This window comes from Polypterus senegalus, chromosome 10 (assembly GCF_016835505.1).
Source record: "Polypterus senegalus isolate Bchr_013 chromosome 10, ASM1683550v1, whole genome shotgun sequence".
Classification (NCBI taxonomy): Eukaryota; Metazoa; Chordata; class Cladistia; order Polypteriformes; family Polypteridae; genus Polypterus; species Polypterus senegalus.
In genome coordinates, this window is record NC_053163.1 from 36665082 (window position 1) to 36737170 (window position 72089).

General features: G+C 37.1%; 1 protein-coding gene across 1 annotated transcript; it reads right to left on the reverse strand.

Annotated features, from left to right (window-relative positions):
- Positions 1-1316: 1316 nt before the first annotated feature.
- LOC120537077 (CD9 antigen-like) lies at positions 1317-37238 on the reverse strand. Its single transcript, XM_039765717.1, has 8 exons — positions 36998-37238; positions 28045-28147; positions 21710-21807; positions 19878-19952; positions 14388-14489; positions 11348-11431; positions 8630-8713; positions 1317-2629 (listed from the first exon to the last, which is right to left on the reverse strand). The coding sequence occupies exons 1-8, from the start codon at positions 37205-37207 to the stop codon at positions 2483-2485; spliced, it is 903 nt and encodes a 300-aa protein (XP_039621651.1). The 5' UTR covers positions 37208-37238; the 3' UTR covers positions 1317-2482.
- Positions 37239-72089: the final 34851 nt, after the last annotated feature.

Here is a 72089-nt window from a genome sequence, read left to right on the forward strand (position 1 = left end):
ATGTTGTATGTTACCTTGGAAAAGGCATCGGGTTATTAGATCACTGGAGCTGCTTACTATTGAACAGGTTACAATCAGCCCTTGCTAGTATTGGTGTGAAAGAGATTACAGCAGAAAAGTGATTTGATGTTTATTCATTCAAAGCTAAAAAACGGCTAAAAATCTCGAATCACAATTTACATCAAAGCCTAAAATTAGTACAGCCTCAGTATCTAGCAGGTTTGAATACACCAAAAAAAGTTACTAATTATTTTTATGCACTCAAAACCATGTTCTCTTTTTATCATGTCCAAAACACAGCATCTCCATCAGTTATGGGAAAATTCATACTTCATTCTGTTCAATCGTGGTTTGGCTCCATTGGTTAATTTGAATCTTTTCCCCCTTTTTTATTTTAAACTTCAAAAAGCACTTAATGCTGATCATTTATTGGTATTGTGTATTGCCAAGATCCAGGTGGACAGCAGTGTTGGCTTTTTGAAAAATGCAGGACTATGCACTGATAAAAAAAAATGTAGTGTAACCAGTTTCTCTCAATTTTATTTTCACATATGGTGTACCTGATAAAAGTGCACACTCAGCCAAGTGAAAACAGAAAATGCAGCAGTTGCTACCTTTGATGATGTACCTCTTTTGTTGATAGTCTTATTTAAACTTTGCGAACGCTGATAAAATCTTCTTAAGGAATTGATAGGAACTGTAATCCCCATGTCAGCATTTGCCACAAGGTTGCAGATAAAGGGTGGGGGGCAGCTAATGTATATTAAATAGCATTAGAAAGAAAAATTATGGAAAAGAAAGGAAAACAAAAAGGTGCTGCTTACGGTACTGAGCTCTAGGGGAAATGAAAGAAAAGCATTTCCCCTTGAAAATAAAACATGTGTGTTGCAGACTTGTGCCTACAGTCAGTCTCTGTTGGGGTTGGGTGTCTGGAGCACACCCTGGCGGCCACACTGGATAAATAAAATGAAAAAAATGTTCTGATAAAATAATCATGCGACATAAAATTCTAAAAAAAAAAAAAAAAAAAAAGCCTTTATGCATTTTATTGTCTTTCATCCTATGTATTAGTTTTTTTGTGCACTAATTAAATAATGATTTTAACTCTTGTCTTCTTTATCACTGGAAGCCTAATTCTATTTCAGTGCAAGGCAAAACCAAAAAATGACAACGGTGACTCTAATCTAACTTAAAAATGTTAAATAAGCCTGTAGTGTGATAATACAAGAATGTATTGCAGTACTTTGTCTTGCTAAAGATCTGCATGGTCTAGCAGTGACAAAAGACGATATAGAAATGTAACGTTTTAGCAAAACTGAACACCATGGTCACTTTTTATTCCAAGTCTAAATATTTCAGCAATTTGGAAATTTACTGTAGGTAAATGAGATAATTCACACTTTTATGATAACAAAAATTAAGCATGGAATCCTCTGTTACATAGTGCAGTATTAATAATGATCAAGAAATGAATACAGTGTTTATGGAAACCAGTACTAGATGAGATGTGTCTCCTTGGTCACAATTCGATGCATGTCATATCCAGGCTGCACGTCAAGGCAGTAACAGATACTGAATTGTTTTAATTTTACATTGATCCAGAATTAAGTACTTCTACCCAATGACAGATGCAGCTCTTCCGGAGGCAGCTACAGTGCTCATTACAATATGTTTGAAGGCACATATATATAAAAGTTAAAAAATTCAGAATAAAGTAAATTTGCATTTATTTATTGACTAATTTAAGCTGTATGTGCAACCTTCACCACTTTCTGAAACTACTTCAAATACATTTCTCGTTAATAATATATACAATTAAGAGTTTATAAATTTGTCCATTCCAATATCCCCTCTGTCATCCTGCGCCCCACAAAAAAAAAAAAATACACAAGTCGTAGTGTATATAATGATCCAATTCTCACAGATAACACCAATAAACATGCATATTATATGGTGAAATTCAAAAAGGAAACTAAAATACACTCTGCGGAATGTAAATCAAATTTGTAAATAGAATTAAGCAGACAATAAAAAGAGCAAAATCTAAATCCTGAACAGATTTCCTTCCTAGGCAAAGTAACATCATTTGTTAAAGCATAAAAGGATAAGAGAAAACAAAAAACATGAGAAACTTTATAAAAACAGCCCAAACCAAGTCGGCCTAATTAATGCAGTATTTTTTCTAAATCTAAATTATTAGGTAGGTATATTTGATATTTTTGCACAATTGTACATTTTTCATAATTTTATTACAGATGAAGTACATATAACTTTTGTTTAATTAAAGCAAAGACAAAACCTGAACAATTCTGTTGAACCTAATCAAATGGAGGAAAAAAAAAAAATCAAATAGCAGGAAAAAAAAGTTTTCCAAAACTCTTAACAGAATTTCAATTTGTATTGCTGCTGCTAAACATTGACATTATACAAGTTACAGTGTTCAAGATATTACAGCAGACCTCTGTTTGATGTTACAGTTTGCTTAGTAGACAACAGGAGGATAAAGATGAGATCCAATCACCCCAGCCTCCTGCGGGCTGATGCTGTTTTGCAGAATGACGTAGACTGAGGATTGTTCAACCAAGCCAATCTTCTTGGACAAGACTGCACTACAGATCAAGCCTAAAAGCTGGAGCCAAAAAAGGTTCTTTAGAAAACACTTGTTTGTGAAAGTACAACAATGCCAAAACTGAGATCACAGAAGATGAAGACAAATATAGCCTTTACTAATTATAATGTACATATTTTAGGCTAGTTAGTACAATAGCTTTGAGAACATATAGCCAAGGCCCTGGCCTAATAATAAAGAGTCCACTCCAGAACAAAGACATGTCATTTATGAAAAAGTTAGTTTCCTTAGGAAAAGTATTAGCTCATATTTGTACAGATATGGTAAGAGCTAGCCAGGACCACAACTAGGTGACAGTGTACCTTGACTATTGTGACAATTAATTTTTACATTTCAACTTACATGTTGTAATATCACTCTCTAGTTTTTAAAATTATTTAATTTTCACTGACATTTGTAAAGTGTATACGTGGCTTATAACCATTTGCAAACTGAAAGCACAACAAAAGCCAATCACTAACAATTCTGTAGTAATTGTTATTTAAAGAAACAAAACTGTCAAATATTACATGTATTAGCCTCATTAGCAGGAGAATGTTCTTGTCAATTAGTATCTACTTTCAGTTTTTTCTTTTTCTTTTTAAATGCACATAGCATGTAAGCAAAGGTCAGCATCTAAAATAATTTTGGTCTCGTCCATTTCAGGAGATGGACGTCTCTGAAGGAACTCCATTAGCAGCTGTGTGATTTTACCTTTTTTTATTAACAACTATCATTCCGGGGTATCCAAGAATATACAAGCAAGAGAAGCAGAAAAATGGCTCAGAAAAAAAAGAAAATTCTAAACAGGCTTCAAGTTCAAGTTGAAGGTACGGTATGTCAGAAATTGACCTGGAACAGATAGGTGAAAGAATAGACCTCCAGGGCCTTGATGCTGCAACATTGGCTCCAATTGAGAGCGAAAGTGGGAGTACAACTGCAAGTGAACTGGGCCAGGAGAACTTGTCGATTCTAGGAGGTTCATTGGAACTGAGCATGGCCTTACTGTACCCATTGTCAACTAACCTCCGTGAGTCAGCAGCACCAACTCCAACCAGGCTTATTATGCCCACAGAGTACAGAGGAGACCAAAATGAACAGTCCAAGCTAAAGGTAACAATTACGGCAAATAACTACTGCCTCTCTTTGGGGGAGTTGACATAAAGGATATGAGAAAAAGATATAAAGGACATAAACAAGAAGCTGCTACAGGATATTAAAGATAAGGAGAAACAGTTAAATAATTGTTTTGAGGCAACATTTAAATACATGCTAGATATAAAGAAAAAATACAGGAAAACACGAGCAAGTATGAGAATAAATTTAGAGCACTTGGTTGCTCAGCTTGTAGATTTTAAGCAAATGTTCGCGACTCATATTGAAATAGTTAAACTGGCGTCTACTACTGACAAAAAAGCAATGGGTGCAAATTCTGAATGCAAAGTGCTTAGAGTCAGACTAGCTGCACTGGAAGATGGATACAGAAGGAATAATATTAAAATCGAAGGTCTCCCTGAAAACCGTGAAAGTCCAAACCCAGTGAAACTCACAGCTGAACTATTCTCTAAAATAACTGGAGAGGACTTTAAATGAGACACAGATATCAGCAGCTTACCACATACGGGGATTGAATTCTTCAAAACCTAGAAGCCTTATTGCATGTTTTGACAAATTACAATCTAAATTAAATTTGATGTCACTTCTCAGACTGAAACAAGACATTATATTTGAAAATAACCACATTAATTTTTTTCTGATTTCTAACTTTCAACAGTTGCTGAACGTGCCACATTTTACAGCATTAAACAGTGCTTGGGCAAAGCCGAAATAAGATACAGCCTCTTGTATCCTGCTAAATTGAGAGTGTATATTCAAGGCAAAGTTATACACTTTTAGCTCTCTGGATGAAGCAGAAAAAGAACTAAGAAAATTGATCTCGACACTTTTTGAAATAAGATCATGAATCACATCGTGTCCTGTCAGGGCAAATAAGATTATACCTTCAGTTTGATCCATTGGTAATGAGACTTTTGCCATAACTATACATTATATTTTCTTCTTGGTTATTTTTAGTTACAATATATATATATATATATATATATATATATATATATATATATATATATATATATATATATATATATATATATATATATATATATATATATATATATATAAGTATATAAAAACCTCATAGTATACAGTATATCCAAGCAAATTGATTTTTTTTTTTGGAGACAAATACATCCTCAGAGGTTTCTCCATGGGTACTGTTTAACATCATTCCCTGGGTTTATTCTTTCGGACTGTTTAACATTATATTCTACGTTTATAGTATTTGGACTGTATTGCCAATAGATATCTTTATCTTAATCCTTCTACACTGCTGCTCTGCTGCTGGGGGGCTTGTTTTGTTTTAGATGTGCTTTGTCTCTAGGTATGTCAAAGGCCTGGAACTTCGTGAAGTGTTATGTAGCCTCACGTGAGGAATCAAAATTTGGGGGTTGGATTGGTGCGGAGGTGGGAGAGAAAGAGAGCAAGTAATCTCTAATCTATCCTTTCTACCCCCACAACTGTAAGTGCCAACACAACAATAGGCATCATAGCAATACGTCCTGCCATGACTGGAAATTAAGGTTAAAGCTATCTTATGTAATAATGTACTACATTCATTTAAGAGTAGAAAATGTCAACAAAAGTTCAGAAGTAATGTCTCTATGACCAAACAGTGAACTTTGTGAGCTGGAATTTCAAAGATCTCAATGCACAAAGAACTCACCTAACAGGTCTAAATTCCAAGATCGTGTTTTTACAGGAGACCCACTTATTAAGGAATGATCAGTTTCGGTTGTAAAGAGATTGTCTGGTCAAATATTCCAGTCAGCTATACAAAGAAAACTAGGTGTGGGAATCTTAATACATGGAAAAATTTCACTGGTAGTATCAGATGTAATATCCGATTCTGAAAGGCAATGTGTGATCATTATGGATAATGTATTTAATTGTAAAGTGATTTTGGTATCTACGCACCCAATGTAGATGATAGAGACTTCATCTAAAGTGTTATTTGCATCCATTCCTAATGTGAACACTCAAAATTATAATGGCCAGACTTTAACTGTGCTTTAAATCCAAACCTGGATAGGTCTTCAGCCACAGGGGCGATAAAATATAAACTGCAAAAACAATTACACAGTTTGTAATTGATCATAAGACCCTTGGAGATTTCTAAATCTTCTTACCAGTACATCATTGTTACCCAAGAGTTGATTGTTATCTATAAAGAAATAATTTTTTGACCACGATCAAATCTTGCAAGTAAGACACTATTGTTATCTCTAACCATGCCCGTCTGATCATGCATCTCAAATCATTTTGCTCCACATACTCATCTCATAGTATATATCCAAGCAAATTGATTTTTTTTTTTGAGACAAATACATCCTCAGAGGTTTCTGCAGGAATACTCTAGGAAACTCTGAAGGCATTTTTAGGAGGACAGATTATTTCATATTTCTCCAACAAAAATAAATTGTAAACCAAGAAGGCATCAGAGTTAATCAGTAAAATTACCAGAATAGATTAAGAACATGCCAGGTTTCCAAAGTAGGCACTTCATAGGAAAAAGACTTTGCAATCAGAACTCAACCTTTTGACAACAAAAGAAACTGAACAATTTATTTCTAAATCACAACATCATTACTATGAACACGGACAGAAGGCTAATAAGATCTTAGCTCAACAAATCCACAAGCTGGAAGATTGCAATGCAACATCAGTAATTACCAACACAGACAGAGACAAAATCGTTGACCATAAAAATATAATGCACACATTTAGAAACTACTGTAAGTCCTTATATTCTACTCAGTTGAAAGGCAACATACAAATCAAATACATTTTTTGATGCATTACAGATACCACAACTAGATACTCTTAGTGCAAAGGAATTGAATAAACCTCCGACACTCTCAGAATTACTGGACGCCATAAACTTACTTCAGAGTGGGAAAGCAGCAGGTCCTGATGCCTACCCTACCTAAATTTTCTAAATAATAATAATAATAATAATAATAATTTTTTGCATTTATATAGCGCTTTTCTCACTACTCAAAGCGCTCAGCAATTGCAGGTTAAGGGCCTTGCTCAAGGGCTCAACAGAGCAGAGTCCCTATTGGCATTTTACGGGATTCGAACCAGCAACCTTCCAATTGCCAGTGCAGATCTCTAGCCTCAGAGCCACGACTCTGCCTATTTTCAATTTTTTTTAATTTTTTAAATAATTAATCTTTTAAATAATTTTCAGTTAAGTTAGCTCCCCTTTTATTAGCAACATTTATAGAAGCCAGAGACAAAATTCTACCTCAGACTTTTTTCCCAAGACATTAATTGCTGTCTTTCCTAAGAAAAGTAAGGACATATTACAATGTGCATCACACAGCCCAATCTCACTTCTGAATAATGATGTTAAAATACTCTCCAAAGTTCAAGCTAGAAGGACTGAGAAAGTGCTTCCCTTGATAATATCACAAGACCAAACCAGATTCATTAAAGGCAGACACTTAGCTTCCAATCTTCGACGCCTGCTTAATGTAATGTATTCACCCACAAAGTCTAACACCCCAGAGATGATATCTCTGGATGCACAAAAAAAAAACATTCAATATGGTTGAATGGGACTACTTATTCACTACATTTCACAAATATAGGTTTGGCCTGAACACATAGAATACAATTATTCAACTTAAAATCTTTTATCAAGCACACCTATCTCGTTTAAAATTGTCCAAAATGTTTTCGTGGCAAGATCCAAACTGTGAATGTTGCAATCAAGCTCCAGCCTCATTGGGAATACATTTTAGACTTGCACCAAATTAACATCATTCTGGAGCAATATTTTTAAATGCCTTTCAGACTGCCTTGGTGTCACAGTCATTCCTAATCCATTAACAATTGTGTTTGGTGTACTGCCAGATGGGTTTAAAGTGGAGAAGGACAAATAAACTTTAATTGCCTTTACTTCAATACTAGCATGACTTACTGTATCTTGCTCAACTGAAACAATCCTAGCCCACTTCTTAATTCAGTGCGTAACTGATATTATATACTATTTGAAAGTGGAAAATCAAATTCTCACTTAGTGGATCTGTTCAAAACATTTTTAAAACCTGGCAAGCTCTAATCAATAACATTTTAGAATAAGCTTTTATATGGGGGAAAAGAATTCTCCTCCCTCTTTTTTACTTTAAGTTTTGCTCTGGCTATTGGCCTTCCTGTCTTTCTCTTGGGTTGGGGTTGAACTGAATTCAGTTTTGTTAAGTTTGACTTGTTTGTATGGAATGTTACTTGCTTTTAATAAATTAAAAAAAAAGTTTCTAAAATAATCAAAATACCTTTGGGTACAGTGCATATAAGTGACAGACTGATTGATTTTAAATTAACATTCACTAACCTGGTTAATCCAATAAGTTACTTTTTAAATTATTCAACAGGGTGGCAGTACTGCTGTCGCCATATGACTAGATTAGAATCACCTTCTGTGAATAGTTGGAATGTTCCCATTATGTTTATTTGCCAGTGTAATTGGTATAAAAGTTCTACATTATAGGGCAGTCTTTTAGAAATCTGTACAAACCAGCAGGGTTCTGTAGAATATGTGGGCTATTGTAGAATATAAACCTCTCCATGCAAATCATCAAGTGGCTTATCAATTCACCATCCAAAAAATATCATGCTTAAGAATTTTTCATTTCTCCTTACAAGAGTTTGGTCTGACTGTCAACCAAACAACTTAAAAAGGTCCTAAGTGAAGAAGCCCTAACTGCTGTGGTATTAGACCATTAATAGTTTTTCTTGGTGCATGCTTTACATGTTACAGTCTAATGGGCTGCACATCTGTTATTTCATTTTAAAAATGGTACACAACAATATTAAAGCAGCATTAATTAGCTGAGTGATTTAGTAAACACAAACTTTGTTTGCAGTCAAGTTGTAGAGGAGAATGTTTGCCATATTTCTTACCATTAAGGCTGCAATTCCTACAAATACAGCCAGGACAAGTGTGCCTTTAGACTGAAAGAAATCAGCGATTGCAATAGGACAGGGCTGAAAGACAAAGAATACAGCACTTAACTTCCATATAAAGACATCTATAAACTCTAAATTCTCTTGTTCCTAAAGAAAATAGTACATTTTCTAATACTTTATGATAGTATCATACAGTTCACTAGTAATCTAAAATTTTGCTGCTGATGTATTATTTGGGTTTGTTACCCATATGCCATTCATTGATGAATTTCTTGAAAATGTTATATTTATGGGCAGCATGGTGGTGCTGCTGCCTCACAGTAAGGAGACCAGGGTTTGCATCCCAAGTCCTCCCTGTGTGGATTTTACATGTCCTCCCCAAGCCTGCATGGGTTTCCTCTGAGTGCTCCTGTTTCCTCCCACTGTCCAAAGACATGCAGATTAGGTGAATTGGCAATGCTAAATTGTCCCTAATATGTGTGTGTGTGTGTTCACCCTGCGATGGGCTGGCTCTTTGTCTGATGTTTGTTCCTGCCTTGTGCCCTCCCTGTGCTAGTTGGAATTAACTCCAGCGTTCCCCGTGACCCTGGTCTGGATTAAGCAGGTTAGAAAAGTACATGTTATGTTTATTCTATGCAATGAAAAGTGTTAAGAATGAATCATTCCAGTAGCTTAACTCATGTTTTGACTGCTTTAATAGGATCATCAAGAATGGAGCAGAAGGCTAGCTAACCAAATCATAAGGAACCTTAGTAAACTAATTTTATTTATAAAAAGCATTCTCAGATCTCGTGCTGAAGCAGAATCAGAATCAGGTTTATTGGCCAAGTATGCATGCATACAAGGAGTTTGACTCTGGTTTTAATGATTTTCCAATTATATGTTACATATACACAACATTTAATCAGACACCACAGATTAAAAAAAAAAAGAAAAAAGAAAAACAACACATAAAAATTATATATATATATATATATATATATATATATATATATATATATATATATATATATATATATATATATATATATATATATATATATATATATATATATATACACACACATACATACATACATACATACATACATACATACATACATACATACATATATAAATAATATGTGAACAGTATTGCAAGACCCTGAAGGGACTGGATTAATGAATCAAACCATTTGTGAGCCTGATGGCCTATGGAGGGGAAAAAAAAAAAAAAAAACCTATTCTTATATCTTTTTGTTTTGGCATATATTAATCAATAATGCCTGGCTGACAGAAGAAGTTCAGAAAGGTTGTGGCCTGGATGTGAGGGGTCTGTAATGATTTTCTTAGCCCGATTCATGACTCTGGAATAATACAGGTCCTGTAAGGTGGGCAGACTGGCAAAAATGATATTTTCAGCAGACCTGACTATTCGATGTAGCCTGTTTTTGTCATGTTTTGTCACTAATCCGAACCACACCGTTATGGATAAGCTGAGAACAGACGCAACGACTGTTATGTAATACTGAATCCGCAACTCCTGTGGAAGGTTGACGTTCCTCAGCTGTCGCAGGAAGTACATTCGCTGCTGTGCCCCTTTTGTAATGGATCCTACATTGGTCTCCCATTTCAAGTCCCGGGAGATTATAGATCAAAGAAATGTTAAAGTTTACAGAACTTTGACAGCAGTGTTAAGTATGGAGAGGGGGCATAATATTGTTGGACCCCTCCTAAAATCCACTGTCAACTCCACAGTTTTGAGTGATTAGCTCCAGATTGTTCTGACTACACCAAAGGGCCAGCTGCTTAACCTCCCATCTGTATGCAGACTCATCAAAATTCCTGATGAGCCCAATGACGGGTGACAGAGGCAAGGATGGAAAGCTGGGTGAGTTCTGAGTGGAGGAGTTCTGGGATTATTGTGTTGAATGCAGAGCTGAAGTCCACAAACAGAAGCCTTGTATATGTCCCTGGGTTGTCAAGATGTTGCAGGATGTAGTTCAGACCCATGTTGACTTCATCATCCACTGACCGGTTCTCTCAGTAAGCAAACTGAAGGGTGGTCCAACAAGGGAGCTATGATGTCCTTCATGTAAGCCAACACCAGTCTCTCAAAGGTCTTGACCACAGACGATGTCAGAGCAATAGGCTTTAAGTCAATACGTGTAAAGACAGAGGTCAGTTGATCAGCACAGATTTTTAAGCAGGAGGGTGAGACCCCATCCAGACCTGTTCATTTCTTGGTGTGTTGTCCTTTGAAGAGCCAACACATATCCTCTTCAGAGATATTTAATTCAGGTTGAATGTGTGGGGAGGGAGAGTTGTATAAATCTGGAGATCTGTAATGTCTATTGTATTCTGGGGCTTATCAAACCTGCAGTAAAAAGCATTAATCAGCCAGCTGGTGATTTACTGCAATATGGGGGGAATTGTTTCCTGTAATTTGTAATATTTTGTAGTCCTTTCCACACTGATACAGGGTCATTGGCTAAAAAACTTATTTCTCAGTGTAACTCTTTTTAGCCAATTTGATTTCTTCTGAAACTGTGTTCCTCATCAAAGATAAAAGTCTACACTTTTTTGCAACTGCTTTGTTATAACAAATGAAATGCAAGTATCCTACTGTAAGGTCATGAATATGTCAAACATGACACTGTATAATTGCAACTGTTTCTACATGTACTTAAGCATCATGACTCTTCATAGCAAATGTTTTGACGGCATACTTACAGTGTAAAGTTGAAAAGCACCTATTGTTGGGCAAGTGTCTTTCACAAGTACATCCAAAGATCCAAGTAAACCACAACAATTAAGCTACAAAAAAGAAAAAGAAAAGAAGAAATATAATTATATCCATTAACCCTTCTTTAAAAATGCCGATACTCGAGAATATGGCTATTTTGTATTCCGGACATTTGGATAACAACCAAAATTAGTAAACTGTATTAAATATTATATATTAATGTTGAAAATGTTTCTTGATTACAAAAAAAAAAACTTATTTGAAGAACATATTTGAAGACTATTTGCTTATTTTAAATATTTTGAAATTCTACCAAATAAGGTGACATATCTTACAATATTTTAAATGGTTAAAATCCACTTAAAATACCTAAGTTAATCTGTCAAAAATAACTTTAAAACACCTATAAAAGACGTTGAAGTGACTGCTGTGTAAAAATTCATTTCAGTGATGAAGTATTTTCATAAAAACTTCAAAACTGACATGAAGAAATCTGCAATACTGACACCACCTTCTTGTGTACCCTATGACATAGAATTAGATCAGCATTCTACTTGCATGCTGTAAAATGCGAGTAAAGGACACTGGTGTCAGGAAGGGTATCCAGCCATAAAATTTCTGCACCCTCACAATGGCGAGATACAATGATTGGAGGTACAAAACATGGAGGGGGTACATTCCATAGTATTTCATAGGTGCCCCTAACTGTCAACGTCAAATAGAAATTTGGGGAAACCTGGCAAACTACAGACAGGAAAACTAGATATAGGATGGTCATAGAACTGATGCACTGCGGGGAGGCCAGTTTGGTGGCAGTAGAGGGCAAGGGGTGAAGGAGACTAAGAATTACAGATTAGAATATTAACAACATGACAGAAGAGGGTGGGTGGGGCAGGGATTATTAAGTAAAATAGTAAAACGTACTGAACAGAATCCTAGCAGAATCTGTGCAGTGCACAGGAGATGAGGTGGAAAACTAAAGATGCAAGAATGCTTAGTGGAAGGAACAAGATTTCCAGCAGGGGAAAAGTGATTGCAAAGCTGAAGTTGACATACTTGTGTCTGAAAATTGGCAGATAAAGTGATGCTGGTGAAGAGGATGAATGAGCAAGCTGTAGTTGTTAAGATGACTAACAAAAATAGCATCAGTCTATGCTTTAATGGACAGAAGCAGCAACAAAGAGAAAGGTGAGTTTTGGGACAACTGGTGGAAATTACATCTTGGGTGTCCCACCAGAAGTTGACTATAATGGGTGGCACCTTAAATAGGAAAGCTGGAGCCAGTGCTGATGACCACGAGTAAGTCAATGGGAGCTTTAGCTTTGGTATCAGGAATCTTGAGGGTGAGAGGATTGAGGTGGTGGGTAATGTTATGAAAATGGTTATGTTTTAGAAAGAGGAAAATAAACTGGTAAATTATTACTTTAGTGGTGATAGGGAGTATAAAAGATTTATTCTTAAGAAATCCTATACTCAGAGACAAGAAGAAAAATAAAAAAGCAATAATCTCCCTAATTCAAAAAGCCAAACAGCCTAATACACCTTTAGTGAATGTAAGTACATTGTTTCTTGGCACAGCATGTATTGTTTACATATATTTTCACCTTAAATGTTACCATACATTTTTAGTCAACAAAAAACTAACAGGGCAGTGCTGCCATGAGGCAACTGTTTATTTAGTGAACACCACATTTCAAACAGCTTGTCGCATAAAATACATGAAGCAGAAATTACTTTTGATAGTGACACTTTACTCTTCTTTTTGTGTGCATTCTCCAGTTTAACACGACTCCCCTGTATTAGCACTTGCACCACCTGTTTTCTCTACTAATTCACTGCTACTAATGATTCTGCAGCTCATTTACTTGTATTTTCTCATTATCACTTACTCCCTTTGGTATATGTTGTATGTTTACACCCGACGACTGTATTTTAATCAAACTGCTGCATATTATATTTACTGCTTTCATTAGTGCCATTGCTGGTTACCATCTCTCGTTTGGCAGTCAAACGCACCCTTCTGCTAGAAGTGCAGCACATATCCATGGTTGCTGTAGTGGCTCAAGTCCATCAGTTCAATCTGCCCAAAATGATGGGCTCAGAGAAACTTATGAGTATTTGGAACAATTTTTACTTGAACCAGTCAAAAAACTCCATTAATACTACGGCACTCTTTTGAACTCTCAGAAATCAAAAGAAAACAGTGTTTTTCAAAGATTCAGATTTTGGTTTGTGATCTTCTTGTGGTCTGTACATGACAAACTATTTATGTGATGAAGCTGTGGACCAAGTCTGGTCAGAGGCCAGGTCCAATAGAAAGAGCATACATGTTTAATCATAGCACCAGGAAGCACACTTTCTCCTCGGTCATGACAACAGTCATTAAACCATTGCTGCACAGTACTTATTTTTCATATTAAAAACTAGATAATACTTAGAAAAAACAAGTAAATAACGAAGTTATAAGATGTGAGATAGTGTTACTTTACACCAGTGCTTCTCAAATAGTGGGGCACGCCCCCCTTTGACCTCGGGGAACATGCTTTTTTATTTTTCTTTTAAATTTTTTTTGAATTTAGAATGCACTTTAAATCTTTTCTGTTACATTTAATAAAGCTATTCTTTGTTGTAAATTGGTCCATATTTCTTTCTTTTTTTATTCTCTTATACGTTAATAAAGATACAGTGTTATGCAGAGGGGTACTTATAACAATTTTATAGACAAATGATACTATTTATAGTCGCGCGGGGGGGCGCGAGATGTTTTCTTCTTCCTAGGGGGGGCATGACAGAAAATAATTGAGAAGCACTGCTTTACACCAATGCCATTATTAATATGTTGCATCATACTGGTTCAAATTATTCTTTTCTTTGCAGTGCATTACTCTCTGTTCTTGATGTGGACTCTTTTCCATACTGTCTATTTGTTCCGCATTCACAAATTTCAGTTTAATATATTATCTTGTTTTCTTTCTTTAATGCTTTGATATGTTATATGTCCTTTTTGGCATTAAATTATCAACTCACCCCATTTTGCAAAATCTTTAAAGTCACCACTAGGCTGGGATCTTTTTCTTTCACATATTTCAAATAGATAGTTTCATAAAACTTGCTTAGCTGGTCTGCTACCTGAAATGCAAAAATTAGACAAAAGTAACTTATTTTACTGGGAATGATATCTATGAGCAGTACATGAAATATAACTACAATCTACATCAGGAAATCAGATACTGCACTGTATGACAAAGTATCTATAAAGGCATTTCCCTTCACAGCTATACAATATGGATTTACAAGTAAATTAAATAAACTAATTTTAAAATATTTTAAATCCTCCAGTTATGCTTAAAATTTATTTTTATGATATCAACTTTGTTATTTTGTGAAATAATTATAGAAATGATACTGACGGTTCTGCAAGTGTTAAGAATACATAACATTTAAAAGAACTGATCTTATCACCTTTGTTTTATATATACATGCGAACACAACAAACTACAAATATACACTATATGGACAAAAGTATTGGGACACACCTCTTAATTATTGAATTCAGGTGTTTCAATCAGACCCAGTGCCAAAGGTGTATAAGACCATGTAAAGTCACAGAGTGAGGTCAATGACTGCTAAGGTGCATGGTATATAAAAGTCACAAACGATTTCAAAGCTAAAAAGAGTTCTAAACATCCACTGGCATTAATGTAAGCAACTATGCAGTGGGACCTTCATGGAATGGGGTACATTGGTCGAGCAGCTGCATGGAAGCTTCACATCACCAAGCGTTGGATGGAGTGGTGTAAAGCACACCGCCACTGGACTGTGCAGCATGTTCTGGGGAGTAATGAAGCACACTTCTCTTTGGCAGTCAGATGGGCGAGTCTGGGTTTGTTGGATGCTAGGGGAACATTACCTGCCTGACTGCATTGTGCCAACCGTGAAGTTTGGTATAGGAGGTATAATGGTGTGGAGCTGTTTTTCAGAGTTTGGGCTAGGCCTCTTACTTCCAGTGTAGGGCAATCTTAATGCTTCAGCATACCAAGACATTTTGGACAATGCTATGCTTCCAACTTTGTGGGGACAGTTTGTCAAAGGCCCTTTTCTATTCCAGCATGACTGTGCTCCAGTGCACAATGCAAGGTCCATAAAGACATGGTTGGATTAGTTTGGTGTGGAAGAACTTCACTGGCCCCCACAGAGCCATTGACCTCAACCCCATCAAACACCTTTGAGATGAACTTGAATGGAGATTGTGAGCCAAGCCTTCTCATCCAACTTCAGTGCCGGACCTCATAAATGCTGTACAGAATGAATTGCTACAAATTCCCACAGAAAATTCCAAAATCTTGTGGAAAGCCTTCCAAGAAGAGTGGAGGCTGGTATAGCTGCAAAAAAAGGGGGACCAACTCCTTGTTAAAGCCTATGAACAGGAATGAAATGTCCCTCTTGGTGTAATGGTCAGGCATCCCGATACTTTTGTGCATATAGTGTATATTGAACATCACTGAAAGGATTTAATCAATAAAATTAGTGTGTTGTGGATGTCCTCATTCATCAGCACATTTCTCAGCTGGGTCATTTTTCATTTTTGCAAACATTACTTCAATAGGGAAGAATGGCATGTGGCCATATATAATAACCCAAAGGTAATTATTTGGACTGATATCTTGATGATTCATACAAATCGAGTTGATTGTATGCCGATTCACCCTGACTTATGAACAGTTATTATATATCCACAGTTGGGTTAGTTGAATGAAAGATGGTATATGCTATTGGGAATACATTTACGTCATGCTCAGGGACATATGTTAGTAACAGACGGCACAGCACAATCTTTAGCCAGCATAAACATTTGAAAAGTTTATTTTTTTTATAATTCCAATCTAGTATTAAACATGAAACACCCTTATTTTTAATACTAAATCTAATAATAAGTAATAATGCAGATGAAGTATTTTGTATACAGAGAAGCTAATGCATTACTTCTGACAGCTGCTAGAAGCAGTAACTCATCAGCAGAGAACTATGTGTGGGTTTTCCAGGTTTACTTACCAGTTAGTCCATTATAACATGCAGTACAATACAAACATAAAAGAGAAGAATGCTTTAGAAACTTAACAGTTAGGATTCTTTTGTCAGGGAAGAAGAAATGTTCATTGTATTTTTTTTTTTTTACTTTATTCTTTGGTGTTGTACAGTGTTTGTATACAGGTGTCAAACGTATAATTGTCAATTTCATATTTCTTTTAAGGAGGTACAAACGTTCTGATGAAGAGGCTCAACTTCCTCAAAATACATTTGTAGATTGTGTATACTATGTTTAAAGGCTGAAATCCTCCTCATTGTGATCCTTGCTTGAACCTTTACTCCAGAATTTGATTAAATTCAAGATTTCACTTTGCCATTTTCAAACGTTTTTAAGTGATTTTCCTTTGCCCCGTTTGGAATGTTTACTTATTTGTTGAAAAGCTTTTTATGTACAGAATGTAAATGTTGTATATTAACTTATATTTAACTTTACTCTCAATTATTTTCACACTAGCTCTTAGTGGGTGAAAAAAAAGTACTTTTGCTGCTAAAATGAAATTATTTACACATAAGCTACAACCAACACATATTACAATTTGGCCACAAAAGTAAATTAAGATTTTCCAGTAAGGATGCTTAAACATTTATTGTTTAATTTACTTTGAGTTTAAACCAACTAACCTGATCAAGTACGTTATTGATTTAATAGTAGGAAATGTAATCATCTTACTTTAAAACATTTTTGGCTAACAGAGAAATGATAACAATTAGTAACCTAAATTCCAAATCATTTTACAACATGAACATAAAATATGATCAGTATAGCTTAGTTTGGGAGCTCTTCAATCAAAATGGTAAAGTATTTCAGGTCAGTATTATAAATTTACACATCTACAATGCTTTACCACATATTAAAAAGAAAAGAAAAAAAAAAGCCCAGTGCTCGCAAGGTGCGAGTATAGTAACCTAAAATTCTGGCAGACTGGTGAGTAAAACCTAATGACCAATTAACATTAGGTATGGCACAGAGAGTATGTACAATTACATGACAACACAAGTTACTAATCAACATTGTTGAAAATAATAACTTTGGAAGCAAATCAGGAACTTGAGAGAGGTTAACACAAGTTTCTGTTGTTGAGTGTATTAGTACAGCCGTGGCCAAAAGTTTTGAAAATGACACAAATAATAATTTTCACAAAAAAGTTTACTGCTTCAGTGTTGTTAGATCTTTTCTGACAAACTCCAAGCATCGATTATGCAAGAATGGGCTGCCATCAGTCAGGATTTTGCCCAGATGATGATTGACAGCTTGCCAGTGTGAATTGCAGAGGGCCAACACTGCAAATATTGTCTCTTTGCATAAACTTAATGTAACTGTCAATAAAAGTCTTTAAAACTTATGAAATGTTTGTAATTATACTTCAGTATATCATAGAAACAGCTAAATAACAAAAAATAACGTTTCATAAAATCTAGTGGTACTTCAGTGTTTCATGCTGAGGACCAATTTGCTGAAGTCTAAGATACAGCCATCAGTCACCGGTTAGCATAATCTACATTAAAGTTACTGCATTTATTTTACTAAAGACATATATGTAAAAACATACTGAAATCCTAATACTTTGTTGTGGGATTTGCATTTTAAAGCCCCGGTTTCAAGCCAGTAATATATAATCAAACCTCAGCCATAAAGATAGTACAAAGCAAGCAGCAGAACAGCAGTGATGCACTGGGGCAACACACATCACTGCCACATGAAATAAAAGGACTGCAGTGGCCACAAGTGGGTTTATCCAGGATGACATTAAACTGAATTGAAAAGAGGTAGACCTACGCAGTAACCAATAATGGTTGGACAGGAAAGGGACTGAGTGTGAAGAAGTACTGAGCTAAAGAAAAAAACAGCAAACAAAAGAAATGGACAGGAGAGTTTAAGTAAACTTTGTTACTGTAGTACAGGTGTCCTCAAGTTTGGTCCTGAAAGACAGCAGTGGCTGCAGGGTTTTTGTTCCCAACAAATTGCTTAATTAGAAGCCAATCCTTTCTCATAACTTTATTTAGTATTATGGCTTGTTAGTACTTTCATTTTACCAAACCAAATCATTCCATTATTTTATATTTCCCTCTTATAAAAATAGTCTCCAAATGATTGTGAACTGAAGCAGATTTGTAATTGTCAGTAGTCGACTGTTTTCCATTTCATGCCAAATATTCTAAGTCAAATATTTCACGATGAGTCCTCAGAGCTGTAAAAAGAATCAAGTCCATTTAAGTTTCTCTCTTTCAGTCCTGGGGGCTTAATGCCATTTATCCCCACTCAACCCCAAAATTTACCTTTTATTTTTCCTTCTTTTATTCTGCATTCAGTGACAGATTTACATTGATATGAAATACAGAAATATTTGTATTATTGCCATAGTTATAAATGTTGGACTAACTAATTCTAACTCATTTTCCTATTAATGCACAATCTTTTCTGTGGAGTTTAATCAACATTGATAATTAATGACCAGTAAAGGAGGCATTATAGAAACTAAGTCTATAGATTAATTATAGTCGGTATACTCATTAGTAAATAGCAACCTAAATATCCAGAAGACCAGGAACAGTGGAATAGAAATTGTGGTAAAGATGAAATCTGAAATCACAAAACCAAGAAACTAGGAAATAAGTTCTTAAGTAACTAAGGTGTTAAGTCCAAATAAAAGTAGGGCACTCATGGAGACAACAACCGAGTTGATGATAAACTGCTGTGTATTTTATTATTTGCATTTCATTGTAATTTGGCAGAAGATAAGCAAATCAAGAAGCAATTAAAAACAGTGAATATATGTTTAAAACTATAAGAAGTAAATACGAAAATAGAACCTTAATGTATGGGTTAACTGAAATGAAGTGCAAAAATGTTGTTTAAGCAATAATTGGCTTTAAGTTAGAAAACTGGTTTAGATCAAAAACGTGTAACCACAGCAGCCCAACAGGACTGAAGTTCTAAATCCCAGCTGTGGTATATGTGTATGTCATGCACAGATACTACTGGAAACTTGTAATAGAGCTGTCAGATTGAACAGCACTACCTGAATATAACTTGAATTTATTTTAAAAAGGTATTATTCAAAGGCAAAAGATGACATTCAACTGTACAAGAACTGTACTACTATGCCTTATGTTAGTTGTTATTGTTATGCCTTATAATACATTCATATATTTTATTCAACATGCCATTCCATTTTGAGTCAAAGCAATTTCCATGTTTTAATAGAGAAGGTGTAAGAGAGGGATATGCAGTAAAACATAAAAGATTGTAACAGAGTATCAATGTAGACTTTTAGGGCAACAGTAATACAAGCAAAATATTATTTGTTTTTTTTTTCCCCTGTCCTTGTGTTTAAAGGAGTTAAAGGAGTATTTCTTTACTCAGATTTAAAAAATAAAAAAAGATCCTTTATTATTATTCATGACAATGTTACATTGGCTTGTACATACCACATCCTTCTTATTGAAAGCAAAAAATCCAGCGGCAAGCATGAATCCACAAAGGACAGCCAAAAATGCGGTGAACTAGGTTAAAACAAAAATACTCCATTATAGTACACGTCAGAAGTTTAAAAAAAAAAAACACAGAGGTGAAAAGGAGGAAGCAATTGGCAAATTAAAAGCAAACAAAAGGAAACAAACAGGCAAAAATGGATAAAACAGCAATGACAAGAAAGCAAAAAATTAACTTACAAATGAATAGTGTTGTTCCAAGCGAATTTTAACAAATGTACAGTTTAAAAGAAGCATAAGTGGAAACCATCAGTTTGTCCATTAACAATTTGTCTTGAGTCAGATGCCCAATAACTGCACCACAAGATGAGAGTCTTGGCAGAGACTTTCACCTAAAGACAGACTAACTGCTATGGAACTATAACACAATACTGAAAATCATTTTAATTACAAAATCTATTTATATAATATTTTTGTGATTTCATATTTGTGTGGGGTTTGGAAGGAAGGGGAATTGGACAATGTTGCTGTGTTTGTCTGTCTGCACTTGGCACAGTTTCAGATACATGATTAAGTCAAATGTAAATGTGAGCAAACACCACCTTTGACTTCAAGTTTTCATGAAACTCCACAAAATCAAAAAGAGTCATTATTTAGTCCACAGAAAACCTTAAATCGAAAAGTTTGCTATAAAATCAGAAATAAATTGTGTAAAATGTACACCATTTCCTCTTACTTCTTAGAGCTTTCCAACAATGAGAAACTAGAAACCATGTAGCAAAAACTTTCTGCATGAGTTATATTTGCCGTTAATATAATGTATAGTCACCACGTTTCTGTCAGTAATCAACTGAAAGCAACTTTTTTTGCATCCAAACTTTTTTATGGCAGTTTAATTTTATTAAGCCATGCTTGACCTCAAAAATTACTGTATTTGAGGGGTTTTATGCTGCAATAAAGGCTTTTTTTTCTTTTTTTATTAAAGGATATTTTCATCACACAGATAACAGTTAACACACACACACATTTACCATTTATGTCCACTAAGAAATAATCAGGTCAATTTCTTTATAAAACAGTAAATTCAGCATTCGCCTTCTGTTGTTAGCTGGCAGTATCCATTATGATAATGTGATAAACTAGTTATTGATTAGAAATGTAACTTAAACAAGTCATGTAGTAAGCACACATTGAGTGACAAATCAGAATAAGATAGTTACACCAGTGAGACTTAAGGGCATTTCTTAAATTTTTAATGTTTTTTGAAAGTAAATTTGCACACAACTCACTACAATTCTGTAAGTGTTGCTCCTCAATTCTAATTCTCAGGGGTATCTGCTGTATGTGGATGGGTGTGCTGCTCAGAAAGTTCATAGGTTGTTGCAATCATAAGCCTCTAGTCACGAAGCAAAATGTCCAATAAATATATTTATTTACATTTTTTTATTTTCTGTTCAAAAAGCAAAAACATACATTTAGTATGTGCTACAGCATAATTTATGATTTGTTCTGAGCTGCATATTAGGAGCTTTGATGCATTTTGTTTTTTTAATTACTGGCTATATAAACATGACCAATGAGCCCAAACTTCCACAAACTACAGAATGAAGACAAAGAAATGTAACACAATAAAAAAAGGATACTGAAAAATAGTACAATGAAATGGAAGGAAACTAATATAAAATGATGTTACTCTATGACAGAAAGGTATTTATAAAGGGGATGAAATTAAATAAAAGCAGAAAAAAATGCAGTAAAAGAGGACTTATGTTATAACAGAAAGGAATATATGCCTAAAGAAAGTATGGGGCAGGAGAGTGAACACTTACTATTGCCAGTAACACTCTCGATTCATTGGATACTCCACAACATCCCAGGATAGCTACAGCTAGGATCACAGCTCCAGTTGCAATCAGCACAAGCACACCTGTAAACAAGAGACAGGCAAGAAAATTATTGACTGATGTACAGCGTAACTTGTTAAAAACGTACACAATGCCAATATAAGCAGAATGACTCAATTACATAATACAGTAGTTGATTTTCAATTTATTTATGCAAGTTTGACTAATGCAAATATGTTTGCCGATGTCAGAACAGACCCCATCTACAGTATCTACAAGTCTCAGTCTAGATCTGCTGTTAGACTTTGCACTCTTTTTGGTCCAGTAAAATTTTGTGATTTAAGGGGTGGCACAGGATTGTACATTTCAAGTCACACAGCATCCAAAAAAAATGCCTGTTTGGCACAACATGTAGCTCTTCTATGTTTTAACAAAACATATTAGACCTTTATACTGTAGCTCCTTTTGTGACTCAATAGTTTACAATCTATCAGGTGGTTCATTTCCAACTCTAAGCTCAAGGGGCCAATGGTACAAGGTGGATTTAAACACCACTCTAGCATTACTTCCATGCTCAAGAGTGCATTCTGAAAGTCCTATGATGCTGTCCTCAGAGTTCAAAAACAAAAAAGAAGCTAACATTATCTAAACATGTACTTATCGTCCATATGACTGGGCACCGAGCAAAGGTGACACTAAATACACCACTAGGGCTGTCAAAATAGCCAAAAAAGTAAGATTTTAATTTCAAAATTAAAAATCAGTAAATATTCGAATATAATCAAAACTTACACTAACTATTCTGGCCATTAGATGTACGTTTGTACATGCTTTTATGCTTATTATAAGGCTGTCAAAAGTATTGAAATATTGACAAGTTTAATCTCAATACTCATTTTTAATGATATCAATTCTAAGCCCTCATTACGAGTGTACTTCGGGTGCACTCTGGCTTTTGACAATTAAGCCTCATAGGCTATAAATCAGCAAGGCTAGAGTTTTGGGCCCATTTCCACCCACTTGCAGGTATTAATAAGATGGCTGCTTCAGCAGAATCGGAGCCTTCATCAGCACACTTAATTGACAAAGAGGGCAGTTAGAGTGGAAATGGGACCAGAACACCACAAGATACGGCCAAGTCTGTATGCAAGATTTGTAACTGCACAGTATCAACTAAACAGGCTAACACAACCAATTTAGCCAAACACCTGAAGGACTGGCACATCACTCAGTACAAAGAATTTTGAGAGGGTGAGAATAGCGAGTGAAGTAAAAGAGATGGCAAGAGGCAAGTAGGTTGAAGGCAGACTTGTTTTATTAATTTGGAGGTGTCCAAGAGGCAACAATAGGGTACCATTTATATCAGGCATTCTACATAAAAAGCCAGTTGGCACCTGTGGACTCACCTAGAAAAGCAGCTGCTGTATGGCTTATGGGATAATCACAGTAAAAAGTCAAGGTCTTTACAATCTCCTTTACATATGCAGTTCAATTTTAATAAAGCTAAACTGAAACTTTCTAATTATACCTTATTGGTTTAGGCATTATGCATCAAACTAGCAGCCATGTATGATGAACAGTAATTGTGGGACACAATGTGTTGGCGAACGCTGATGAGCCTCTTTAAAGTGGGGTATTTTAAACAGTTGTAATAAAAGGAAAATCAGAAGATATTAATGAAAAGGTCTTAGAATTAAACAATAGTAAGGGATCTCAAGTTTATGAGTAAATCAGATCAGAATCAGATACAAAATATACTTTTAGGGCACAGGAGAAACATTTTGAAAAGCTGAAGTTTTACTAATGAAAATATCAAGCTAACTAGTCAACATTAAAAAAAAGCTGATCACACAAAAAAAAAGTGCAAAAACAGATCAGAAAAAAATACTCCAGCTTTGCATAGTCCGTTTGGGCAACTTGATGCCAAAAATCATCGTAAATAAGACAAACAACTGTTCTTATGGATGGATGGACAGGCAGGCAGACAGACAGACAGACAGACAGACCTTTGTCATCAGGGTTTTACAATCAAATGTCAGCTTTTCCTTTAAATTAAGATGCCTTCAAATAAATATGAAATACATTCAATTAGAGATTTTCAATCTGACAGCCCTACCTTCTATATTGTCATAGTATATTATATATTTATATTTATATATGGCTTATTAAACTGCTGTATCAAAGTTTTTCCTAGCAGAATGCACCTCAGCAACTAAAATGAGACATTAAAACATAAGCAGTCTTGCTGTGGCAAATGCAGTTGCAGGATTCATTTTTTTATTATGATTTTATCAGATCATTACAACTGCATACTTTACATATCAGAATGTTTATTTTGTGTATCTCATCGCTACTTAAAAAATAAATTGATTTTGATGCATTATTCACACCATGGATTATTAAGGCAAAATGGTTGGTTGCATTTTGATGGAACCTTTTGCACACCGCTCACATACAGGCAATCAGTTTCACAGGAATTAACAAATGTTGCATGTTGATTACCACATGTAAGTAAGGATTTCACCGTAATCTCCACATGTAATAATAATGACTCTATAAACACTGTAAATGCCTAAGCTCAATGGAACCAACTTTCCATTACCACTGGGTAATAATTAAAACTAGCTATAATTAAAACATTCATTAATAACGTATGGCAAAAATGAGGCTACTCTAAAGGCTAAGGGATGCTGACATGATGATAAACAAAGTTAATGAGTGGTGCAAATACACAGTATTGTGAAAAAGTAAATATATTCTCTCTAGGTTTATCCAATTTTAGGTCCTTGATGAGGACTAGATTATTGTTAGTTATATCCTGTTATGTAAAAAGCACAGAGAACATAAGCATTAATATGACATGAAAATAATAACCAAATGTAATAAACCCTTTTCATTCACCTACTTACTTTGAAAAGTATATACTGTACACATAACTATTTTGTATGAACCATTAACAGTAGTATTTTTGTTATTTTCTGCAAAATCATTATGTATCAACTAGACATTAAGCCCATTACAATAACCGGCGCTAGAACAGTATTGCATAAACATTATTAGGAACAGTCTATATTAAATGGCAAGGGACCTTGACCTCATTCTGTTTGTTGTCTTAATTTTTTTGTTAAAAATATTTTTGCAAGAAGCCTAAAGTAAAATAATATTAAAAATAAAATAGAAACATACAGTATATGACAATACAGTAAGTATAATTAATATTGCCTTACTGTAAAACTTTATAACAATCTGTAATACACAATATCTGAAGAAGATATTTAGGAAAATGTTTTTTTTTTTTACCTCAAGAAATTTTTCAATAAAATTTCATTATAGACAACATTTTTTGTAAACACTCTTGTTTAGGACCATCTACAACGTTGACAGCAACATCTGTAAAACTTCTAACTCTTGATAATGCCACATATAACTGACCGTGGCTGAATACTTGTTCTGGCAAGTAAATGGCAACTTTTTCTAAGGTTTGCCCTTGAGCTTTATTAATTATTATGGCAAAGGCTAATGTAACTGGAAATTGTCGCTTTCTTATGGTAAAGGGTAAATTAGTAGAGGATAGAGCCAAATTAATACGGGGAATATTCTGACGCTCATTTTCTTTTTTACAATCGATCTATTTGCTCGTATTTTTCTTTGTCTTTCAGCCTTTCTTTTGTTGATGTTTACTTGCTGAGCTGACCGTTCTTCCAGGAGATGTTGCTTATACACCATTTGAGTGTCTGTGTCATTTGTCCTACTTGACGTGTCCTTTTTTTTTGGGTGGCATATTGTTAGTAGATAGTTAGTTAGTAAACATGCACGGGGCAGTATGTGTGGCGTCTCCCCAGCAATGGATTTTATGTGCGGGGCCGCGACTACCCAATCAGCACTCTCCCCAGCAATGCTGTCCTTTATTTGCTTATCATGCGTGGCCACGGCTACGCCATTCACTGTGTGCCCAGCTTCCAGTTTGTGTGCATCCACGGTCTCCCCAACAATGCTGTCCTTTATTTGCTTATCATGCGCAGCCGCGGCTACGCCATTCACTGTGTGCTCAGCTTCCAGTGTGTGTGTGTCTACGATGCCGGTTTGCGTGTCGCACCGAACCTCGCGCATACGCTCTTCACCAAAAGACACACACACACGGACACCTGGACGCACACAGGGGTTTTATTAAAGAGGATAAGCAGTGGTGCTGAAGGAATTGCATAATATCTTAAAATGACAGAATAATGACTAGGCCTAGGTAAAAATATTGAATTTTCCACTTAATCAATTCAATATTGATTCTTAAAAGTCTCAAGATCCATCTTGTGAATTTCTATCCTGGTCAATTACTACATGTACATTTTTGCTTATCTTCGTTTTTGGAGTCAAATTCAGTAGATGGCACTAACACTTTACTACTTCATATAAAATCGTGTCCCCTTTAACTTGTATCAACCTCTTAGACATTTAAATAAAATGTGTCGACTTACTACAGATTTAAACGTTGTGTTGGTAAAGAACAACGGGACTAAAGCAAAGCCATATGTAAATTGTGCAACTCAGACATTAATTATTGTTGTAACACAACAAATTGGAGAAATAGGCTTTCTCCGATATCACCCATAAATGTAATCTCAGTCAACATCCAAACAAGTATGGCCTAAGCATTCTACCTGAACTGGAGGTGGCAGGTGGCTCCAAGCTTCCTTTTATTTTGCCTCTTACCCAAAAATAACAGACTCTATACAAGTTTTTATCTGTAAAGATAAGACACACTACAACGTGCCTCACCCAGCAAAGCACCTTTTCATCCATCCATCCAATTGTTGGAATTTTCAGAGCAGCCTGCGATACAAAAGTAAGCAAGCACTCAAAGCAGCCGAACTGAAGTAGCTCTATAATAGCACCGTTATCAGTTATGATGGATGGTTCTTTTTCTTTCATTTTCCATTCATTTAATGCCACTGTCAACTAGCATCAGCTCCAGATCCTGCTTCCATTTTGTCAGAGTAGTATCAGGACACATTTTCGAGGCTGATTAATGTGATTGCTACAAGCGAGCAAGTGAAGATATGTGTAACTTGTAGAATTATAGAAATAAAAGTCTTCCCGCTGTATCTTTAATTTTCACTAATTCGAGATTATTTTAAATGTTCAATAGGGGAATAAATTTGGCTAACAGTTTATTTGAAGACATCTACATGGAGATTCATAGCACACAAACAGGATATTGAATAAAATGTATTATTTAAGAAGCAAATATTTGATAGCTATATAATATCATTCACAAGACGATACAGATGTTTTATACAGTAGATGCCACTGGATTGTATTAAAACAAGAAGCTCCCTTTAAAATAAAAGAACAATGATATTTTGTTCCAAATCTTCCAAATTGTGATGTTAACTGCTCATTACTAATAAAGTATTTCCTCTTATATTCTATTCCATGCTTGTGCATATGTTAGGATGTCAATATGTAGACATGTTTCAAATAAACTTTTGCTGTATGCATGGCTAAGTAATATCTAAAAAAGCCACCACTTCATATACTGTATATCTTCGCATACTAATTCAGTCAAGATAAAATTGATATTGAATCGAATCTGGGCATTGTGAACCAGAATCGGGACATCAGTGCTGATACCCAGCCTAACAATGATGCAACATTAAGACAAAATCAGTAATATAATCAACAGTTTCAGACCTCAATGTCATTGTGTTTTGAAGGAGTCAAGATGGCAGAAGACTACAAACACATTTAAATATTTTCACACAGTCTGAAAAATCTGTCTAGTTTACAAGAAAAGTCTTTACCAATTCCCTTACTTGTTTCTTAAAATAAAATAAATAATGCAGATAAGTATACATCAGCAGTGAACTTGTTGATAGTGAAGAATCTCTCTTGATAAATACAATGGTTAAAGCATGAAAAATTCCTGAGCCTGAAACTTTAAACTATAATTATCAAAACAACATGAAAATTAATTTGTGAAAAACTTGTCTCATATAAATAACGTAAGCAAGTGCTGAACACATTTCAATGAACATGGCCAACAATTTGAAATAAATAATTTTTCTATGATGAATAAGTGTTTAACAAGAGCAATAACTAAAATGAAAACAAACATCTTCATTTTAAATAATTAAGTAAACAATTAACAACTTTAAAGTTATTTACAGCTATGAAAATAAAACCAATGAAAGGGAAACAATATAAATAAAGGAAAGTAAATTCAGCATATTGCTAACAAAACAAATTAAGTAATTAAAATAACTGCAATCGAGCTTGATTATTGGTGAACAGTAATTATACAGAGGAAAATAAACAACACTTACCAATCTTGAACTGTGGCGTTTCAATATCAATATTAAAGATGCCTTGAGTACTGGGTCCAAACCTTAACCATAGGCCCAGACCCATAATAGCCAAGCCGGCAAACTGTAACGATAAAGAAGGTAAAAATGCTCTTAATTTTTCTGGCATGAAGAATGTACTATTACTACTACAGGAAAAAATCTTTCTTTGAAATGTTTTCTTGAACTAAGAGAGATCTCTAAGTACAACAGTTAGAAGTCTTGGCTTTCAACTGTTAATATTGCTTGGTTAAGTTAAAGTTTGTGGTAAAAGTGGAGAGCCTGCCTTACTTCTGGAACAGACTCTGGCTTTGACTTTAAACACAAATTTTGGTAGATAAGGTTTGAATTTTAACTGAATTTCTAGATACACTAATACCCACATGAAACCACTCCATGATAGTGGTTTAGAAAAAAAATGCAACCATTCCATTGTCAATTCGGTAAGAAATGTGTTATCCTAGTATGTGTCAGAACATATCATTTTTCCATGTATTCTTATTCACTGTCGAGTAATCCTAGCCCTGCCATGCAAATACATTTTTTCTTGAGATACAGGGAACAGGGCACTTAAACAATTTTAAACATATCAAAATGAGCAATTTACATAATCAATGAAAATTCTTATTTCCCTTCTCAAAAGAATTAGTAATCTTAAACAGTTAACAATTAAGGGTGGCACAATGGTATAGGCTTTTAGAACTTTTGGGTAGAAAGTACAGTAAAATTCTTGCATGTGTGTGCAGATCAGAATCACCGTTGGTTGCTTTCCGGCTGGGGTGCTTAATTTCTCAAAATAACTAACTCAATGTGTAAGAGTGTCTTCTACAAAGTACTGAGACCCCTTCCATTCAAGGCTGATCTCCACCTTAAACCAGTGTGTGCAGAATATTATCTAACTCTATTGCAATGTTGAGGGAAGAGATCAAATTCAGAACATGAATGAATGGATTGAATGTATTCCTTCACACAAAAGAGTTTTACAGGGTCATTAAGTATGTATGTGGGCGTCACGGTGGTGCAATGGTAGCGCTGCTGCCTTGCAGTAAGGAGACCTGGGTTCGCTTCATGGTTCCTCCCTGTGTGGAGTTTGTATGTTCTCCCCGTGTCTGCGTGGGTTTCTTCCGGGTGCTCCAGTTTCCTCCCAAAGTCCATAGATATGCAAGTTAGGTGCACTGGCAATTCTAAATTGTCCTAAGTGTGTGTGTGGGTGTGTGCGCCCTGCAGTGGGCTGGCACCCTGTCTGGGGTTTGTTTCCTGCCTTGGGCCCTGTGTTGGCTGGTATTGGCTCCAGCAGACCTCCATGACCCTGTAGTTAGGATATAGTGGGTTGGATAATGGATGGATAGATGAAGTATGCATGTATGTATCCATTTTAATCAGATTCCATACGTTCTTCATGCTAGCTTACTGCGGCCTGTCTTGAAATTTAGTTTTGAAGGGGAATTCCCCCTTAAATTTAGCACAAAGTGAGATTTCAGACTCTTTGTGAGGCCAGTGAAAGCGTGTGTGTCTGCTTGTGTGTGTGTGTGTGCGTGCAGGTGAGTATGTGGGATTAAAAACTCAGTTTAAAAAAGTATATATTATTATTTCTGACACATTGACAAAATTCAATATTTTAGAATTCCTATGAAACACATTGTTCTGTTCTTTTCAAGGTGTCTCACGGAAGCGATCAGACGTTGTTACTGCTTATAACCGTTTACTAATCTAGAATTAGCCACTAAACTAGTCTGATCTTGACAGCATTAATTGTTCCTAACTGTAAACTGCATTCCATTTACTTCCATACACTTTAAAAATGAGTCACTGCATTTCACATTTCAGTCATTTTCAGCAGTTAAGTATTCGGTTTTAAGAGTACTGCTAAAAGCGCACCTCTGCATTTCTGTTCATGAACTATACATTGTATCAGTAAAAAAAACTCTGCTTTATGCTTCAAAGCATTACAAAATGGGCCATGTGAATATCTAGCCAAATTGAAAAATGAAGAGTGGTTGAAAAGTTATTTGGAATGAATGTATGGGGAGCAGTTCATTTCATCATAATTGTAGAGTAACAGTTTTAACTTCTCTGTTTTTAATTGCAACAGCTATAGATGGCCTTGCCCATGGACGTTCCCTAGATACTCCAGTTTTCTCCAACATCCAAAAGACATGCTGGTTAGATTGTCTGAGAACTCAAAATGAGCCACATATGATTAAGCATGGATGTGTACGGGCGTGGCGCCACATCCAAGGCTGATCCCTGCCTTGCGAAAAGTGCACTGGATTAGTCAGTTGAAAATGTATGAATGGCTGGACAGACCACTGCAGTCATGTACACTACATTACAGGGTGAATGTGATGTCTCCATTCCTTTGTTTCGGGTATGTCATGGCGTTATACTTCTAACTCCCTACCTTGAATGCACAATGCTACAATCTAAATGGATTAGAATTCATACTGTATAGTCACATCATCATTTTTTCAGAGCATTCGTTAATCTTGCACTCTGTTTCTTAACTAATTCATAGAGGGACAAATGTAGCTTTGAAACAGAACCAAGATTTTCTTGCTTTATCAAATTAAGCAATGCACAATATTTAAATAGGTGTGATTTTTATGTATTGCGGAGATCTGGCTTAAACTGACACTGTACATGACACAAATGTTGAATCGGTACAAAAATTTCGACTTTGGTATTGATACAAGTTTTTGGACCTCAGTACTTTTTTATTACCAGTAATACTTCCTGGCACTATTTTAATGTTAATGGATTTATTCTTATTTTAGCAGATAGAGAACCACCCACTGCAAGGTGGAAGAAGACAGGAGGGGCTCTAGTTATCTGTGTTATTGAGAAGTGGAGTAAAAGAGAGCATATTACAGTTAAAACAAAAATTTGTAATTCAGACATTGAAATTCTGGCTATCGGAATTTAACCCTGTTATTTGCCCAGGGAAATGTGTTACATCATCCGTATTAATGTCTATATTCATCCCTCTGCAAATAGCATCTCAGTAACAGAAATGATTAAATCTGTTACCAACATTCAAATGACAAACCATTCTGACTCATTGTTTATAATTTGTAGTGACTTCAACCATGTGACTTTGGAAAGAACGGTGACTAACTTCCATTTTTTTTATATGTTAAAGATGCCTTTAGGTGTAAGTATGTGGCATCTTTGTGAAGATCTAACCACAATCTTATTTGTATTACTCCCACCTACTACGCAGTTATTAGATGGCAACCTGTTACCACTAAGATAGTAAATAATTGGAGCGTAGAAGTCAAAATGGCTTTGAATGACTGCTTCCAAAGGACTGACTTGGAAATGATATACGAGTCATATTGTAATGATACCGAGGGATTCAGCCACTGCATCACAGACTATATTAACTTCTGTGTCAACACTACTGTACCCTAAAAAGTGCTGGTTTCCAAACAACAAGCCCTGAATTACTAAAGATACTCAGATCTGGTGGCAAAGAAGCTCTTAATGGGTTCAGTGAGTGTTAAAGAAGAAAAAAATGACTGAAGGAATAGCTAAAATAGAAAAACTCACTCAGAACAACATGAAGGACTAGACATAATTACTAGACTCAAGAACTAGAAGGGAACCAGTTTAATAGATCTTTCACCACATCTTCCAAGGACTAATCCTCTAACACCATCAGTACTACATTAAAATGATTACCACAAGTCCGCCTGTGATCGCTAGTATGGGCTGTCCATAACGGATAACCAAGTTAGGAGACTATGGAGGAGGCTAAACACAGGAAAACCTGCAGGACCAGACAGAGTCAGTTGTTCAGTTCTTAAGGCCTGTGCTGACCAACACTGTGGTATCCTCTCTCACCTGTTCAGTTTGTCACTAAAGCTGATGTCGCTTTATGGGACTTCTAAGCATTGGGTATATCAGAATTCCCAATACTGCTGCTGCTGCTGGCATCATGGCCGAACCATGTCAGCTTACATGACTGAAAATCACTACATGTCAAATTTTGCGACTGAATGATGACTTTCCAGCACAGTCGTATTTGGCCTATACCATCGCTTCAAGAGAGGCCCTCTGAATCAACCAGTTAATTAAAAAAAGGAGTGCTTGGTTATCAGACACATTCTTGAGCCCCTGGAGTTTACGGCACAATGGGTCTTCTCCTGGAAAAGATATGATTAGCACCACACCAAGAGTAGTTACTAGTTTATTGACAACAGAACTACAAGTCTAGGTAACAGGTGAGATTTTCAACTTGTACTAATTTTTTTATTTTATTGTACCGAGTGTTTGTTTTTTTTTTATATATAAAGTAAAAATTTTAATAAATAGGGTTTTAATGTTTCATTAAGCAAGTTTTTTATAAAGCATGCCTACAGGGTGAAAGAGAATGTGAATTACTGTGCTACAGTTGACATAATCTATAATGTTGGTTTGATTTTATGACGCAGCTTTTGTGTGCACGGGTTGTTGGGGCTGTCCAATATTTGTGAATTTCACATTTAAGGGGTGTTCGTGGAACCAGACCATTCAAAGAGCAAGCAATTATCTAGTGTGTGTGTAAAAGAATACTTTTTATTGTTTTTGCAGGTTTCTTCTTTAATGTTGAATGTAACTGACAAAGGCATAAACTGTATTGATGTCAATTAATTTCCAGTAACGGTGCCTTGCCATGTACCTCCGCTTTGGAAGCTGCTTCCTGCCCAGCGGTAAGTAGAAAAAAAATTACACACAATGGTGTGGGCCAAGCCACAAATAGCCAATCTGCTCACCATGTGCCATGTAGATTCTGGGTTTGCTTAGTTCTTCCCCCTACCCAACCGCTAATAAGATACCAGTGATGCCAACAATCCGCTGTTATCTGGCCAAAACTGCGGCATAATTTCATGCTACAATTTTTTCAAAGCTCCTACACGAAAGAGTACTTTTCACTGTTAAAAGATTGATCAATCAGGACCGTTTCCCATTAAGGGGTATTTTACAACTATTAATATGTGTTTTAATGATTGTTTCATGGAGATGCACTTCTTTAAAGTTTCCGAAATTCTGAAGCTACTGGAAAGGTTCAAGCATTAGATATGAGGAATACACGACAACATTCACAATCCAAGCATCTTTGTGTTTAAAGTTTTAGTGGAATTCAAAGGAAAAAAACTAATTTATACCATTTTTTTTTAAATTGACAACACACACAAAACATAACTTATCTATGAAGCTTCATATATTAGTTATGTTTCTTTGTGGTTGTATTCATTACTATTTACATGAATAAGTATGTACAGCCAGAAAAATGGATGATAAGCCACATGTTGATTTGACTGAAAGGTACTGGAAACCGAGGCCTGCGATACAGACACTCTCCCAATGCAGACAGTACAGTCAGTATACATCTTTTAAAAAGAAAGTTAAGATAAGGCTATTATATAAAGTGGGAATCTTAGTTACCCAAAAATACCTGGGATAACCTTGCAAAAGGCGGAGCACAATAAGGGGATTACATAAATGTAACCAGTAACTGTTTTTTTTAAACAAAATATGTGAAAGTGCCAACAGGAGAGGGTTATCTAGATGTATTATTTTGTAAAAAAAAAAACACTGAATTCAGGGGGTAGACAGCTTCTAACCAATTAAGATCTAGTGACCATAACATATTTACACTGTATTGGCAAAGCACTTATTTTAAAACTTAAAACTAATAAATGTAATTTTGGCAAGGAAAACTTTGACCAGAGATGAGAAATTCTAAGAAATAAATTAAACTGGGACAAATTTGTAAATGTGGTGCATGTAATATGCAAGAAATGACAAGTGCATTCTGAACTTCAGACACAGTTAAGAAATCAAACAGAATTCTGCAATAAATAAGGACCTAAAAAAAAAGATTCCTACAAGACAGCTAACTAGCACTTGCATAAGGACTGATAGTTTAAAAGACATTTGAAGAAAAACATTGCAAAACTATTGAAAGATGACCAAAAGAAACTTGTCTTCTGATTCAGTTGTGGCTTTGGGTCTGCCACACCTATTCCTGTCAGAGTTTCCTCCAGTTTCCAAGTTCCTGTTAATGGTGTAGGACACTGTGCTCACCAACACCTTGGCCTTTTATACAATTTCTCTAAAGGAAAGATGTACACTGTGAAGGGATACAATGGTCTGCCTGTCTTTCTTTATTAATTGCCTTTTTCTCATAATTACGATAGCTTTAAACGGTGTAGCAACACAGTTTATTCCTGCACAGCTTTTACATAGACAAATGATTTATAAGTAATCACAAAAGTCTAAACACCTGTAGAAACTGTTTGTGTGAACTTTTAAGGCTTCATTAACTTCCTTTGCTGCAGAAAGGCTCTAAATTGTTAATTGTTCCCTGAAAAGTTTTTTGTATAACTCTGAAAATGACACTATTTTTTAGTTTAGTTTTGGGTTTTTTTTTTTTTAAACCTCTGGCAGTACATTGCTTACCTTTGTACCAATTCAGGATATTCACTGGACTTGTGCAGCCTAAATTGCAATAAAGCTGGAAAAATGTTAAGTGTTCTAAAACTTTTGATCTATAGTATATGTTTATATTCTTATCTCCTCTACAAATATCTTCCTATAATTAAAATAATGTCATTTGCCAGTCAGATCCAGTTTTGATTATTTTCAGTTTGGAAAGCATGCTTGTTATTTCAAAGTTGCCTTCAGCAAATATGTAATGAAGGTGTCAAATGTCCAACTACAAGATGGCAAGTGTATTTTTTTTTTTTGCTTTGATTAAATACACCAATATGTATTTCCATCTAAGGTTGTTGTAGTCAACGTCAGTCCCGGAGGGCTTCAGTGGCTGCAGGTTTGTCACAACCCAGTTTCTTAATGAGAAGACAATTATTGCTAATGAAGCACTCATTGCTCAAGTGACATTTTTCTGTTTCATTTTAGTGGTCTTGCTGGTTAAGGTACCCCACCCTTAATTGCTTATTTCACTCTTAAACAGCTGCATTCAGTGTTTTCAATGACTCCTTATTAGCAATAAGAGGCAAATGACAAAGGAGACAGCAGTCCTCCATCTTACTTGTTTCCATTTACAACTATGAATTCATCATGCACTATTTTGTTTAATAAAACACAAGAGAAAAATATGATAGACTTCAAATTATGTGGATGATTTCCTTGGAAAGAACAAAATCTACAATATAAGAAAATGACACTGCAGATTAATAAGCTATATAATTAAATAAAATCTGAGGTTGGCAAGGATTGGTTTCTAATTAATCAGTTGGGTTGGAATGAAAATCTGCAGCCACTGTGGCCCTTCAGGATCGATTTTGCCTATCCCTGCTCTACTATTAAAATGTGCATTTAGTTACTTTTGAGTTATTATAAGTCTAAATTGTTTTTCACGTTTTCACAGTAACACTTTCTAATGTATATTCCTCACAATAAAAATGAATGGCTCTGGTCAAAGTTTCTGGTATCTAAACCAGTATTTGCTGCACTACATTGCTTGCAGCTTTCATACATAAACCAATAGTTGGTTCAATTAAGGAATAAATGAAATTACGTTAAATTGCACTTTACACACACTCTTAAGATTACTGCCAAGTAATCTTACTCACTTGCCACTTACTCACATAAGGTCAAAAACATCAGCAGGACAGTTTGTACGTTTTAATTACATTCATGGTAATGTGGACACTCTCCATTCACCTACATGCCAAACACAGTCTAAAGAAAATGTATCAAATAACATATTACCAACAACGATTTAAATGAGAAAGGGATTGCTGTATTACATAAAGCATACTCACTACGTTTATGCAATGCTTTTTGAGATCTGTCCCCAAATATCTTATGCATGTAAAAGTTTTTAAAGTATTAATCTCCTGTAAACTCAAATTTACTAGTATTTATTACAAATGTTAGTATAGACATGCTGCTTTGATAATCTGGAATGGCGTAAATATGACCTTAAGGGCAAAACATACGAAAATATCGTTTTCAGTTTTTCACAACACAGTCCAAAATATGGCCCTAAAAACTGTTTCCAGATTATCCCCACCTGCGATAACCTCTGTTGACTATCAACCAGTTCTGAAAACTCATCGACTACTTGACATTTATTAACGCGTATTTAACGGCTTCAAATTCTGCTGCACTTTGCTGAATCGTCCAACAGAGTGGTCTCCTCTAAAATTAACTGGGATAAGAGGAAAATATAAGTAATAGATTAGAGTGTTCCCATCTTTTAAGCGATGTAGTGGGATTCTCAATTGCTCTAAGAGGGTAAAGGAAGAACACAGGCGGAGAGAGGTCGTTAACAGAAAGGAAAAGGATATCGGCTAATTAAGAGAAGTGAGCGCTGGAGCGACCGGGTTCAAATGTTTGCCTTGCATCGCCTAACAGATGGCTACGTTCTTGAATAAAACAATTTATTGGTTACTGCGTTCCAGTCAGAAGGCTCCCACATTCGTTAGTTGCTACAGTATTTAGCTTTGGAAAAACGAAACCTAACACTGTGAGAAACAAAACAGCATTTCCCATTTACAGTAGATGGCGCACTGTCACGCTTCTGAATAAGAGGTGCGCAGTAGGAAATGTATAGGCTGTTACCTGTAAAACCTGTAAAAACACTTGTTACTAGGAAATAGAATATTCCCAATTATACAACGATGTAACCATTTTCGTTTACCTTTATTATTATTATAAGAAAGGATTCTCCTTAAAGTGTAGTGTATTGTGACATAAAAAATTCAAATTTTCTCGAGTATACCAGACAAATGCTCGGAATCCTCGTATATTATAGCAGTAATCTCGGCAAAGGCATCCAGATATATTTTAACTACATACGCCACTGTCTTTAGAAACGCTGCTTTTTAGTAGGTATCTTTTTTCGGCAAATAGAACAGATAGTTACCACATTTTCCCTAAACACAACATGACTTATTTCCGTAACTCTATAGCTCATACTTACAGCAAAAAGCACATTAAAGATCCTAAGAAAGATCTTGCAGCACTGCCCGCAGCCGTCCAACATCATTACCCTATAAGAAAGGAATTCTGAAAAATACTCTTCTTGTCTCTGTAAAGAAAATAAACTCCTGCCGAACAGCAAGTACAGAGCTAACCGGCGGCAGCAGCAGCAATTCACAACCAGAAGCTGGCGAGCCCAGCCCATACGCATGCGCGCTTGTTAGGCGTGCGCATCTGGCAAAACAGAGTACTACATAATAAAAAAAATCCAATGAGTGAGAAACCCATGAAGAAGTGAAAATATCCCTGTAGGTAAGACCAGATCGTTAACGGATGTGCACTCGTTCAGGTTCAAGTTAAAGTCCTTGACACCGTTAATTTGCTCGCCCTTGCAAAGTGAGGAAACCGGAGTCTTTCGTTAAAAACTCATACAAATACAGAGTGAGCTTGCGAAGTCCATGGGATGGGTTGGGATGGGATGGGATGGGATGGGAATCTGGGACTGGTGTTGTGTGGCCTGTGCTCAAACCCACACAATAAAGATGTCATTCTGTTTGAATTAGATTATTATTGTATAGTGCAAGTTTAATTTGATGGGTTCAGAGTGCTGTTTACAGGTGCATCTCAATAAATTAGAATATCATTGAAAAGTAAATTTATTTCAGTAATGTAATTCAAAAAGTGAAACTGATATATAGATTCATTATACACAGTGATATATTTCAAGTGTTTATTTGTTTTCATTTGGTGATTATGGCCTAAAGGCAATGAAAACTCAAAATTCAGTATCTCAGGAAATTAGAATATTACATAATACCAATAAAAAAAAAGATTTTTAATACAGAAATGTTGGCCTACTGAAAAGTATATCCATGTACGCACTCACTACTTGGTTGGGGCTACTTTTGCATGAATTGCTGCACCAATGAGGGGTGGCATGGAGGCGATCAGCCTGTGGCACTGCTGAGGTGTTATGGAAGCCCAGGATGCTTTGATAGAGGCCTTCAGCTTGTCTGCATTGTTGGGTCTGGTGTCTCTCATCTTCCTCTTTTAGGTCAGGCGAGTTTTCTGGCCAATCAAGCACAGTGATACCATGGTTATCAAATCAGGTATTGATACTTTTGGCAGTGTGGACAGGTGCCAAGTCCTGCTGAAAAATGAAATCAGCATCTCCATAAAGCTTGTCAGCAGAGAGAAGCATGAACTGCTCTAACATTTCCTGGTAGATGGCTACATTGACTTTGGACTTGATAAAACACAGTGGACCAACACCACCATATTACATGGCTCCCCAAATCGTCGCTGAATGTAGAAATTTCACACTGTACTTCAAGCAACTTGGATTATGTGCCTCTCCACTCTTCATCCAGACTTTGGAAACTTGATTTCCAAATTAAATGCAAAATTTACTTTCATCAGAAAAGAGGACTTTGGACCATTTAGCAAAAGTCCAGTCCGATGTAAACTCCACGCAGGGAGGACCTGGGAAGCGAATCCAGGTCTCCTAAATGCGAGGCAGCAGCGCTACCACTGCGCCACCGTGCCACCCCGTTCAAATTTGTTCCACATATTATTACAACAGGGACAAACGTGCAGAGGTCTACAATACACACTTTCATTTAATACATACAGATTGTATATGCAAGTATGTATGCTTTTCTTTTGAGTTTTCCACTCTTAAATTGTTTATGTTCTTAATAATGACAAAGGAAGTAAATGGAAATATAACTTAAGGTGAATTAAGGTGACTAATATAACAGAGGGGAGAAATTTAAAACTCCTGATAATATAAATCAAAGAAAAGATAAACGTGTGCCCTGTGGACTTTGACCTTTCTGCAGCATAGTATAGAACAGATTAATGATTCTGGTGAAATTATAAGATGACTTGACAACAAATATTAAATTGTTTTCAGACGGTATTGTATCACAGCTCTAGAGTCCTGGTTTTAAATATTAGGGGAAAATTCTGCTTGTGTGAAGTTTGTGCATTCTTCACATGTCCATCATGTCTTCTGGATTAAAAGGTAGAACTCTACGTGACCATCTTCATCAAGCCCTTCCATGAGAACCCTAAATCCAAAGAGGACTGTTTCATTTATGTTAGGTAGATTGCCCAGAGGGGACTGGGCGGTCTCATGGTCTGGAATCCCTACAGATTTTATTTTTCTCCAGCCGTCTGGAGTTTTTGTTTTTCTGTCCCCTGGCCATTGAACCTTACTCTAATTCGATGTTAATTAATGTTGATTTATTTTGTTTTCTTATTGTGTCTTTTATTTTTCTATTTTTTATTATGTAAAGCACTTTGAGCTACTGTTTGTATGAAAATGTGCTATATAAATAAATGTTGTTGTTGTAGTTGCTCTAGTTTTCCCTCACATATCCCAATCTCATCATTAGGTCAACTGGCAAATATAAGTTAGCTCTGTGTGGGTGAGTAGGAGAAGCATGTGTACCCTGGGCTGGATTAAGTGGTTTGGAAAATTCTTACATCTATATTTTCCACTGTACATTTTCTGATGTAGAATTAGGTGTGTGAGAATGTTTCAGTGCCCTTAGTTGTACTGTATAATGAAACAATGATCAGTTCAGGTTAAATCAGTTTGATGGTACTTCCAAATGTTGTAAACATAAAGGTTCCATCTAAAGCAGGCACCAATGTAGCACAGAATAATAATAAAAAAATAAAATAAAAACTGAAATTTACAATAATGTTATTGGGGTTAAGCTATTAAATTAAGTCTGATCACCCATTACTTAAGCACTTGCACTTGTTACAGCTGCTAGTGTGGCTGTTTATGTTAAGTTATGCTTTATAAAAACTACTAGACATTAAGCCTGTTACAATAACGGGCACTAGAACAGTAGTTCTATATAAACATTAGTAGGAACAGTCTATATTAAATGGCGAGGGACCTTGTATGTGGCTGTAATATACGTCACTGTATTGTGTGCCTTTAATTTTCTCTCTCAGTAATACTGGTTTGTATTTCCGTAAAATGCCTGTAATTTTCTCTGAAGGTAATACAGTGGAACCTCGGCTCACGACCATAATAGGATTAAATTTGGACAGTTTAACATCTGTGGCAGAGCGATGGGCACTAAGCAAACTCCTGTCAATCATGAATAATCCACTGCATCCACTTAACAGTGTCATTTCCAGGCAGAGGAGTAGCTCCACTGACAGACTGAGGAGATCGTTCCTCCCCCACACTATGCGACTCTTCAATTCCACCCGGGGGAGTAAATGCGAACATTCATTTTATTTTAATTCTTTTCATTTTTATTACTATTTAATTTAATATTGTTTCTTTGTATCAGTATACTGCTGCTGGATTATGTGAATTTCCCCTTGGGATTAATAAAGTATCTATCTATCTATCTAATTCGTTCCAAAACTCTGGTTGTAACCCGATTTGGTCGTGAACCGAAGTAATTTCCCCCATAGGATTGTATGTAAATACAATTAATCTGTTCCAGACCGTATGAACTGTATGTAAATATATATTTTTTACGTTTTTAAGCACTGAATGCACAGCGTAATAGTAAACTAAATGTAAAAACATTGAATAACACTAAGAAAACCTTGAACAACTGAGAAAACTAAGACTGGAAGAGTTCGCGCTGTAGTCTTACAACCCGCTCGCTAAAAACACCTTTTTTAATGAGCTTTAAGCACAGGGAAGAAAATGAACATTTGAAAATTTAATAAACAACCAAGAAAAGTAACATTGCAACAATGCACGCGCACACCTGTGTGTGTGTGTGTGTGTGCGTGCGTGTGTGCGTCCCGTGCGTGCCTGTGTGTGTGTGCGTCCCGCGCGCGCCTGTGTGTGTGTGCGTGCGCGTGTCTGTCGCGTGGGCACCTGTGGGTGTGTCTGTCGTGCACGCGCCTGTGTGTGCATGTCTGTCTCTCATGCGCCTGTGTGTGTGTGTCTGCACAGGGAATGCACAGGAAGAGACTGAACATGTGCCGTGTGACCCCGCACATGCGCACTTCACCAGAAGACACACACACACGGACACCTGGACGCACACAGGGGTTTTATTAAAGAGGATAATTATCAGTATCACAATGATAAATGCTTAATACCTCAGTCTGTTTCTTTCATCAGTATTCCGTTGTCCATTTTACCAGGTAAAGACTCCTGGATCTTTAAACAGGAGAAATGTCATCACTACCAAATCCAGCATCAGATCATCACAAAAGAATACCTGAAATATGGGACATCTGCATGCAAGGTACATTTGCTGTGGAAACAGAAAAAGGACTGCTGTGTAGGAAGAATCAGCTGTAAGAGGTTACTGAGGCAATGCCCTGGGCAAAAATAATGTTATAACACATAGATTCCTAAAGGTCCCAGAGGTCTTCTTTGTTGTTTTCTTCAAAGTGATTACAGTAAGACAGCACATTGTCGCCACAATTTGGATTTAATATGAAGGAGGGTGAGGTGGGACTGTTGGTTCACCATCCAGGTTGAGTTGTTAGCTTATGAGAAAGACATTTAAGAGGAGTAAACCCATCACATAGCACATTAAGAGTCTATTGGCCTTCTGTATTAGTTGGAAGAATCTGGCATTTTCTATGCTGAAAAGTTTAAATGGGTATAGAAAAATAAGAAAGAATAATAGGGGTTCAGTTTGACTTTTGAACCAGTACAGCAGTCCTATTTAAATGTACAGGTTTCATTCTGAGCTGGTTGCCACAAGAGGTAAATCTTTTAGATTAAAATAAGATTTAAATGATTTGTGGGTAATACATTCAAACATTTTACATGTTAAGGGTTGAAGAAAGACAAGGACAGAGTGGGGTGGACTCTTTAGATGGCGTGTAACAGGTACCTGTGTCACTGGAAAAGAGGAATATACCAGATGGTACGAAAACGATGAAGAAGAAGACAGGAATAAGGGCAGTTTAGTAGTTATGTTCCATAAGAGAGTTGAAGACACAGAATCTAAAATGCAAAGTGTTGGACAGTAACAGAGCTGGAGATCTTGAAATGTCTGCTTCTAGGAGCAATGGTATATTAGGGTGTACACCTAGAGGTCTGAAGATAATGAGGGCTGTTTTGGTCATAGGCTGTTGGCTATTCTGATGGTGGTGTCACACACGTGCGCATGGGAGGCAGCTAAAGGGCTTGAGTAAGGACAGTTCCAAGACATACCGGGATGTGGCAGAGTGCACTGACTCTTTTTCTCCCTTGCCTGCAGACCATTCACAGGAGACTCCACCTGGTTCCCTTGACGTCACTTCCGGGACCAAGTCAATGGAAGGAGACCTGGCCGGCTCCGGCACCTGTGATGTCACTTCCGGCTCGCACCAATGACAGAAGACCTCCATGAGCCCGGCCCCTTTGACTTCACTTCCTGTCGTCCCCTTTAAAAGCCTCCTCCTTTTCCCTATTCCCTCAGTTCTGTATTGGACTCGTTTTTGAGCACAACAGTGCTATCATTTAAAAGACGATTTGCAGCCAGGATACCAAATTATATGGGTGGCTGCCCCAAACCTTGCTATGTCTCATTGTGAGTTTTGTGACAGTAGTCACTTTGCCCTAGAGCAGGGATTGCCAACTCCGGTCCTGAAGGACCACAGTGGCTGCAGGTTTTCATTCTAACTCTTTTTTAATGTTTGTGCTGCTAATTAACTTCTTGTGAATTCATTTTAATTGAATTGCTTTGTTAAGATTTTTTCCCCTGAATTTTTTCATCATTCCTCTGAGTTACTTCATTTCTTTCCTTAAATGGCACCCAAGACCAACAGAAGACCAACTCAGTCAGGACCTGAAACTCCAACCAATTTCACTCCAACCAGCTGCTTAATGAGGTGCCGATTCTTGCTGTTAATTAAACCTGTTCTTTAATTCCTTGGCTTGTTGCTATTCTCATTGTGCAATAGCAGACATTTCTGTAATTGTTGATTTTCTCTTTTCTGTTAAAATGTTTTGTGGACCTGAGCAGATCAGTATTCCTGAGAACTTCATCGCTCTTTATTTTCAGATATTGTGTGATGGACATGTTTGGCTCATTTTGTATCTCATTATTGTTTGGCTGCTAATTAAGGAAAAATAAACAATGAAGGGGTCTGAGTCAATTAAAATTACTTCCAAAGAAAGTAATTAGCAGCAAAAACAGGTCACTCATTAAGAAAAGGGTTAGAATGAAAACCTTCAGCCACGGTGGTCCTCCTGGACTGGAGCTGGCGACCCCTGCCCTAGAGTAAGGTCAAGAACTCATTTGGATTTAGAAAGAAAGGTGTCGATGCTATAAGCAGTAATCACTGTAGCCTTCTTTTTACATCCTAAAGTGAATGTGTGCTGTTTATACAGAATATAAAAAGGTGGAAACAGTTCATAAGTAAACGAAAACAAAGTGTTTCCAGCACCATTTTCCTATATCACATAGACTTACTGTGATCAGAAAGATGATGTTAAAATTAGTACCGTTGCATATAAACAGATTATCTTCTAGTTATGATGCTTGGGTTAGGCAGAGGAATTAGAGTGGATCTGGAAAAAACTGAATGAGAGTCGTTTGATGACATGGTTTCTTCTGTACAGGAGTTTAACAGAATGTCAGATTGAAGGAAAAAAAATTTTGAAATATGATCTGGCATAATAATAAGGAGTCTAACATGATTAGTCACGGCATTCAAAAGAGTACATGGAAAGGTAGAGAAGGTGAGAAATAGTAATGTAATTCCAAGAAGAGATTATACATTATACAAACCTGTCCTACCAGTTACAGAAAAGACAGACAATGTTGCTGCATTGTCAGCGCTGGAGCTCATGCTATACTTGAAAATTCTTTTATAAACAAAGGAAACAAAAAGGCAGACTGCTAATGTGACTTGTCTTCTAGCATTGCTATGTTTTTTAAGTTCCATTATTAAATACTCACCCAAAAGGCTGCAATGCTGCAAATAAGAAGCACTTTACTCCATTATTTACTGATCAACCTAGAAAAAGAATCATTGACTTCTTTATTTCCTGATTAATCACAGTCAATACCCATCCTCACATTAAAGTTTGAATATCTTACATTTATAAGTTGATAATTAATTGAATGTAATCAAGCTTACCATAAAACCCTTTTGAAAGATAGATACCATCATGCACTCTTGTGCAAGTAGAAGTTATTTGCTGTTTCATAAAAATTGCAACAGACTAGTCAAACAAACCTATTCTGGTCATTCCATTGCCATGACAATGTTGTTATTTATAGTAATTTTGACACCCAATACTCATATGTATAATACGATCTTATTTGGATCAAATTCGGCCGGTAGAGTAAACATTTACAATTAAAATACTCCATCTCACCAGGTGAAGTTTTAATCTTTTGCACCCCTCTGGTGTGTATAGAATTAAACAGTCTCAAATAACAGTATAAACATTTTGCTAAATAATTTCCTGCAAAAACCCAGAGTTTCTGTTGTCCATTTTAGTAAACATATTCAGTTACTGTAACCACAGCATTTCTAACAGCAGCCTTTCTGTTTCCACTTTCAGCTTGTGCTTCCTGTGAGTCTTTTACAAATTTGCATCCTAGTGTGTGGCCTGCCTAGCAATTGTATTTGTCAGTTGCATTAATTGCTTTTCCACTGCATTGAAAACTTCATATTTGCCTTTGTTCACAACATGCCTCTGTGAAAGTAAATCCTGGATGGAAACTAACTCTTTAAAGTTAAACTGCAATAAAACCAGTTTCTTGCTAATTAACACTACAGCTGGGCTTAAATAATGAGCTCATTTTCAATTACTCCTCGTGATTTCTTCAGGCCTTCTTCTTTTTTTTGATACCTTACTTTCTTATTCTACCCACTGTGATGGACGGCCGACATTTCAGTCTGGTCGGGACGTCCCTCAAATGAAGACAGCAGCCTTTACAGGACAATACATCCCCCGGGACGCTTGATGGTAGCTCCCCTGGATGGAAATGGTTCCCCGGACTCCCACAGGGCAGCATGGGATATGGAGTCTGGTTCGTCAGCCCTGTTGGGTGCCGTGGGTGCCGTCAGGAGGAGCTCACCAAGAACCAGGGGATATTACGGTGACGTTAACCCGGAAGTACTTAGGAGTCAGGAGGATGGAAACCCGCAGTACTTCCGGGACAACTGAAGAAGGCGTTTGACCCGGAGACGGAATACTTTTGGGTCAGAGACTTTAAAAGGACTATGGGAAACCCCAGCAGATAGAACCGGAGTTGGGTGGTAGAGGACGGAGCTGCTGGGAGTGGAGGAATATTGTTATTGTATTGCTTTATTATTGAAGAATTTTGGAGTGTGTGGTGCTTTGTGCACTTTATTGAAGAACACATTAAAAAAATCTTCTTGTGCTTTTACAAGTGTGTCTGGGACGTCTGTCTGGTGGGTTCAACAGAGAAACAGCAACCCCTATCGTCCAAACCATATTAAGAAACCTTATTTATTCCACCTCCATAACATAGACCATATTCACTTATTCTTCTCTCTTTCTGATGCTGAGAAAATTGTCCATGCTTTTATTACATCCTACATTGACTACTGTAACTCCCTACTGGCAGGTGTCCTTAACAAGTTTTTACCACAACTCCAGTTAATTCAGAATTCTGCTGCACAAGTCCTTACACAGACCTGCAACACTGAGCACATAACACCAATCCTACTCCATCTTCACTGGTTCTCTGATTGAATATAAAATTCTATTAATTACATCAATATATATCTTCTATTAATTGATATCTAAAATTGAATTAATTATATTAATAATGTATAAAACTTTAAATCGCCTTGCACTCCATCACTGTGTTCCTATTCTATTTCGCCACTAAGGTCCAATGTGCCCAAAATTAACCTGTGCTCTGTGGATGACAGAGTGTTCAGCTCTATAGTGTCCAGACTTTGAAATGACCTAAGGTAATGAGATCAAGGGCCTCATATATAAACTGTGCGTACGCACAGAAATGTTGCGTAAGAACTTTTCCACGTTCAAATCGCGATGTATAAAACCTACACTTGGCGTAAAGCCACGCACTTTTCCACGGTACCTCATGCCTTGTCGTACGCAAGTTCTCCGCTCGGTTTTGCAGACTGGCGGCAGCCAGCGTCAAAGCAGTGCTACTGTTCCTGTGTGATTACTCCTTATTTTCATGACGCGGCTTTATAAATACACCGAAACTAACTGCATATTGTTTATTAGTGTAACGCATCTGATTGTAATTAACTTGTAACAATATAATGGTCCAGGGACCAGCCATAGTATTCCAAATACCATAACTGATTTAGCGTTGTTACTTTCACTGCACCTTCCTCTTCTTATTTTTCTTCTTCTTCTTTCAGCTCCTCCCGTTAGGAGTTGCCACAGCTGATCATCTTTTTCCATATTACTCTCACTGCACAACTCGGAGTATTTATATCACTGTATCTGAGTGTGAATCACAGCAGCAGCTGATCGGAAAGAGAATTATCGGTATACAGCTTCATGGACACGCTGTCTCAGCCACTGCAAAACGTTTAAAGCTTTTCCTGTACAGACCTCGCGGTTCAGAAACAGTTTCATCCCAAGAACTTTAAATGCATTCAGTCAATTGCACCTTTTAGAACGGTTTGTACTTATAAGTACAATCACCCCACTGTAAACTTGCACTAATTATAATATCGCACAACCTGAGCCACTTTATAAAGCGCGTATTTACATATGATGACGATATCATTTTTAAGGTGAAATGCAGCAAAATATGTTTATTAAATTATACAGATAAAACTTTAACTTCATTTAAATAATCTATATTCTTCACTGGGAGTGTCGTTAAGGATAGAATAATTAAACATGTACTACAAAGATATTTCAATGTTCTTAAACGCTTTGAAGAATTGGCGCTAAGCTTACAGATGGCTTAACGTCTATTACAGAGCTGATTGTATGGCGATCGGTTACTTGGGGAAAGAAAAGCACTGACTGCAGTGGCGGCTACGCCAATATATATTGAATATAAAACAGAAAGAGAAAATAACAACACAGCTAAAAATGCAGCGACAAATTTCGGCAAAAGTTAAATGCTTGTGTCATGAGCACGAGTTGGCTAAGCAGTGTCTGCAACGGACATGGCCATCCACCGTGCATAAGCTACCTTACTGACGGGCGGGCTAAGGAGCCACCGATTCTTCCTCTGCCCAGTGCCACCACAAGCCTAGAGCCGCCCTGAGTACTGCTGCAATAAATTATTTCATCGAAGTGAAACACATGTTTAATAACGTGCTTTAACTCCTATCATCATGAAAATGACATCACGTATACATCTCAGTATTTTAGTTATTCAGAGAGCTGTAATATCACGAATGTAATGGATTCTGTGTCCAGTTGGAGGAAGAGAGCCGGTTTAAGAAGCAAGTAGTGATTCACACACATAGAGCACATAGAAGATCAAATACAAAACAAAGCATTTAACGTGCTACTTTAATTACGATGTGATTTGAGAAACTGGTTAATTAAACGATTTTAAGATGAAGTTTATGATGTTCTACTTTAATGACAAAATAAACTACGTGATTAAAGTGGAAATGTCGAGATTGAAGTTGACATTTCGTGCTTTTTCCCCACTGTGTGCCTTTTTTCTCTGTACCCTAATAAGCTTTCATATGACACTCAGACAGTGGGCTACAACTCGGCTTTTCACGGCGACTTTGATATGTGACTTCTTTTTTATTTCCGCACTGTGCGATTTTGTGAATGTGAGCTTTCAAGTTTCTCCAACACGCTATGTCACTCGATCAACTTCCTTTTGTTGATTATACCACGGTTTATTTGAACAAATAGTATGTTTTTCCTTTGCCTCCACTTGGTATTCGCTGAAATTCTTATATTTTCCCCGTGCTTTTCCTATTGTCTTTTCACAGAAGGCTGCGCTTAAGGGCGATTTATATTGATTTGCATATTCAAAGAGGCGTAATTCTGGGAGGAGTAGGGCGTTACATAAAGCACGTGCACGAGCGTTAGTTTTCACGCTGATCGGGATTTATGTAGCGGAAGAACGTGGAAGTTGGAGTACGCACAGATTCCTGCATCTGAATTTTTCTGTGCGTAAGCACATTTCGGCTTTTGTGCTTACGCCATGTTATAGTGCGAGTTCTACGCACGCCGTTATACATGAGGCCCCAGGTGATTTGTTTTTTTAAAAACAACTAAAAACTCATTTGTTCAGGAAGACATTTAACTTACACTAACCTTCTGAACCTTCTTTCAATTTACTCTCTCTGTCCAGGTGCTCAAGATGATTTGCATTTGTATCACAATTTATATTATTCTTTCAGGGTTTTTTGTAGTATTTTGCATATTTTTTTATTTTTATATTTATTTATTGTCTCATATTTAATTCTTATTTTTCTCTGCACCATCTCTCATTCACCTGGGGCCTCATGTATAACGCCGTGCGTAGAAATCGCACTATAACATGGCGTAAGCACAAAAGCCGAAATGTGTTTACGCACAGAAAAATCCAGATGCAGGAATCTGTGCGTACTCCAACTTCCACGTTCTTCCACTACATAAATCCCGATCAGCGTGAAAACTAACGCTCGTGCACGCGCATTATGTAACGCCCCAAATCCTCCCAGAATTACGCCCATTTGAATATGCAAATCAATATAAATCGCCCTTAAGCGCAGCCTTCTGTGAAAAGACAATGGGAAAAGCACGGGGAAAATATAAGAATTTCAGCGAATACCAAGTGGAGGCAAAGGAAAACATACTATTTGTTCAAATAAACCGTGGTATAATCAACAAAATGAAGTTGATCGAGTGACATAGCGTGTTGGAGAAACTTGAAAGCTCACATTCACAAAATCGCACAGTGCCAAAAAATAAAAGAGAAGTCACATATCAAAGTTGCCGTGAAAAGAAGAGTTGTAAGCCCACTGTCTGAGTGTCATATGAAAGTTTATTAGGGTACAGAGAAAAAAGGCACACGGTGGGGAAAAAGCACGAAATGTCAACTTCAATCTCGACATTTCCACTTTAATCACGTAGTTTATTTTGTCATTTAGTAGAACATTATAAACTTCATCTTAAAATCGTTTAATTAACCAGTTTCTCAAATCACATCGTAATTAAAGTAGCACGTTAAATGCTTTGTTTTGTATTTGATCTTCTATGTGCTCTATGTGTGTGAATCACTACTTGCTTCTTAAACTGGCTCTCTTCCTCCAACTGGACACAGAGTCCATTACATTCGTGATATTACAGCTCTCTGAATAACTAAAATACTGAGATATATACGTGATGTCATTTTCATGATGATAGGAGTTAAAGCACGTTATTAAACATGTGTTTCACTTGATGAAATAATTTATTGCAGCAGTACTCAGGGGCGGCTCTAGGCTTGTGGTGGCACTGGGCAGAGGAAGAATCGGTGGCTCCTTCGCCGCCAATGTCAGTAAGGTAGCTTATCACGGTGGATGGCCATGTCCGTTGCGGACACTGCATAGCAGCCTCGTGCTCATGACACAAGCATTTATCTTTTGTCGAAATTTGTCGCTGTGTTTTTAGCTGTGTTGTTATTTTCTCTTTCTGTTTTATATTCAATATATATTGGCGTAGCCGTCACTGCAGTCAGTGCTTTTTTTCCCCAAGTAACCGATCGCCATACAATCAGCTCTGTAATAGACATTAAGCCATCTGTAAGCTTAGCGCCGATTCTTCAAAACGTTTAAAGAACATTGAAATATCTTCGTAGTACATGTTTAATTATTCTATCCTTCACGACACTCCCAGTGAAGAATATAGATTATTTAAATGAAGTTAAAGTTTTATGTGTATAATTTAACAAACATATTTTGCTGCATTTCACCTTAAAAATGATATCGTCATCATATGTAAATACGCGCTTTATAAAGTGGCCCAGGTTGTGCGATATTATAACTGTAGTGCAAGTTTACAGTGGGGTGATTGTACTTATAAGTACAAACAGTTCTACAAGGAGCAATTGATTGAGTGCATTTAAAGTTCTTGGGATTAAACTGTTTCTGAACCGCAAGGTCCGTACAGGAAAGGCTTTAAAACATTTTGCAGTGGCTGAGACAGCGTGTTCCTAAAGCTGTATATCGATAATTCTCTTTCCGATCAGCTGCTGCTGTGATTCACACTCAGATACAGTGATATAAATACTCCGAGTCGTGCAGTGAGAGTAATATGGAAAAAGATGATCCGCTGTGGCAACTCCTAACGGGAGGAGCTAAAAGAAGAAGAAGAAGAAGAAGAAGGAGAAGTGAGAGTAACAACGCTAAAGCAGTTATGGTATTTGGAATACTATGGCTGTTCCCTGGACCATTATATTGTTACGAGTTAATTACAATCAGATGCATTACACTAATAAACAATATGAGATTAGTTTCTGTGTATTTATAAAGCAGCGTCATGAAAATAATGAGTAATCACACAAGAACAGTACAATTGCTTTGACGCTGGGTGCCGCCAGTTTGCAAAACCGAGCGGAGAACTTGCGTACGACAAGGCATGAGGTACCGTGGAAAAGTGTGTGGCTTTACGCCAAGTGTAGGTTTTATACATTGCGATTTGAACATGGAAAAGTTCTTACGCAACATTTCTGTGCGTACGCACCGTTTATACATGAGGCCCCTGGTTGGCTAGCTCAAGATCTTTGTCCTTATTTAACTTGATTTTCCACAGGGCTCTCCACTTGTCTAGTGGTAATGCTTCTGTCTCAAGCAGCTTCTTGACAATGTTCCTCTCCATCTGGAGCACACTATCTATACTGCTCAAAAGAATTAAAGGAACACTTTTTAATCAGAGTATAGCATAAAGTCAATGAAACTTATGGGATATTAATCTGGTCAGTTAAGTAGCAGAGGGGGTTGTTAATCAGTTTCAGCTGCTGTGGTGTTAATGAAATTAACAACAGATGCACTAGAGGGGCAACAATGAGATGACCCCCAAAACAGGAATGGTTTAACAGGTGGAGGCCACTGACATTTTTCCCTCCTCATCTTTTTTGACTGTTTCTTCACTAGTTTTGCATTTGGCTACAGTCAGTGTCACTACTGGTAGCACGAGGCGATACCTGGACCCTACAGAGGTTGCACAGGTAGTCCAACTTCTCCAGGATGGCACATCAGTATGTGTCATTGCCAGAAGGTTTGCTGTGTCTCCCTGCACAGTCTCAAGGGCATGGAGGAGATTCTAGGAGACAAGCAGTTACTCTAGGAGAGCTGGAGGGGCCATAGAAGGTCCATAACCCATCAGCAGGACCAGTATCTGCTCCTTTGGGCAAGGAGGAACAGGATGAGCACTGCCAGAGCCCTACAAAATGACCTCCAGCAGGCCACTGGTGTGAATGTCTCTGACCAAACAATCAGAAACAGACTTCATGAGGGTTGCCTGAGAGCCCAAATGTCTACTGCATCCTGTGCTCACTGCACAGCACCGGGGAGCTCAATTGACATTTGCCATAGAATACCAGAATTGGCAGGTCCACCACTGGTGTCCTGTGCTTTTCACAGATGAGAGCAGGTTCACCCTGAGTATATGTGAAAGACGTGAAAGGGTCAGGAGAAGCCATGGAGAATATTATGCTGCCTGTAACATCGTTTAGCATGACTGGTTTGGTGGTGGGTCAGTGATGATCTTGGAGGCATATCCATGGAGCGACTCACAGACCTCTACAGGCTAGACAACGGCATCTTGACTGCCATTAGGTATCAGGATGAAATCCTTGGACCCATTGTCAGACCCTACGCTGGTGCAGTAGGTCCTGGTTTCCTCCTAATGCACAACAATGCCCGGCCTCATGTGGCAAGAGTATGCAGGCAGTACCTGGAGGATGAAGGAATTGAAACAATTGAATGGCCTTCACGATCCCCTGACTTAAACCCAATAGAACATCTGTGGGACATTATGTTTCGGTCCATTAGGCGCCGCCAGGTTGCTCCTCAGACTGTACAACAGCTCAGGGATGCCCTCATACAGATCTGGGAGGAAATGCCACAAGACACCATCAGTCGTCTCATTAGGAGCATGCCCCAACGTTGTCAAGCATGCATACAAGCTCGTGGGGGCCACACAAGATACTGAAAAGCATTTTGAGTAGCAGAAATTAAGTTTTTGAAAAAATGGACTAGCCTGCCACATCTTCATTTCACTCTGATTTTAGGGTGTCTACACAATTGAGCCCTCTGTAGGCAGAAAACTTTTATTTCCATTAAAAGACTTGGCATCCTTTTGTTCCTAAGACATTGCCCTGTCGTTATTTGTATAGATATCCAACTTCATATTGAGATCTGATGTATCTAATGTGTTTCTTTAAAGTGTTCCTTTAATTTTTGTGAGCAGTGTACTTGTGAATCTAAAGCTGCCATTTCTGGTTTCCCAGTCTTGGCAGCCTCATCAGCAGGGCCTTCCACTTGTGCTTGCTCTATTTCCATTCCTTTAGCTTTGGTCAACACTGCTGGCGCGTGCTGTGTTGGTGGTGTTGTTGCAGGTCTAGTTTGGCCATAGTGTGCCCTGATGCTGGCAATGATCTCCTTGGTCTCTAGTGCATATATCCTTTATGTGCCGATCTTCAGTGCAGTCATGTCAAGAAATAGATTAGTTCACATAACCTCTTTGTAGTCCTCCTTGGTCCAGTGATGCTTCAATCCTGTTGCTCTTCCTGCACTGGAGGTTGATGTTGGGATGAGCAGACTAACTTGATACCTGAGGCTTTATGTGTAATGCCACTCGAACGTTCAAGTTCAAGCACCAAGTGCTTTCCCCCATACCCTAAAAGGAATTAAGTTTGTTTCATAATGGATAGCTGGATGGGAAATCACAGTGTGATACTGAATGTAGACAAAAAATTTGATCTAAAAAAAATGAAACTAACCCAGCTTTATTTTGCTTAGCTCTCTAGTGGTCTATATTCATTATAAAGAATTACTAAATGACATGATCAATCAGATCATTACTTTTATGACTTGTGACTATACCATTTATGGCTAGGTTCTTTTTTATTGTTTTGGTAAATGACTATACATTTATACCATTTGCAGAAATAAATATTCTATTTTCAGGATTGAACATGGGGTGGGGTATTGAAACTAAAACTGTAGAAATTCATAGTTTAATGAGATTGACACTAAAATTATGGTTGCTTCTTATATGAAAAGAATAGTTTAATGACCTGTCAAAAGTGGATGTGACATTAAATGATTTTGCAGCGATTTTATGTTGTAGTCTTCATTTACATAATCTTAGTGAGATGGAGGCAGTTGGCAGCACACTCCATAAAATCAGTTGCTTAATGTGACATGCCCAACAGCTCAGTCTAGCTAGTCCACAAATTCCTCAGACAAAATCAAGAAAGTTTGACTTTTTCTTTAGTCGTAAGTGTGGGCTCTTTTAGCATAACAGCTGACAACCAATTAATGCTCATCTGGAAGTACAATGTAGATAAGGCAGTGATGAAGAGTAAGGAACACAGGTATTTTGGAACTCACAAACAGATGAGAATGTCACCTGGCTGATGTTGCATGAATTATGTACCACAACAAAAAAAAGAAATAAAGATTGCCACTCAACTTACCATAGCTGTTAGCCCTTTATAAAGCATTGGCTCTCTCAGGCAGCACGTTATTGGCTGACAGAAGAAGAGGTGAGCACGAATATGCTGGAAAGTCACCACACCGTTGTTAAATTAGACATGCCTAGCAAGTTTCATTTGTTTACATTGACATGGTTTGGCAACAAGATCAGCAACTCAGCCAGCAAATCTGACATACCAAATAACTAAAAGTCATGTATTGACATTGGCTTTTGAAAAGGCAAAGAGCATCTCAGTCCTGCTTCCTGCTAAAGCTGGTTATATACTTCATTGTTGAATTTGTGTTCTATTTAAGGAAATTTTTTCATTACAAACTGCAGCTATAATAATAGAAAAATCCACAGGACACATTCACACACATCTTAATACTGAGTCAAGTCCTCAAATAACATTACAGGAAAGTCTCTGATATGTGAAATTCCAGGCAGATAGTTACCTGACTGATATCTGAATACATTCTTAATAGTGTGAATCATCCTATAACTATGCCACCCAATTCATTGCAACCTGACACACATGCATACCCGCAATGACACAGGGCAAGTTTAGATTCGTCACTTAACCTAACTGGCATATCTTTGGTGATGTAATTTAATTTCTGGCTTTGTACCTTCCTTGCAACTGTTTCTTTTAACTCCTCTAAACAGGATATGAGTTGTTAACTGTAGATAAATGAATTTTTCTTTCATTTAGCACCCATGTTCACTTTACATTTACTGCAATTCATTCAAGTGAAGAACATAATACACATGGAGCCAACACCATCTGCAAAAGTATGGGAAGTTCTGTCTGTTAGAATAGATTTTACAGTAAATCCTGGTGAGAAGTTAAGCAAAATGGCACCTTTTATTGGCTAACTAGAAAGATTACAATATGCAAGCTTTTGAGGCAACTAGCGGCCCTTTGTTCAGTAGCCTCAAAAGCTTGCACCATGTAGTGTATTTTAGTTCACCAATAAAAGGTGTCATTTTGGTAATGGTACAACACCATAGTACTACAGTAAATCCTGGATAAACAACAGTCATTGAGTAATGGTTAACAAACTTTACATGTCCTTGAATAGCACTTCATAGCACCCAGAAGATAAGTAAATCTTATTCAGCAAGACAAAAATAAAGGACTGTGAACAAGCTGCGAACCAGAGGACTAGAAAAAACAGTTTTCTAATGTATACTGCTCATTCCTGTTAGACTGTTGCATTTGTTGTGAAAACCATGAAAGTTGTGTTCAGACTTGTCCTTTTGGCTTCTATTTGCACGTTAAGGGCACATTAATACTGCATGGCAATTTAAGAAAACACACTTGAAGTTAGCAGGTCCTGCTCATTTGAACTTATTCAGTTATACAATATTGGACTTATAGGCAGAGTAGGTACACAGAATGCCTAGGGACTACCATTGAGTTTTCTCTTTCCAATTCCCTTTCCATGTCAAAAAAAGATGACAATGACAATGCCTTTTATTTGCTTGTTTAACCTGACATGTGTTATGCAAATACAATAAATCTATCTTACGGTGCATCCGGAAAGTATTCACAGCGCATCACTTTTTCCACATTTTGTTATTTTACAGCCTTATTCCAAAATGGATTAAATTCATCTTTTTCCTCAGAATTCTACACACAACACCCCATAATGACAGCATGAAAAAAATGTACTTGAGATTTTTGCAAATTTATTAAAAATAAAAAAACTGAGAAATCACATGTACATAAGTATTCACAGCCTTTGCTCAATACTTTGTCGATGCACCTTTGGTAGCAATTACAGCCTCAAGTCTTTTTGAATACGATGCCACAAACTTGGCACACCTATCCTTGGCCAGTTTCGCCCATTCCTTTTTGCAGCACCTCTCAAGCTCCATCAGGTTGGAATCGAAGCGTCAGTGCACAGCCATTCTAAGATCTCTCCAGAGATGTTCAATTGGATTCAAGTCTGGGATCTGGCTGGGCCACTCAAGGACATTCACAGAGTTGTCCTGAAGCCACTCCTTTGATATCTTGGCTGTGTGCTTGGGGTCGTGGTCCTGCTGAAAGATGAACCGTCGCCCCAGTCTGAGGTCAAGAGCGCTCTGGAGCAGGTTTTCATCCAGGATGTCTCTGTACATCTTTCCCTTTATCCTGAATAGTCTCCCAGTTCCTGCCGTTGAAAAACATCCCCACAGCATGATGCTGCCACCACCATGCTTCACTGTAGGGATGGTATTAGCCTGGTGATGAGCGGTACCTGTTTTTTTCCAAACGTGATACCTGGCATTCACACCACAGAGTTCAATATTTGTCACATCAGACCAGAGAATTTTGTTTCTCATGGTCTGAGAGTCCTTCAGGTGCCTTTTGGCAAACTCCAGGCGGGCTGCCATGTGCCATTTACTAAGGAGTGGCTTCCGTCTGGCCACTCTACCATACAGGCCTGATTGGTGGATTGCTGCAGAGATGGTTGTCCTTCTGGAAGGTTCTCCTCTCTGCACAGAGGACCTCTGGAGCTCTGAAAAAGTGACCATCGGGTTTTTGGTCACCTCCCTGATTAAGGCCCTTCTCCCCCGATGGCCGGCCAGCTCTAGCAAGAGTTCTGGTGATTTCGAACTTCTTCCACTTACAGATGATGGAGGCCACTGAGCTCATTGGGACCTTCAAAGCAGTAGAAATGTTTCTGTAACCTTCCCCAGATTTGTGCCTCGAGACAATCCTGCCTACAGAGGTCTACAGACAATTCCTTTGACTTCATGCTTGGTTTGTGCTCTGACATGAACTGTCAACTGTGGGACCTTATATAGACAGGTGTGTGCCTTTCCAAATCATGTCCAATCAACTGAATTTACCACAGGTGGACTCCAATTAAGATGCAGAAACATCTCAAGGATGATCAGGGGAAACAGGATGTGCCTGAGCTCAATTTGGAGCTTCATGGCAAAGGCTGTGAATACTTATGTACATGTGATTTCTCAATTTTTTTATTTTTAATAAATTTGCAAAAATCTCAAGTAAACTGTTTTCACGTTGTCATTATGGGGTGTTGTGTGTAGAATTCTGAGGAAAAAAATGAATTTAATCCATTTTGGAATAAGGCTGTAACATAACAAAATGTGGAAAAAGTGATGTGCTGTGAATACTTTCTGGATGCACTGTATATACGTTGTCACACATGTGCGCTTAGGAGGCAGCTAAAAGGACCAAATGAAGGTAATCCCACACCAGGCCAGGGGATGGAAGGGTGCATTTCTGCTTTTTTGCAGCCAGGGCTCAAGTATACGGGTGGCTGCCCCAAACCTTTTTCTGTGTGTCGAGGCTGTTTATTTCACAATGTGTGAGGCAAACACATTTTACTATCCTTAGTAAATTGTCCCTAGGATGAAACATGTGCTGTCTTACTATAATAAAAATGTCTCCACCCCGTAATTTTGTTGCATAGTATTTATTTGTGTAAATTTACATATGAGCACCTCATGAAACACATAACACAAAGAAGCAATGTCCCAAAATATTCAAATTGTACAATATTTATAGTGAGTATGGCAAATCACCAAATGAAAAAGAAACAAAAACAATAAATCTATATACAAAATTTCCAGCCTTCCTCAGTAAAAATGCAGATACTATACAAAACACAGTCCTTCCAATAATAAAATCAATAAAAAATACTTACATGAAAAAGATCAATGTATATACAAAAAGATACAAAATGCACCACAAACCCATTCGTATAAATACTTCCACCAAAAATTTACTAGGACATAAATATATATTTATACAAACAGAAAATATATACAAAATACGACACTAGCTTCTATATTTGATGACTGAGCTACACCAGTGCCTTGATACAGTAGACACATTATCACATTGTTATATAGAGAAAAGTTTCCAAACATAAAACAAAATTTTTAGAACTAGTGTAGCTTATAAACATTGTTGGATTCAAATATCCATCTGTCCCTTTTCTTTCACACATCCATTTCATTCTGACATATGAAGAACTTCTATACCATATGGCATAAACTGGAATTATACTAATGGAACAGTGGATTTGCATCTATTTTTTCAGAGGGCTGCAGTTGCAGTCGGAAACAAGGTAAATGGACTGCATAATAAGAAAGTAAAATTTTTGTTTGAAAAGGCAATTGTGTGCTAGGATTATAAAATGACAACAAAACATAAAAGGTTACCTAGTAGTTAAGTCAATATTGCTAGATAATCATGTATGGCAGAAGGGCTGGTCCTTCTGTAAACACCTTACATGTGGGATTGTGTCAGCTCCATGTCTTGCTGCTACTAATGGCTAATAATCTCAATACTCTTTTGAGAATAAATCTCTATAATAATACAAATGAAGAAGAGCACTGAAAAAAAATATTAGATAGATAGATAGATAGATAGATAGATAGATAGATAGATAGATAGATAGATAGATAGATAGATAGATAGATAGATAGATAGATAGATACTTTATTAATACCAAGGGGAAATTCACATACTCCAGCAGCAGCATACTGATAAAAACAAATTATTAGAATACCCTTTTACAATTAGTAAGAACAAAACCAACCCAACACTCTGATTAATAATTAAAAACACACTCTACAATTTATTTGAACAGCTTTCTAAATAAAATCAACTTTTCATAAATACCATTGCTCATCTTATTGAGCTTTCTGATGTTGTCCGGAGGAGATTAATTTTTTATGGTTTTAATTCTTACTTTGTCTTTGTTCTCTTTCTTCGTCATGTAAAGCACTTTGAGCTACATTATTTGTATGAAAATGTGCTATAGAAATAAATGTTGTTGTTGTTAGGAGATAGGTAAGTAATGCTTGTAATTGCAGATTATTATCCATGAGATATTCCTGAAAGCGTCACTTAATTTGGCACATTGTGGTTACTGTGCATTCACAAGGGGTGAGTAGGGTTTGCCTCTATCAAGCAGCAGCAAACTGAATTGCTGTCTTCATACTACTAGTACTTATTTTGCTTACAGGTCACTTTGCTTTTAAAAATTTCTACCTCTTGGATTTAGAATTCTTAGTTGCCATCCCCCCTTCTCTTTTGCCTTCCCCACCTCCTATTTGTATGTCATGTACATTTTCTGATCATGGTCTGGAAGAGAAGAACACACAATTAATAAAAAGCTATAACACTTTGTAAAATGTTATAATAAACTGATCTGAGATTGACAGATATGTGAATTGCATATAATGTGTTGTTTAAACATCCACTAAAAATAAATGTATGACCAATGCACACAATTTGTGATTGCATGTCAGTATCATCCAGGCTTGTCCAGGCCATATGTTCAAGTGAGACAGGCTGCAGGTTGTGAACCCCTGGCATAGAAGGCGGACACAAAAGGACATAGAATAGTTATTTGGGATGCATCTGTATTGTGGCCTACCATCTCTGCCACAAAGCCCTAAACCCTTACAAATGGTTGTGTTTGTTAAGACAATCCATAAATTAACAATCTGGGAATGGGGATTGGGTGCAGATATCATGAATGTTGTCTTCTAGGGAGAAATGTAGGAGAGAAATGTGAGGGATCAGGCAGTCATTGGGCTAGCCCACTCACAGAAACAAGCAATGGTCAAGGAGGGCCATATTAAAGGATAGAACTGAACCTGTTGAAAAGCAGATTTAGAATACTACAGAAGATAATTTATTTAATGTATGACATAAATCATATTTTATTTTGAAATTGTCTGTGATTACATGCCAAGAAATGTTGTAGATATTCTCTTGCCTTGCATTACATTGCTTTATTAGGTGGAGGTTGAATGCTGAGTTATTTTTAGATTGTTCTTCAAACAATAAGTAATTCTCATTTGTTTGATTACAGGAATTCTCACCCCATGTAGTTTGTATTGGTGGCTGAGAAAAAAATGTTAACCCTGCATTTTTATGCAGAACAAGAGAAGAACAGTTTATGATGTAATGCAGTGTAATGTTGACCAGTTCTGTCCACTGGCAAACTATGCAAAAAACATCCACAAAAAAAGGAAAACAAATTCTCACAAAACTGATGTGGCATCATCCACATGTCCATTTTCCAGTCAAATGCTTAAAGTGTGCAAAATGCATGCATTTTTTGGTAACATATTATTATAACCTACTTCTAGGAAAACTCAGGGTAAACATAAGCATGAAAGACACATTCCTGTAATATTGTGCATTTAAATTGAAGACAGGAGTCTTGACCAGTGAGTGAGGGGAAGAGGCCGATCTTCAAAATCTGGATAACAAACGTGTGGATTGTGTGATACAGTTACATGAGAATTTTTTTTTCTTTTTCCATGGACCATCCATTACATCATAAACTGTTTTCTTTCGTTGTGCGTGAAAATATAAGATTCAAATTTTTCTCAGTCACCATTACTGGGGTAACATATAAAAAAAAGGTATCCTTGTTAGTTGACGTATTCAAGTTTTATTTTTTCATACTGTAAACAAATTCAAAGATAAAAATATGCTCTGTGAATATATTTATTATTTTGAAATGCTCTGTGTCTGTGACGTAATGTGTTGTAAAACTTGGGCACAAGCACAACTTCCGCTGTTTCTAAGACATTCCGTATGTGCGGTGGACAAAACTTGGGAATAACCTCACCTTTCTCAGTCGCACTAAAATAGAATTGTTATCACCCACACAATATGGTGATTGTGCTACTCTAACAGTTCCAGTACTAAAGAGAAATGGGTGAATGTTAGTTTGTTGAGATTTTAAAGAATCAATAAATCCTGTTCTATGTGTTGAACACCATCCAGTACCACACCTGAGAACCTTATTGTGTGATTGGGAGGAGAGCAGCACTTCAGTTAATTACACTTGACTGTTATGCTTGTTTGTCTGAGGGTCACCTTCCTGGCTCATCTGAGTTAAGCGCTACCACTCCGTAACACCAGGGGCACGGTTACTAACTTTTCAATTTCTCTTATCACCTACTGCTCAGAGAAGATGCCCACTGAGGTCAACTGACCATGCCCCTTTTGAGTCCAGGAGCTATAATAGCGAGACACTCCTGAGAGATTGCGTCTCATGCAGGAGGTAAGTGCTCTGTCCTACAGAGCTCCAATCCTGGTAAAAGACGGATCCCCAGAGCCTATCACTGTGAAGCCAGCAACTAAAATCTGACATTTTGTTAACCTTGCACTATCACACACCTGCTATTTTCAGTTCTTTTCTTCATTTCAAGTAAATGGGGTGGCAGAGTTGGCAGCCCAACATTGCGTTTGAGTCCTGTCCTTCACTCAACCAATGACACTGTCCTACTTCATATCCAGGCTGGTGAAAGTTACAAAATCTCAGCAGAAAGGTTTGTTCTGCTATAAACACCTTCTGTTTGGGATTGTGTCAGCACCATGCCACTACTAATGACCAAGATGAGAGATTTGTACAAATTCTTAATTTAGTACTGACGTCTTCTGAGGTCTTGATAACTTTTCTGTAAAGACAGGATGTATTTCCAATAACATACCACAACATTCCACACCCAACAATAAAAGAATCCTTATTTTGGAGCTGCAGGCACTATATTAAAAAGCAGCAGTGACGTGTAAATGCACACTTTGGGACTGTTTTATCTTTATATATGGCTGTTCATTTGTCTCTTCAGGATTTTAAATCACCCATAGCTTGCAAACAGTTTGACCTACTTGACCTGATATTTGGTACACATATAGTACGTGATGTCTACTATCCGCTTTCGGGGTGATGATTGACCTCCAAGGTTCTCATCCCTATCACCTTTGCGGTCACTTCCCCTACTTCTTCATATCTTAAATCAATCTTGAGGCAGATTGAAGACTTATGTGCCAGCTTATGTAAAAAATTAAAGAAAACGTACTAAGTAATTGCAACACAAACACTGACTTAATCAGTTTTAATGTGAAAAGATGCCAACAAAAGAAGAGAGGAAGTGGGCCGCTAGAATGGAGAAAAGAAGAGCTGCTCAGGAAGCAGCAAGCACATCAACCTCTCAGTAAAGGAATGCTAAATGTACAGAGAAAGGGTATGAACACTATGTATTCTCAAGTCAAATGTATTCGCTGCCCGCTGTTACTGGTACAGAATAATTCTGTCATATGTTATCTAAATTCATACATTCTTTCTTTCATTTCTACATAGGTTGTCACACACATGTGCATGGGAGATGGTTTATGGGCTCTAATATAAGCATTTCTCAGACAAGCCAGGGGTTGGCACTGATCATCTGATGCTTTCTTCTTTTTTACCTCTGTAGACCATTAGCATTTCAGTTACGGTCCCTCAAGATCCTTCCTCTTGTGGTCTTTTTACTATAAATTCAGCATCTTAAACCATCATGTCAGTTCCGCAATGAACTCAAGTCTGTGAAGACCTTTATTATTTCAAGCCTATTTTCAAGTATACAGGGTGAAAATTCCCCAAACATTTATATTTGTCTTTGAGTCATTTTTACATGGTTTATAATCTAAGTTTAGAATGACCAGACAGTTTACAAACTAACAATTGTGGCATATGGCTGGGGGTGGTACCCAGCCGGGACGCCCAGGAGGATGATGATGGGGTGACCGCCCTGGTGGCTTTGGGGATCACGGGAACTGAGCTTGGAAGCTCAACCCTATAGGGGCCTGTGGTCACCGCCAAGGGGCGCCTGATGCCTGGAGAGGCCTGGTCCTCAGCACTTCTGCCACACCCGGAAATGCTGGGGGGAAGACGACCAGGGACACCCGGAGTGCTTCCGGGTGCACAGCCGGTACTTCTGCCACACTGAGGAGTGCCGGCGGAAGCTAATAGGGAGGCACCTGGAGCACATCCAGGTGTGTATAAAAGGGGCCGCCTCCCTCCATTCGTTGGCTGGAGTCGGGAATGCAGAGGACGAAGTCTTGGTACAGATGAGTGGAGGTGGACCTGAGAGGAAGGCCTGGACTTTGGGGGAGTTTTGGGATTGTGTGTGGCCCATTTGTATATATTAGTTGTAAATAAACATGTGTTGGGTGATTAAACCATGACTACCTGTCTGTGTCCGGGCCACTGTCCACACAATTAAGGGAACTAGAGAGAGTAAGAGATTGCACAGATAAAGCTCAGATAATCAAACCTTTTAGACAGAGCTATCCATTACCAGAATAACTAACCAATGATCTGTGTGTAACATCACAAAATCTTATATGGCTTTTGGCATACAGCATGACCCATCCAAGCAATGTCAGAGAGAAGAAAAGACTTTAGGTATAGGTTATATGAGTCCAAATGTGGAGTACTGAGGAATGATAAGCTGTGCAGGCATCACTCATAATCAGCACTTAAGTAGATAGGGTGGGTATATCTGTTTGTGTGTTTGTTAAACTCATGGTGCAAGAGTGGGTCAATCCAAAAACAAACTCACTGTGTACCACACATCTCATGATAATACTGTACATCCAGCAATGTTTTTTATTGATTTTCAATGAAACACTTATTTAGACAATGTAAAACCAATGTGGAGTCCACCATGTGGCAGACATTGAACTCTCAAATCCTTTGCGCAGATTCATGGTCCAGATATAGACAATTTGTCAAAAGAGATTACATACTTGCTCCTGTTTATAATAAGAGGCATTGACACTAGAAGTAGTGATTTCTGAAAGTGGATGTTGGGGTAACAGTAGTATAAAAACATTCTGAGGATTAAAGTCTGCCTTGACTGAGCCAGATGGGTTCTCAAAATTCCCAAAAAAACCAGAGGAGGCATTGTCATTTGACATTCCCATAGCGCTTCCCATAAGTAACCTTATGCTACATTGACAAAAGGATATAAATGTAGTAGGAAATCCACTGTTTATTTGACCAAGCCACAAGATTGCTTGACATTTCCATCCATTATTCAACCTGCTATATCCTATCTACAGGGTCATGGGGGTCTGCTGGAGCCAATCCCAGCCAACACAGGGCGCAAGGCAGGAAATAAACCCCGGGCAGGGCACCAGCCCACCACATGCTTGACATTTACAATAATAAATAAATAAATCTGTTACGGAGTAGATTAATCTCCTAAACTGACTTTAGGCTTGGGACGGTCTCCTCTTGAATTGCAGTTTAATTAGATGCACAATAAAAGCATTGTGTTTTATATATATATCTTTTCAGTAAAACAGAAGGAAAAATGAATGTGTTAAATGAAGCAGCTCTTACAATTATTAAATGGAAATTGCCTGTGAATACAAGTGTTATTTTGAAATGTTCTGTGTGTGTCACGTATGTGTCCTATTAGGCTGATTAACATAGCAGTCTTTATTGTGAGGTAATCCAATAAGTAAGAAAGACTTTGTTTGACCCCCTGTTTCTGGGTGCATTATTGAACATCAATACTATAATATTACACCCTTTATAAATGTTACGGTGCCCAGGACTTTACGTTTTCTTGAGTGTTTTATTAACTCCATTGTCACACACGTGCACATGGGAGGCAGCTAAAGGGCTTGAGTGGTGGCAGTTCTGAGGCATGCCGGGAGCTGGCAGAGTGCACTGACTCTTTTTCTCTCTTTCCTGTACACCATTCCCGGGAGATTCCATTTGGCTCTCTTGACGTCACTTCCGGGACCGAGCCAATGGAATGAGACCTTACTGGCTCCAGCTCATGTGATGTCATGTCCAGGCTCAAACCAATGGCAAAAGAACATGAGCCTGATCCTTATGACCTCACTTCCTGTCTTCCCCTTTAAAAGCCTGTCCCTTTTCCCTAAATCCTCAGTCTTGTTTTGAACTCATTTGTATGCACATCAGTGCTGTTTATTTTGAGAAAAAAATGACTTTGCAGACAGGATACCAGAATATATGGGTGGCTGCCCAAAACCTTTATCAGAGTATGTCTCATTATTGTGACACCATGCAGTGTAGAGCTTATAAAACATAACTATGTTTGAATCCATTAATTCATTAATTGCTTATCATCATTAGTATCATTAATTTATGTTTAAAACTGAAATGTGTCCTAATTTGTTCATTTTGTACCCCCTTATTTCATTGCAAGTTTGTCATAGACCAAAGCGTATCATGTTACCATTCTGCTCCTGGATGTGTTTCCAGGCCCATCACAGCTGTTACTGCATACACTGGTTTAGTTAATCTGAACTGTGCAATGTGTGGAAAAGCTCCAAAACTGACAGAAACTCCATGTGAAAAGATGAAGAAAATGCAGATTCCACACACTCATTATTAAACATGGAGCTCTGAATCTGTGCGGAAACAGAGCTACCTGCTGCACCAGTAGCATGATATAGTTATAGTGAATAAATAATTATACTTGGTGATGCAAAATAAATTGATTTGGGGAACGGCTGAGTGGTTTCACAGAATTCTTTACATTTTGGAGTCATTTCTATATGAATTGTAATATCTTTCCAGTTGTGCTGTAAGGGCTGGACATCCTAATCAATTAGTGAGATTTGTAAACAAAGTGGAAAAACATATTTGATGTCCAAAATGGCAGTTCTTAGAAATTACAGTAAATTAGAAAATGGCATAATTTTCCCCTGAAATACAGAGGGTATAGAAAAGAATCCCCCCTTCAAAATATTCCCATTTTTTTATTTTTTTTGCTTTACAACCTTAAATCAAAACACACAAACCAATATTTTTTCCAGCTTTACTTACTCAATGCAATCTATAACATCCAAGTGAAAGATATCACAGCTACAGTTCAGAAGAATTAAAAAAAATCCAAAACAAGAAATACTGAGATTAATAAAGGATCACCGCCCTCCTAAACTCAATCAGGTATAAGTGCCCACCATTTCCATCGCAGACCATGGTTACTGGCTTCCACCTGTGATCAATTGGAATCAGTGTGATTAGTGAAGTATAAAACAGCTGTTCCTGGAGCATTCCCTTGCTTGGTAGTGCAACTGACAGCAAACAACTGACTATGGGCAAGCCACTTTCAAAAGATCTCAGGGATAGAGTTGTGGACAGACATAAGGCAGGAAATGAATACCAAAAAAACTCAAAGGCTTTATCAATCCCAAGGAGCACAGTAAAGTCCATAATAAGGAAGTGACAAGTGTTTGGTACCACTAGGACTATCCCTGGATCTGACCGTCCCTCCAAACTGGATGGAAGAGCAAGGAGGAAACTGGTAAGAGAGGCTACCATGAGGCCAATGGCCATTTTAAAGGAGTTACAGGATTTTATGGCAAAGAGTGGTCATTGTGTGCATGTGACAGTTATTTCACAAGTGCTCCAAAATTGTGGCTTGTTCGGGAGGGTTGCAAGGAAAAAGCCAATTCTCAAGAAAGGCCACATTAAGGCTTGTTTGAGCTTTGCCAGAATCCACCTTCACGATTCTGATGCCAAGTGGAAAAAGGTCTTATAGTCAGATGAGACCAAAATCAAAGTATTTGCCCTCAATACCAAATGGTACACCTGGTGGAAATCCAATGCAGCTCACCATCCACAACAGACCATACCTACAGAAAAGCATGGCGGTGGCAGCATCCTGTTGTGGGGGTGTTTCTCTGCCGCAGGGCTTGGGGCTCTCATTAGGGTAGAAGGAAAAATGGATGGGGCAAAATACTGTCAAATTCTTGAGGAACACCTGCTACCCTCTGCCAGAAAGTTGAAGATGGGCAAAATGTACACCCTTCAACATGACCCTAAACACACAGCAAAATTGACTACATAGTGACTGAAGGAGAAAAAAGTTAATGTTCTTGTGTGGCCCAGTCAGAAAGCAGACCTAAATCCCACTGAACATCTAAGCCGCCAGGTGGAGCCCTCCCTGCAGTATGGAGGTTCCCCGAAGACAAACAGGGCATCATGGACATTGGAGTTTTTATATACAGCCCTGCTGGATACCATGGGGACCACTAGGAGATGCTGCAGGGAGAAACTGTTTATTTACCCTACGCCCCGGATGTACGCCTGAGTCACATGGACAAGGTGAAAGAAGTACTTCCATGGTGAAGAAAAGGACTTTTGATCTGAACTGGAAGAGATAGAAGATCACATGGACTGGGGCTTGGAACACTTCCGGGTCCGGGTCTATAAAAGGATTGTGGGAGCTCCCAGACGGCGAGCTGAGCTGGGAGTGGAGGATTGTTTTTGTAGTGATTATTGATTTGGTATATGAGTATAGTGGAGGAGAGGGTGCTTTGTGCACTGTGGCATATAAATAAAGTCAACTATTGGACTTTTATCTGGTGTCTGGCGTATTGGACAAGGGTTCAAGGGAGCGATAGCCCCCCGTATCTGTCACAATTGTTATAAATTTGTATATTTGCTAACCACCATACCACCATAAGCCAACATGTTGGAAGCAATCAGATCTTATGTAGGACAATCAGATCTGTCATGTGGCTCTGACAGCAAACAAAAAAGAAAACACAAATCAGATAGACAAGTGACTCATGAATACTATGAGAAAAATCAAAATGAATGGTATCAACAGTGCAGGCAATATGAGTTACTTTAAAGGGATGTGTCAGCCATGCATGTGGTAAGGGGAGGAGACCAAAGGCCCTTGACCTTACTGGTACTGCCTCCCAGCAGCCGTGAGTCGAGGTAATTCTTGGTAGCGAGAACCAATCGGATCGCTCTCCGCTACCAAGATTCTACCAAGAATTGAAAGCACGGGCCAATCGCGGCCCGTATCGGCTACCAAGAATTGACCAATCGCGCCCCGTTTCGGCTACCAAGAATTGGCCAATGACGGCTCGCTCTGCTACCAAGAATTGACGAATCACGACTACCAAAACTCGGAGAGGGCGGGCCAACCTCTTGTCAGTTAATGTTTTCTGCAAAAGCTTCTTCGAGTCGGCACACAGACGCTTCGCGATTTGCGTTGCTTTTTGAACTGTCTAAAAATGTAACTCACTAGTGTCGGTTTGTGCAGATATATATTTACGTTCACCTACACATGTTCTGAATGATTTTTTTAAACATTCTTGGTTAAGTTTCTTACATTTACTAAATATTTGTGCAACACGTGTAAAGACAGATATAATAATGTATAAATACAGTATAATAAACATTGAATTGTATAATCATAGTTTGATTTTACAGAGTGAGCTTTAAAAATACTAATATGAAGTGCTCATTAATTATAAAAATACAAATCATAGAGAAAATCAACTATGTGTACATATTTTCTACAAAAGACCCTTGGGTCTTTTTCTGGTATATAAATATATATGTATATATATGTACCTGTAAAAACAAAAGATTGGTATGCTTTTTTAATACTTAACACTAAATTATTCTTATAAAGCAGACCTACACCTTTAATACTCTGATGATTCTACTCATGCTGTAGAATTGCATATATATTATAGATATACATGCTGTAAAATAGCATGCATATTATAGATATATATAGTTAATTATATATATATACATATATATTATATATATAGTTAATTATATATCATGCCATAGAATAACATACATATTATAGATATATATAGTTAATTATATATATATATATATATATATATATATATATATATATATATATATATATATACTCAGCAAAAAAGAAACGTCCCTTTTCAGGACTGTGTATTTCAACAATAATGTTTTAAAAATCCAAATAACTTTACAGATCTTCATTGTAAAGGGTTTAAACAATGTTTTCCATGCATGTTCAATTAACCATAATCAATTAATTAACATGCACCTGTGGAATGGTCGTGAAGACTTTAACAGCTTACACAAAGTAGGCATTTAAGGTCACAGTTCTAAAAACGCAGGACACTAAAGAGACTTGTCTACCAACTGTGAAAAACACCCAAAGAAAGATGCCCAGGGTCCCTGCTCATCTGCGTGAACGTGCATTAGGCATGCTGCAGGGAGGCATGAGGACTGCTGATGTGGCTAGGGCAATAAATTGCCATGTCCGCACTGTGAGACGCCTAAGACAGCGCTACAGGGAGACAAGAAGGACAGCTGATCATCCTCGCAGTGGAAGAGCCCGGATCTCAATCCCATTGAGCACGTCTGGGACCTGTTGGATCGCAGGGTGAGGGCTAGGGCCATTCCCCAGAAATGTCCAGGAACTTGCAGGTGCCTTGGTGGAAGAGTGGGGTAACATCTCACAGCAAGAACTGACAAATCTGGTCCAGTCCATGAGGAGGAGATGCACTGCAGTACTTCAAGCAGCTGGTGGCCACACCAGATACTGACTGGTACTTTTGAATTTGAGCCTCCCTTCATTCAGGGACACATTGTGAAACATTTTTAGTTTATGTCTTATGGTGTTGACTCTTTTAGTGTTCATACAAATATTTACACATTAAGTTTACTGAAAGTAAAAACAGTTGAAAGTCAGAGGACGTTTCTTTTTTTGCTGAGTGTCTATCTATCTATCTATCTATCTATCTATCTATCTATCTATCTATCTATCGATATAGATATATATCTTATATATATATATATCATGCAGTAGAATAGCATATATATTATAGATATATATATATCTATATATATATATATTTATATATATAGTTAATTATGCTTGTTTACTAGAACACATATAGCTATTTTGCACTAAGTATATAAACATTTCCCTTTGCAATATTGCAATATTTCCAAATATTTATTTTTACCTACTTCAAGAATGTCAGTTTGTGCAGATATAATTACATTTACCTGCACATTTTTTAATGATTTTTAAACATTCTTGGTTAAGTTTATTACATTTATTAAATATTTATGCAACAAGTGTAAAGACATGTATAATAATTTATAAATATAATAAACATTGAATTGTATAATCAGTTCAATTTTACACAGTGAGCTTTAAAAATAATATGAAGTGCTCTATAATTATAAAAATACAAATCATAGAAAGTGAAAAGTTTTTTTTTCTTGACTTTATCTTTGCCAATTTAAAAACTTTAAACTGAATTGTTTGGGCGAGTTAATTTTTATCTGAAAATGATAAATCAACTATGTGTACATATTTCCTACAAAAGACTCTTGGAAAGTCTTTCTGGTATATAAAGACCAATGAATTACTGCAGTAAAATTATATATATACTGTGTATATATGTACCTGTAAAACAAGAGACCGGTATGCTTTTTTTTTAATACTTAACACTAATTTCACAAATCGTTCATATCAAGGCCAATATAGAATAATAATAATACTCTATATTAAATTGATGTTATAAATTATGCTTATAAAGTAGACCTACACCTTTAATACTCAGACAATGCTATATATATATATAAGTGCTGTTTACTGTTTACTTTGCAATATTTCCAAATATTTAATTTTACCTACTTCAAATTAATTGTCAGCATCAACTAGAACATATTACTTTCCAAATGTTATAAATATATACAAACACAAATTTGTGCACTATTATTTATTAAATCTTATTGTGCTTTCATTTTTATTTTATCCTTCTTGATTATGCTGTGCAGCCGTCTCAGACCATAGTAAAGGCACTTTATAAGGAAGTGAAATGCATTATTATTTGTTATAATTATGATTCAATAGAATGGGCAGGCAGTAAGTGTGATTTTTAACTTTGCTTGTTGTCTGTGTGTTCCTTGACAAATCATACACTAAACAGTTTTCGTTTAATCAAAAAAGAAAAATAAACAAACTACAACTACAATGTAGGATTCAAGGCACCGTTCGTTGAAGAGAAAGTTTTTTTTTTTCCATTCGGCAATGTGCCTTGAGCGATTCGAACTCGCGTCCCTGCAGTAATTTTTGGTAGGTCGCCTCTCAAGAATTGCAGCCGTACCTCGACTCATGCGCGATATCCTTACTGCATAGTACAGCCTGCATGTCTGTATTATACCTTATTTACATATCCTGAAACAAAATTCTCAGAACACTATTTTTAGACTCATAGGCCCTTTTTATTGTCAAGTATGAGCCAAACTGGTTCTTCTAGTTTTTGCAGCTCTCCTCAAATAAATGTTTTGCGTCAGTCTTAATGTTAGTGTAAAAACGTCTCATCTTAAAATGGCTTTAATTTGTTGTGTTTTATCCTTAAATCACAAGATAGCTCTTTAATCTCCCACCCTGAGCGAGTCACTGAACTGACCTATGCTTGAATCATAAAACGCGTACCATAAGAATGGTTAGGTATCTTGATCGCCTTGCTTAAAGACATATGTGAAATGACTAAAGACAGTCTGTAAAGCTGTTGGAAAATTGTGCTTTTACAGTATGCTAAATATGACTCATAATATTTAACTTGTTTTATTTTAATGTGTTTTTATTTTAGAATGATTTAGATAATGGCTCCAAGACTGTTAACTATGTCTTAGAGCTTATAAACTGACATTCTGTAATCAAAATGTTCTGTAACTGAAATAGCAAGCAGGTACAAATTATGTCATTAGATCATTAATATTTGTAAGGCAGTTTTCCAGGAGTGTTGAATTTTGGAAGTAGATAAAATTTGTATTTGTGTATGCAAAATATACATTAACAGGAATTCTGAGAAAATAAGTATAAAATGATTAAAAGAATGGTCCTGTTGATTACAATGTACAGTAATCCTCTCGATCAGGGTTATGTTCCAGAACCCCCCGCGATAGATGAAAATCTGCGAAGTAGAAACCATATGTTTGTGTAGTTATTTTTATATATTTTAAGCCCTTATAAACTCTCCATCACTGTTAACATTATTAGAGCCCTCTAGACATGAAATAACACCCTTTAGTCAAAAGTTTAAACTGTGCTCCATGACAAGACAGAGATGACAGTTCTTTCTCACAATTAAAAGAATGCAAATAGATCTTCTTCTCTTCAGGAACAGAGAATTTCAGAGAGAGAGCTTGCTCGCAAAGAAAAGCAAAAAATCAATACGTGTGCTTTTAAGTTTGCCGCGGCATTTTTTTAATGGAGCGTCAGCATCTTCTAAGCACACAGCCTCTGTGCAAACAGCCCCTCTGCTCACATCTCCTCCGTCAGGCGCAGAGAACATCAGAGAGAGAAAGCGAGATTAAAGCAAACCATCAAAAAATCAATACGTGTGCTTTTGGAAGCACCGCGATAAAGCGGCATTTCTCAGAGGTGCGTCCGTATCCACTAGGCAAACAGATTCTGTGCAAACAGCACCTCTGCTCACAGCCCCTCCGTCAGGCGCAGAGAATGTCAGAGAGGGTGAGAGAGAGGCAGAGACAAGCAAACAATCAAGCTCCGCGCGGAATGCATGTCTTATAGCATTGAGGAGTTTTAGTTAATACGTAATACATGCTCTGATTAGGTAGCTTCTAAGCCATCCGCCAATAGCGTCCCTTGTATGAAATCAACTGGGCAAACAAACTGAGGAAGCATGTACTTTAAATTAAAAGACCCACTGTCCGCAGAAATCCGCGAACCAGCGAAAAATCTGTGATATATATTTAGATGTGCTTACATTTAAAATCATGATAGAGTGAAGCCGCGAAAGTCGAAGCGATATAGCGAGGGATTACTGTATATGTTTAAGCTTAGATAAAGTGACCAGTATGCATAAGCTTGTAAGAATATTTGAAATGGAGGCTTGGGACTTTAAGAATGACAAATTTCATGTCTCGCCAGAATCATCCAGACCATGGGAACTTATTGGTTG

Bases quoted from the DNA above. Each gene is read 5' to 3' on its own strand.
- LOC120537077 (XM_039765717.1), bottom strand. From the start codon at position 37,207: ATGCGTATGGGCTGGGCTCGCCAGCTTCTGGTTGTGAATTGCTGCTGC. The intron at 28,148-36,997 runs GTAAGTATGAGC...TTATCGTTACAG, and splicing joins TCTTTAATGTGCTTTTTGCT to TTTGCCGGCTTGGCTATTAT. The intron at 14,490-19,877 runs GTATGTACAAGC...TTTGCATTTCAG, and splicing joins CTTTCAATAAGAAGGATGTG to GTAGCAGACCAGCTAAGCAA.